General features: G+C 40.6%; 1 protein-coding gene and 1 pseudogene across 1 annotated transcript; both read left to right on the top strand.

Annotated features, from left to right (window-relative positions):
* The first annotated feature begins 5,110 nt into the window (after positions 1–5,110).
* On the top strand, positions 5,111–38,287 carry BTLA (B and T lymphocyte associated). Its single transcript, XM_036352330.1, has 6 exons — positions 5,111–5,335; positions 24,019–24,342; positions 29,473–29,508; positions 30,616–30,756; positions 32,247–32,293; positions 35,917–38,287. The coding sequence occupies exons 1-6, from the start codon at positions 5,260–5,262 to the stop codon at positions 36,190–36,192; spliced, it is 900 nt and encodes a 299-aa protein (XP_036208223.1). The 5' UTR covers positions 5,111–5,259; the 3' UTR covers positions 36,193–38,287.
* Positions 38,288–46,225: 7,938 nt separating this feature from the next.
* Positions 46,226–47,425, top strand: LOC118675102 (annotated as a pseudogene).
* The last annotated feature ends 18,250 nt before the right edge of the window (positions 47,426–65,675 follow it).

Here is a 65,675-nt window from a genome sequence, read left to right as displayed (position 1 = left end):
TGACTAATTTAACCCTGCTCTTTCTACCAACTAGCTTTCATGCCTTCCTACCTTCTAAAAATAGATTCCTCCATGAGACAACATTGCCCATTGAACAAGGATAAAGGAAAAACAATATAAAAATTTTGTATATTCAATTTGTCATAACTATGCAAAATTAATGTGTTAGATTGGGCTTTCCCAAAAGCAGACTCCAAAACAGAATAAAATGTGCAAGGAAATGCCTGTGGGAAAAAAGGGCATATTTCATGTATGTTAACTTAAAATATATAGGAGAGCTGGGATGTATGCACAAAACAGCTTGGTGCTGAGTGACGAGAGCAGGAAGTAGGTTGGGTAGAAGCACCCTAGATTGCTGTTGTACTCCAAGAAAGGCTTCACAAGGCTGGGGGGGGGGGGGGGCGGGGAGTCTTGAAGCCAAAGTGGGTCAGTGGAGGAGTCCATGTCTCCCAGAAGTTGACCTGCCTGATGTTTCTGTTGTGCTCAGTCACTGACTAGGAAGCAAGGCCTCATGGCCCAATGGGATGATGAAGTTCAGAAGCAGGGCTTGGGGATCTTGGTCAATGACACCCCTTGTAGTAGGAAATCTACAAGGAATGCCACCCCCTCCCTTTTTTCATGTAACCCCTGTAGTTCTTCCTGGAAGAACAAGTTGATGCTTTCAGACTCTAACATTTTGCTGAGTTGTGAAGCTGCAAGCACTTCAAAGCACGTATGCACCCTCAAAAGTGAAAGATAAAACAATTTGCAAAACAATCATGCACCCATAAGTTGGTTTCATGAGAAAAGCATTGAGATAAACATATACAACAGCACAAGTAAACACAGGTGCATGGGATATATGAGAAGCCAACTCTCCTTCTGCCCATCCTTCAAATATACAAAAACATGACCTAGGAAGCCTATACTTTTCTGACTGGGAAGAAAGAAAGGAAAATGCATTTATTAGGATTCTAGTTTTGTGCCAGGCACTGCGGCAGGTGGTTTCACGTATGTTAACTTAAAATATAGAGTACTTGAATACTCATAACAACCTTCCAGTAGGTGCTATTATTTCTGCTACAGATGAAGTAATGGGATTCAAAGAGGTCATAAATTAAAAGTTATGAATAGGTAAATAAAATATTTGGAACTTGAGTGTATTCACAGTGGTCTCTGGTGGGCTTCCACAGCTATTAGATAGTCTTTTTTTCATTCTTTTGGATTTTTAAAAAACGCTGATAAATTAATGTTTAATTTTTTTCTGTGATCTATAAGTAAAAATAAACCTGCTTTATCACTTGGGGGAAAGTTAAGGAACTTGTCTAAGTTCTCACATCTACTAAATGATAGAACTACAGCTCTTCAAGTTTCCCTATAGGTAAGTAAGAGAAGGGTGTTCTTGGGTGTTCTCTGATATACATTTTTTATTGCAAGAGAGTTTTTCCCCCAAAGCATCTTCAATCTCCTAACTTTTGCAACTGAGGGTATTTTATACCATCTTTTTGGATCAGCCCTATCCAGTTTACAGTATGGTATCAATCCTCTCACCAAAAGGATATCTTAGGAGTCAAGGGGAGGATCTTAATATCAAATCAGCATCCTTACCCAACTCAGGTGTGGTGCCAATGACTATGATCCTTTTCTGTATTCCAGATTCAGTAAGTGGTCCCCGCCTTGATTACCTGTTCATTCCTCCAGTCTTGCTGTGACTGCACAACTGTTTGAACTCCTTCTCATCTTTCGGAGAGTTAGAGCTCTTTGCCTGAGGGACAGTTGCAATGGCTGGGCCCTTTTTTAGACTTCTTGTCTTCAGGCCTCTTATCATTTATACCCTATAGTTCTGAGGCTTTCCTGATGGCAGATTCATCCTTGTGAATCTTTGGAATTTAGATACTGCATAGTCTGCTACATTTCTCTACTAATCAAAGCTTTGTTATGCCACTTACTTCAGAGTCTATCTCTAAGCAAGAATGACTCCCACTAGCAAGTAAACATTTTAACTTGTTCTCCCATCATTATTTTTGGCTTATTAATACAGGGCGTCCTAGTATCCATCTTGTCCAAATGAAAACCCAGGAATAATTATAGATACAATTTACTAAGCACTTTTCATACATTACCAGTTAACCAACATAGATATTATCACCATCTGTGTTGAGGAAAATTGAGATGTGGAGAATAGAACATTGAGATGTGGAGCACATTTGGTGCCCTAAAAGCAGACATTGAAATAGATTAGGGATCAATACCTCTGAAAGGAAGGGGGAAGAAGCAAGATTGGGAAGAGGAAGAAATAAAACTGTAATATAGGCCTAATGTAACCTTGGCTGACTCAACCAGGAGCTCTGGGTCAAGTATTACCCACCCACATCCCATCTGAGGCTGAGATGGTCAGCCCTTTATACACTTTCTTAGCTCCATTGCTGGATGAAGGCTGTCATGGGAAAGCATGACCTTGGGCAAGGTGAGTTAATTGAGTACACCCTGAAGAAGTTTACACCTGGAAGCTGTCTGCTGACTCCATTCTCCAAAGCTAAGAGCAAATCTGTCCTTGAAGGGGGATCTGAGTGATACATTTCTGTGTCTACTGAGATTCTAAGAATCTGGGAAATCTATGAAACATTCTAGAGCTAGTAAGTGACAAAGATTTGATATCAAGTCTTTTGTGACTCAAAAGTCTATGCACCTCACCAGTTCATAATTGGTTTCCAAATGTCTACTGAAACCAACTGAATCAGAATCATCTTAGGAGATTTCTTTAAAATAGGAATATTGGCCTCAATCCTGTGAGATTTACATTCAATGGATGTGGATAGATCCTGGAACCGCATCCAGTTTATAAAAGTGTCCAGGCTCATTCTAAAGTACAGTTATATACAGAAACCACTAACACCAAAGAATGGGAAACATTTTAAATACTGGACTACATTTATGGTAAAAGCTATACAATGTTTTGAGGGTGTTAAAAATTCAGATCCAGGATTCATCCCTATGGGCTGATGTCTAATGTCAGCGGCGAAATTTTAAAGATTGGCTTAAAATCTTTAAACCAAAGATGGGCTTTCATTTGGACACGATGGATACCAAGAACCCCTGTGTTAATAAGCCAGGACTCTGCACCTCACTTTGTGATTGCTGGTCTCTGATCACCCTGGGGTAAAAGTACTGGAGGAGGTACAGCTGTTTCAGAATTCATGAAAGCAAGTGAGTCTGCAAGTGAACTAAAAAATTTGCCTTCTAAGCGGCGCCTACAATGTCTGCAAAATGAATTTGAAGATGCCGAATTCTATCTTGCCTTTTGTCTTTCACCATAAAATTGGAGATAGTTTTAAACTGTTTTTTAAATACAATGCAATGACTTTTAAGATTGTAGTAAATTCTTTAAATTTGCACATTTAAATAAATGTATAATTTTCTGATCAAACAATACATGAGTATATAAGATAAGGGTCAAGACTGAAGTTTGATTACTTGAGGTGATATAAATGTAAAGCAAAATTGGCTTGTTGCTGAGCTAACAAATTTCTGAGACAGGCTTCTTTGAACTCTTCTTTACTAAAATGAAACAAGAAATCTGATTCTGAGGGAGGGCTCTGCCTCCAGTGGGGCTCTTGGGACTCCAGCTATGGAAGCATAAAGGACCAATCATACTGATAAAAGTAACAAAAGAGATATATGTTAAAAATACATATTGCAAAAGGTATTTTTTACAAATTCTACCTAATTAACATAGGCTTTTTTTATATGAAGAAAAACTTTAAATAGTGAATGATAAAGGTTTTGTTCTGAGATAAACAAAGTTTATATAACTTCTCTCCAGTTTGTCACAATATCCTGAGATCCGTGGTTTATGGTTCATGGCTTTTGACTCCTGTGGCCATTTTAAAGGGACAGTGAGCCTTGCCTCAGCTCCCATAGGCAGTTTGCACTCCACCTTGAGTATGGAGAGCTGTGTAAATGCTGCATGAATATTTCACAGGGTGTTTACTGGATAAGGAATGGAAGCTCTAAGAAGTTATATATAATTGCTGTGGGTTACACTGTGGTGGTTGAAATGCATGAATGCCTAAGTTTCAACACTAGAGGTTCATATGAGAAAATTATAGCATTGGTTACTGGGATCTTTAAAATCAGGAACTGTGACTAACTCATCTGTGTGCCTCCAACCTGTGCACAATTGTTTATTTGGGTCAGTAAGTACATGAAAACTGTTTTTTAACCTCATGCACTTAAAACCATTGACATTTGGCCTTGGAAGAAAATCGCCAGCCTCTGAGAGAAAGACTCAGAAAACCAACTTCTGTCAATGACCAGAGATGTCACAAATCTAGATTTCTCATTTGGAATCTCAAGTGGGTGGATTTAATTAACTGCTATAATTAGAAGCTAATTATTAGAAGTGGCCTTGGAGCAAACAGTCCCACATCGACCCTGAGCTATCTGATCTCGAACTTTTCCATTTATTCCCTTATTGTTTCAATTCTATTTAATCCAGACAAAAACCACATGAAGAATGCTGAAAATGAAAGTTTCCTTTAATTGGTATTCAAGATGTCATTTAGTTCAAAACTTTATTATTTGGAGAGAACATGCAGCTAATGCTAACGATGATCTTGTTCCATTGATATTTATCTACAGATTAAAGGCAGTTGCCCTTCCCTCACCTCTTGAGGAAGTGCTTCCTGCCACTCATTTTCTCCATAACCTCAAGTAAACCTCCATTGGTTTAATGACAATAAGCATTCTTATTGTACCATGATATGATGTTTGGGAAGAAAAATCTAAAATCTTTTACATTAAAGAAGTTTCATAATCACGTGCTATGAAAAGGGGGAAAACATATACTTACCATAGGCAGTTTTTACCATAAATTTCTTGACCTTGGTTTCATTAAAGTCTCAACCTAAACATTGCAACCATATAGATTTCTTTAGAGTTTGTTCATGTCGTTGAAATTTGATTGAGAAAAACTTTAATGTGGGACACAAAGGGTGATAAATGGAAGGAGAAGTTAAGGACTGAGCTGCTTTGCAGATCAGAGCATTTGAAAGTGAACGCCCAATGTGACAAGAAGCAAAAACCACAGGATACCATGTACGTTTTCTGTTCATTTTGCTTCTCAAGCTACTCACGCTCTTCCTAGTGTCTGTACCTACATCCTCTCTCTTTATTTCACAGATGTCGCTGGGGTAGTGAACCCGATCCAACCCTGAAGAGCTCAGGGGAGGAAGGGAAGCCTTCTACTTGAGAAGATTTTGCTCCCAATGGGCACAGGAAATGAAGACATTGCCTACCATGCTTGGAATTTGGATCCTCTTCTTAATCGAACCTCTGGGCATCTGGAGTATCGAAGGTGAAACACCTACTTAGATTACTTTTTATTTTATTTTATTTTCCTTAGGGGCATGTTGGAGGTAATGTTTTTCCTTGCTGATCTTACTGGGATGTGGTGTTTATGTGGAAGACAATGGTAGATAAAACGAAGTAGTTAGATTTGCTCACTAAAGACCTTCTAGGACATTAACCATATCAGAACATGGTATTGTACTCAAGTCGTTTTGGCTGATTTTCTTAAAAACATGTTCTATTAGTAAGAAAAAATAATTGGGTAGATGTTATAAGTAGTTAGGGACAAATTTAGCACTACTACTAGCAAAACGGCTCTGAATGTCATACTGATGGTGAATGGCTTGTTCTTTCCAAACCGAAGCTTGGCAGAGTGAGTGTTGTATTACTCGGTTCGGTAGGAAAGGTATCAGATACCTCACTCCATGGCTACTCTGGAATAATGTTGCTAAATAAAATCACACTACTTGCCTCCGTGGAGTGTGTGCCTGGAGAATACTGATTGAGAAAATGCTGAGAAAGATAGAATTGGAGCATTCTGTCATTGCGTAAAAGAGAATGGTTCTGATTCGGGTGTCATTTGACATAGAAAACAGCTTGGCTTCTGCATAGATGTTGTTCGGCCACTTTTGCAAAGATTTTATGAGTTCATTAGCTCCCTAACTTTGACACATTGTAAAGGGCTATAAATAGCTACCAGTGGTTTTAGATTTTTCTCAGGTCTGGTTTCAGATATCCTACTTTATAATAACCACAAGCACACATACTCTTTCCAGTTTTAAATCCAAAAATATGGCCCCTGAAAACCTATAAAATGGTATCTACAACTCTGGAACAGGGTGATTTGGAATTTGTCTCCATGATGCCAGGATGGCACATAACCAGGAGCAAAATAAAACTTCCCTTTAGTCATCTAAGTATTTTCATGATTGTATATTTTTATGTGTGTATATTTGGTATTATGTTGACAAGGGGTTTAGATGGATGACTGGATTTTTCACTTTCCATAAGTTGCCTTCAATCACATAGCTACAACTGGAGTCAAATATTATAAATTATTAAAAATCATTTATACCAATTTGAAGAATATATAAACAATTCCATGTAAAATGAAATAAAATAATTTTTAGTGTTGTATCAGACTGGGATTCGGGTACAACTTCTATTCCCCCTCCCAACATGCTTACAAAAAAGAACTTGAGTGTTAGAATGGGGTTAGTTTACTGGCTTTGCCACTTACTATGTGCCTTTGGTTAAGTTTCTTATCTTCTCTTATCCTTAGTTTCCTCCTTTGTAAAATAGAGATAATAATTGTACCTAAATTATGGGCCTATTGTGGACACTGCATATGCAGTAATATGGATAAAATAACTGGCACAACAAGTGCACACAATAAAAGCTTGCTAAATGTTAATGGCATTTTTGCTAATATTATTTTCACAGGCAACCCCCACAAAATTCAATTAAATGGGCAGCAAGGTTTAACATTATTATTTAAAATAGTTGAGTTTTTAAAGCTAAAATTAAATGAATATATTTGGCCCAAAACATAGGGAACCAAATTCTTTGGAAAATGAAAGGGAAAGCCTTGGATAAAGTCCTGGCCAGGTATCTTACATAGCAGTTGATGGATTATGGCATTTCTTTCATTAAATTAGGACATAGGTTGAGATAAGGGAATATTTGGTGAGATTTGTTCTCCCAGACAGAGCTAATGACTATTTCTTAAAAATCACACAACCTTTATATCTTGGAGAATTCCTGTGATTTAGTTAATCACTGAATTCTTTACACTGGCACAGTTTCAAAGTGTTTAAAAATAACTTAAAAAGATATTTTTCATCCTCCACTTCAATTCAATGTGAGATGGGTGTGCCTCTTCCCAGAAATCAGGCTGCACTGAGAATAAGGTTGTGAAAAATGTAACATTCACTAGAAACTTACTTCTCTATAATGAAATCATGCTTGCTTAAGTGTTTCTCAAAAGTACTTAATGGGGGCACTCTGCCCCTCGATATCTGACGTAGAATTTCTATTCCGATGAAAAGTATATGTGCAGAACATGCTGGCAGGGACTAGGCTGCAGTGCAGAAGCCCCTGTCAGTCACCTGCCTCACTGCAGGTGAGCAGCTCCAGCTGTGAGGCCCTGGGCCACTTGATCAGTTGAGGGTCAACCTAGGGTTCTACCTTTAAGCAGGCAGAAGCACTGCAGCTAATGTCTGACTACACACCTGGCACTATATATGATCCCGAATGAAGACTGTAGGAAATCTTTGATTGATCATGGCTTATTGTGAGAAAAAAAAAAATCCTAATATGATCTGGTAGCAGAGGACACTCATAGTTTGGCTCTTTTGAGAACACAGTGGTTATGGCCAAGTCTCCTTTGGGTCTTGCCTGTGTCCTCTTTAGCCTGTGTTGTGATACTTCGGTATGAACCATGGATCCATACTCCACATCCCACCCACAAAGATTGTGTTGCTTCACGGTGAACTGGCCATATTGTTAGGTCAGAGCAGAAACATTAGGACAGAAAGTGCTCTGCATGTGTCTCTCATTCCTTGAAGTTTCAGGGTCTTTATCAGGCTTATTTCTAAGACTGTATCTATTTGTTCCTGTTAAAATGGGCACAGGAAGTAGAGCGCTGCCTTCTGCCAAATGCCTGTGTATTGTTATTATATGAATGCCTGCCACTAAATATGACTACCTTTGACATAAATGTCTAGGAATACTTTCTGCAGTGGCGGGATTTCCTGAATTAAGGTTTGAATAGGTTAACCCCTACGCTGATTACAGCCTTGAAAAGACTTCCCAAACACTGAAAAGCTCTTTAATTAAGTGTTGCTTCCTCTCTCCCACTATCAAAATTTCCTCTATTGTAATGTTGAAGTCAAGTGCAGTTTATCTTGCTTCACTGGGACTCTCCTACTTAATTTCTATTATTTGTGAATTTCACCTTTACTGAGGGTTCAGAGTTGTTGAAAGAAAATGTTCAGTGTCTGTAATCAGGTCTAAAAATGAAATCAACGTTTTGCTTTGTTCTTTGGAGAGGCAGTGGTGGGACTCTAGAGCTAGGACTGGATTACTATTCCATCTCTGCCATTCACTGGTTCTGTGACTATAATTTCTCTGATTCTCTTCCCTCGTCTAAACAATGGGGACAATAATGACATTAATCTATATGGGTTGACAAAGTCATCTGTCAGTAACTGTTGATATCATTACCTGCTATCATCCCCAGTCACCAAGAAATGATAATAGAATTTGGGAGTCACGAGATTTGAGCTATATTCTGTCATCACATTCTATCATAAGCAATTTGTTTCACTTTTCTAATATTCCCCATTCTCTTACCTTAAAATAAGCTCAGTATTATCCACCTTTATGGTATCCTCTCATGGATTCTTACTTCTGTGTTTATCCCATAGAAGAAATTACTTACATGCATGTTTCTGTGTGTACACAAGCAGGGGTATCACTGTAGTTTTCTCAGAATGTAAATATGTACATTTTGAGGTTCACTTTGAACACAGGCCAAGGCAGTGTTAGAGGCCAGTAGTAGGGAAACACCAGGTTTAGCAGGTAGAGCTCTGTACCTCCTCTCCTCCTTCCTAATAGCCACATTTATTTTATGAGTACAACCTGGAATTTGAATATATCACAAACAATCCATTGTCCAGAAGTGGCTATAAGGAAGGTTGGGGCATTTAGGTTCTAGCTAGATGGTCATGGCTCCATTTCACTTCTCTGATATTAGAAGAGGGGAATTAATATGGGGGAGGGGGGGCAAGGGGGGCAATTGGCAGTTTCTGCCTGCATAGATATTGTTAAGTATCTTCTAGGGCTTTGAAAATGCCAGTGAATCTCAGTGTAGCAGAATGTATTAGGATGCCCAGGAAGTATCTGGGAAAGAAGTGAAAATGAACTTTCCCTGTGTCTTTCCAATAACACATAAACCTAAACTTACTCTGAGCACCACGCCTAACCATTCTATTACTGTAGGCAATATTTAGAAATACTCATGTTGGTTTATTTTTTAATACATTTTTTTGGGTGATATTGATAGTAAGATCATATAGGTTTCATGTGTACATCTCTATAATTCATGACCTATATATTGCATTGTGTGCCCACCACCCAAAGTCAAATCACCTTCTGTGACCATATATTTGGCCCCCTTTACCTTTTACTAGCCTCAACCCCCTTCCCTCTGGTAACCACCATACTGTTGCCTGTGTCAAATAGTTTCAGTTTTATATCCCACATATGAGTGAAATCATATGGTTCTTAGATTTTTCTGACTGACTTATTTTGATTAGTATAATATTCTCAAGGTCCGGCTTTTTAAAGTCTGAGTAATATTCCATACTACTTTATCCAGTCCTCTATTGAAACACATCTTGGTTGTCTCCATATCTTTGCCACTGTGAATAATGCTGGAATGAACATAGGGGTGCATATATCTTTGCAAATGTTTTAAAGTTTTTTGGGTAGAGACATAGGAGAGGGATTGCTGGGTCATATGGTTACTCTATTCTTAATTTTTTGAAGAACTGCTATACTGTTTTCCATAGTGGCTATACCAATCTACATTCCCACCACCAGTAAATGAGGTTTCCTTTTACTCCAAAACCTCTCCAACACTCGTTATTACCTGCCTTGTTGATTATAGCCATTCTAACAGGTGTGAGGTGGTATCTCATTGTAGTTTTGATTTGCATTTCCCTAATCACTAGTGAGGTTGAACATCTTTCCATTTATCTGTTGGTCATTTGTATGTCTTCTTTGGGGAGGTGTCTGTTCAGATCCTTTACCCATTTTTAAATTGCATTGTTTGTTTGTTTGATGCTGAGTTGCTTGTGTTTTTTATATATTTTGGATATTAACCCTATGTCGGAAATGTCATTTGTAAATATTATCTCCCATTTGGTTGGATGCCTTTTTGTTTTGATTTTGTTTTTTGTTGTGCAGAAGCCTTTTAGTTTGATATAGTCCCATCCATTTGTTTTTGTCTTTACGTCCCTTGCTTTTGGGGTCAAATTCATAAAACAGTCTCTATGGCCAAGGTCCATAAGTTTAGTACCTAATGTTATCTTTTATATAAGTTATTATTTACGATAAAATGCTGAAGGCTTTCTTTGATGCTGCTGTCTCCAGCTTCTAAGATATTCTCTTAGATTTTTTCTGTCCTACTTTTTTTCCTGAAGTCACTGTGACCAAGGTGAAGAGCCTATCACCTTTGAAAGACAGGCCCACCTGTGTCAGGTAATTAGTGTCTTCCCGGGCTAGAGCTAGTCTCTAAATTGACAACAAAAAACATTGTTTGTTAGGTCTCATTGTATTGAAAGATAATTACACATTGGCCAACAAACTTTCCACCAGACACTCATTATTGCCACATAGGGTGGGCATGACTCTGAATCCTCTGTCATGGGGAGGCAAACATGGTGCCAATAGGGTAGAATCACAAGGGGACATTTGTTACTTGGTAGGGAGGTACTTGGAAAAGTACCGAAAGACAAATATTTTTTTTACTTGACCAACGCTGGCCTTGCTGGTTAATGTACTAGTATTGCTGTAGGATTTCATCTCTCAGATAAAAGAACATTTTTCTCTGGGATATACTGCTTTTTCTATATTATATTTGTTTGCCTGATGAGTATACCCATTTTTATACATCACTGCTGATTCCTATGAAAGCAGTTGGAAACAACTATTCAGAGTGAAGGCACTTGAAGCAGATCTTCTGGGTTTCCGTCTTGTCTCTCCTACCTACATGCTTTGTGGCCTTGAACAATAACTCAACCTATCCACATTAATTTTATTCCAAATATATAATACCTGAAATTTATTGTTTATTATAGAGTCCTACGGACCCTTCCTATATGTTCTCATTGGCTTTCACAACTATCCCCCTGCAAGAGAAGAGCTTTTACTTTTGAGTTAGCCGGGCTCGGGTTCAAGTCCTGGTCCTGGTTCTGCCTCCTACCAAGTAGTTCTCTTGACCTGTTAGTTTCTCTAACACTTGGTTTTCAAAACTTAAAATAAAGACAAAAATAGTAACTATCTTATAAAATTGTTGTGAGGATCAAATGAAACAACACACACACACACATACACACACACATGCACACACATATATATAGTACCTAAAAGTGCATAGGACATAAGAAGAACTCAAAAAATATTAGTCATATCCCTGTTTCTCCTGTTTGGAGGATCTAGGATGGCTCTACAGCACTCAGACAATGTGAGATGCAATGTGCTTGTGGGCCAGTGGCAATGAATGTAGAATGCAAAGAGGTGATTCTGGAGGTGAGCTCCCAAAGTGACAAACCACCCATGACCTATCTGACCTAATGATCACTAAAGCTCTCTGCTTGTCCTATTCTTTAATATCTCAAAAGAGACATGGCACAGGTACTTTGTTACTTTGCTAACTTTTTTTAAATTGATTTCAGAGATAGATAGAAACATCAATGATAAGAGTGAATCATTAATAGAAAGGGAGAGGGAGAGATAGAAACATCAATGATAAGAGAGAATCATTAATAGAAAGGGAGAGGGAGAGATAGAAACATCAATGATAAAAGAGAATCATTGATTGGCTGCCTCCTGCACACCCCAGATTGGGGATTGAGCTCACAACCCAAGCATGAGCCCTTGACTGGAATCAAACCCAGGACCCTTCAGTCTGTAGGCCAAAGCTCTATCCACTGAGCCAAACCAGCTATGGCGCTTTGCTAACTTTTAGGCAAAGCTATACTAGAATGACTGTTTCAAAACAAAACAACTTCAGAATAACCCCAAACTAGATAAAGCCAAGAGATACATGGCTTGGTCTTAAATTGCTCAATACAACTACATTGAAAAGATAGTCTTCAAATTTCCCTCAAATAGATATATCACAAGATGAGAAATTCTAGCACTAGAAGAATTTGCTTCAAAATATGCTAAATTATAAAGCAAACCTAAAGGAAGGTTTAAAGAGGAAATAATAATAAAAGACGACTATAACAGTTCTCTTAATTTTTCTTGTTTCATAGTCTTTTAAGTAAAGAGAATAAATATGGAATTACACCATGTGTGTTCTTGGTGTGAAGTTAATTATTCCCAGTTCCATTTTAGCCAAAAAAACCCCTTCATATTATGTAAGTCTCTCTCTCTCTCAATCTCTCTCTCTCTCTCTCTCTCTCTCTCTCTCTCTCTCTCTCTCTCTCTCTCTCTCTCTTTCTCCCTCTGTGTGTGTGTTTAGACTTGGAAGAGACACCTACTTCTCTCAAAAGACCAGTATCAGACAATATGCACAGAAAAGAAAAACTTAAACTATTATTGCATACTAGTTCTATGTCTTTTATTTATATTACATTATATGTTTCTCAGGTAGATGTGGGTGAATAGGGGCTGAGACTCAGTCAGTTTTTATTCTATCCCTTAAGATTAATTTATAGGATTTTCTTAAACTAACAATGATCACTCTTTACAATAAAAACCCTGATTTTAACATATGTATGTGTACATCTTTCTTATTCATATTTCCCCAAGTATTTCCAGTATTTCTTGGAATATCTGATTTATGGAGTGGGTTGTTTTTTGTTTGTTTGTTTTTTAACACAGAGTTAAAGTAGTGAGTTTAATCAACATTATATAATACAATGTAATATTAGTGGTTCTGTATGAGGTGGAACTCCCCACCCTCATCTCATGTCACCACATTTCTGATTTTGTGAGTCAATGGCAACTAGCTTACAAGGGAAAGAATGCTCAGTGGGCTTTCTGATGCTGTGCATGTAATTCCCTGAGAGTGTCCAGGTGGATGCTCTCCCAGGATCTTTGATGGGTGATTACATGGCTGCTATTGCTGTACCTGGATCGGATCGGCCTTGGCTATGCTCAAGTCACTGCCTCAAGGGATCACTAAATCCACACCAATCTATAAGGGAAGAGGCACTGGTTTCTCTTCCCTGGTGGTCATCATAGCTCCTCTCCTATCCTCCACTCAAATCCTCTAGAGAGCAGATCAGACCACCTGCATCCTCTGAAGACCTATTTTCCTCCTGAGACTGAAGAATTATCTCTTTCCATAACCCTCCTACCATGTGTCTGAAATTGGTTGGTTGGTGATGTATCATAGTATCTTCTGAAAGAAGCTAAAATCCTAGATTATGTCATAGAAAATTATTAGCATATTATACCCTTTATAGTCATTTCAGTTTCTCAAAAATTATTTGTTTACATTTTTTTATGTTCAACCCTAATGTTGTCTTAGCACCAGTCAGACATTTTGCATTTATTACAGGTGCTCATTTCGTTCAGTGAATATAATCATTTTGAAATTTCCATAATATGTAAGAATTTTTCAATGGAAAGATTTTTATCCAATGGAAAGCTTGGTTGGGATTTTCCTCACAATAATAATCAAGACATATGGTCTTTAAAAAATAAGAAAAAATTGTATTTCATATAAGATTTGAATTACAAACTTTTTTTTAAAAGAGCTAATAAGTTTCACAAATTATGTATCTTTTTTGGCTCCCGATGACACTTGTACCTGCAGCTACACTTACTCCTCTGGGAGGTACTGGGCCAGGCAGTTGTTTGGGGCTGGCATGCCTTCCTGATTGGTGGATGTGGGTATCTGGATGACCACAGCGTGTCAATTATTAAATACTTTTAATATAAACCTGAGTTGACATAAATCAGGCCTTTCCACTCTGCATACTCATGAGGTCTAGTTTCTCTTTAGTGGTTAAAGCTTAACCACTGCAGGGCATGTTGAGGTGCATACATCCTCCACCTCAATGCCTTTGACTGGCCTCTCTAAGGGAGTTCAGCTGTGTCTGCTCTGTGTCCTTAGTACACAGAGAACATTAGTCAGAGTTGTGGACAGATTTTTCTCTCTATGAAGCTGTCTCTGTTAAGTCTCAGGGTACATCATGCCATCTTACTTTTGAACCTTTTCTAAGGCTATCTCCTCAATAGAGGCAGGTACCATCCCACCAAAAAGGTTTAGAGCAGATAGGAAGACAGATGCATAAACACATATCCTATATAATAAAGAGCTAATATGCTAATTAGACCAGATGGCAGAACAACCTTCCAGAATGACCAGTGGGCAGGGGTATGGCTGCAAGGCATCAGGGGCTGCTGTGAGGGTTGAGCCTCTTGCACAAATTTCATGCATTGAGCCTCTAGTTTAATTATAATAGAACTAGGGGCCCGGTGCACAAAATTCGTGCACTTGGGGGGTTTCCCTCAGACCAGCCTGCCCCCTCACACATTCTGGAAGCCCTCAGGGGATGTCCTACTGACAGCTTAGGCCCACTCCCTGCTCCCCTTGGGGGGCGGGCCTAAGCTGCAGTCTGGCCCCCCTTTGTGGGAGGTGACTGGGCTGATCAGGGGAAGGCACCAGCCCCATCACCCCACTGCTGCAGCCACTGCCAGTCACCGCAGCCACCAAGGTGTTTTCATCAACACGGACTCCAGTCCCTTCACCATGAAAAAATGACAACTTTCTTTAGGCGTTTTTAAGATGGGGCTTTCATAGGATATGACATTTCTTTCTTTCTTTCTTTCTTCCTTTCTTTCTTTCTTTCTTTCTTTCTTTCTTTCTTTCTTTCTTTCTTTCTTTCTTTCTTTCTTTCTTTCTTCCTTCCTTCTTTCCTTCCTTTCTTTCTTTCTTTCTTTCTTTCTTTCTTTCTTTCTTTCTTTCTTTCTTTCTTTCTTTCTTTCTTCTTTCTTTTTATCCTCACCTGAGGATATGTTTCTATTGATTTTTAGAGAATGTGGAAGAGAAAGACAGAGAGAAACATCAAAGTTAGAGGAACACTTTGATTGGTTGCCTCCTGCATGAGCCCTGACCTGGGCCCCAGCCATGGAGAAGCCTGCAACCTAGGTACATGCCCTTGGTCAGAATTGAACCCAGACCCTGTGGTCAGCAGGCCGAGGCATTATCCACTGAGCCAAACCGGCTAGGGAAGGATATGACATTTCTTAGCCCTCCAGCAGCAGACCTTCATTTTTTTTTCTCCAGGAGTGTGGTGGAAAAACCCTAGATAACCTTTATGGATTCTTATTACCCAAGTTACTAAGAATATTACCAGTGGCATACAGGGAGCTTAGCCAATGAGCGGTCAGAAAAGGTGTTTCCTCTATAGTTCACTCTGATCACTGGCTCCGCCCCTGCCCAGACCCCTCCGATGAGGCTGCAGGCCTGGGCAGGGGAACCCCAGACCCCTGATTTGCTGGCTACACCCCTGCACAGGCCTGAGGCCTCTGGCCTGGGCAGGGAAACCCCAGCCCCTTTCGATTGCCAGCTCTACCCCTGCCCCCTCAGATCGCCTGCTCCGCCCCTCGGCCCCCCCCGCCTCCCCACCACCTTCCTGGCCAAAAGGCCTGGACACTTCAGTGGCGGGGCTGAGGGGACTGGGCGCGGCCATCTTTGTGACAGAGTGACGGAGTGATCACTAATTTGCATATTACTCTTTTATTAGATAGGATGCTGTATATCACACAAAATAACATGGGACACTTGCCAGGGAGAATATCAAGTGTACTTGGGTTGCTGGAATATAGGGGTGGGTTGAGTTTGCATAAGGAGGCAGGGGGTAAATTTTATTTGTTGACATCTGAACATGTCCCTGTAAGCATTAAAGAGTCTCTGGAGGGTTTTAGGCAAAAAGTCCTGTGATTGGATTTTCATTTTAAGAATACAAACTGACAGTAATGTGGAGAATGGATTGAAGTAGGGGGAGGGGAGCAAGTTCAAGTTTGGAATATAGATTAGTTGGTAAGCTGTGACAATAACCCACATGGAGCAGAATGAGACACAAATTAAAGCAGTGGCATGAAAACAAAATTTTGCATGCTGAATCAAGTTACTTGGGGACTGATGAAATGGGGCAGTAAAGGGGAAAGATATCAAGATGACTCCCATGCTGCTAGGTAGGTGATGGTATTATACTATGATAATGGGAAGAAGACCAGATTTGCCCCAGGATGGAGTATGGGGCAGGAGGGAGTTCAATCTCCTCCTTGAAGCCTTTCTTGATTGATCCAGCCACATGGGCTCTCTTCCTCTTTGAGATCTGAGGGCTCTGAGAGACTGTATAATCAAGATAATCAAAGAAAAATCTAAGGGGAAAATTAAGGAGCAATGTCAGCCTCTTTCTGCATCCCCTTTGCACTAGAAACAGTCACATTACTAAATAAACTGTCACATAAACAATGAGGTAGTCACACCCCTGGTGTGGGCAGTATGGGGTACATTGTCTGTACAGAATTTAAAAACAAATAAAAGTTGGTCTATTTTTAATTATCACCATGTGCCAGCAATTCTCAATAATATCAGTGGTAGAATATTCTTCCCCTTAAAAATAATTTTGGTTTAAAGTTCTAAATAATTACTATGGTTACTGCTGAGTTTTAATAATATGTATGAAAGCTTCAAATTAACATATTTTTAGTACTTCCTCTTTGATAACCATTACATTCTATGCAGACAATAATGTGGTGAAAGCCTGAGGAACTAGGTGGAGGGGGTTAGTGGGGGAAAAATGGGGACATCTGTAATACTCTCAATAATAAAGATTTTTTTTTAATTAAAAAAGGAAAATTAACTCAGAGAACTTCCCAGTTATAAAGTTAGCCCTGGACATACACAAATTCAGCTACATTTCAAGAGTGATTCATAATGCTCAGAATCACTCAAGCTTGCTCCAGGCACAGTGTGTATCTCCAGCCCCTGTGGTTCTCCACATTCCTGCATTTAAACAATAGATTTAAAAAACATAATAATACCACAGTGATTATAGAGACAAATAAACAGAATGTGAGAGGTTTTATTTCTTTCATTCTATGCAACCATTTTAAATATTTATTTGTTTAAAATTTGAAACAGTAAAACTGTACAGACTGTGAAGTACAATTTCATGAATGAACTAAAGTGCATTCATACATGAAATGTTTGGTTGATTAGTATCTTTACAATTGAAATGTATTCTTCTCTTTAAAGTGTTAATTATTTTTAAATTAAAAAATGAATGAAGAAAAAAACTTTATATTTAGTAATTACCTACATTTTATCTTTTTTAGCATTTCAGTTTTTAATATAACTCACTTATTAGTTACTAGAAAATTATTTATATAAACTAACATATCAGGCTATAACTAAAGAATTAAAGTTCACACCAGGTAGATATAAAAATTATTAAGTAAATATTACATTTTTACTTTCTTGAATTCTAACATTATTTTTCAAATATCTCCTAACTCGCATGGTTATATGTACAAGTTCAGTAAAAATTAATCACTGGCTATGTGTCTTTTCATTTAATTTTATTATTTGTTTCATTTCACAGTTATTTCTGAGAATATGTTCCCATATAGAAGAGGGGAATGTTAAAAATGTTCTCTGAGCATCAAATATGCCAGGTACAGCCTAGTCATAGGCTGTACACATTGTGATAATACAACAGTGGTTTCCATGAGAATTCTTAAAAATTAAATCTTTATTTTTGAAAGTATTACATATGCCCCCCTTTTCCCCTATTAACCCCTTCCTGACTCCATAAGAAGTTTTAAAATGAGAAGCTTCCCAAACCTGTAAAGACTTGGAAAAGGATACTGTATCATTTGATAATTTGGGGATGGTTGAGATTTCATCCTTTTACTGCATGTATTTAGATTTTTTTAGCATTGAGAATTTCCTACCATTAAATGTGAATGTTTGAGAAAAGCAACAGGAACAAAAATAGCAGGTACAACCATAACTAACATTGGCCTATAAACCCCAGCCACAAGCAAATGTGATCTTCATCTCTCTTCAGAAGATGTTTTGTTTTGACAAGACAAACACATTGGGGACAGGTTTGGATGTCCTAAGTGTAATGAGAGGGATATGCACAATTCAGGACAAGCAGCAAAGAAAAGTCAACATGCTTGTCAGGTGGAAAATTAAAATGGTGCCATTGAGCTCAGCGCATCATTCCTGCCCTACAAGCATTAGTTTTTGTTTTGGAGACATGGGGAATATAATACCTTCTTTGTACAAAGAGAGATTATTCTTGATGATTTTGAGAGCATATGGAAAGCCTGCATTTATCTATCCATGCCTCCATTCAAGAAAAATTCCCATGCTAGACAATGTGGCCATTGATGATCCCCATCCTGCTGATATGAGTATGCAGGAACTGCAGGAGTGTTCCCATAATCCCATTGCAAGTCAGTGATGTGGTCAGCTCGCTCTCTTCTCCATTCTGTACACTCCTCCCAAACGTATAGTCAAAGAATGCTGGAACTACAAGGGATGATCAACTGTACTACTAGCACTGGGTGACAGCTCGATGGCTAAATGTAATATAACAGAAAGCGAGACTTACAAGTAACTTTATAGTGTTAGTCACACACTGAGGGAGGTGAAGTTGTGTATGTATTTTTGTGTGGGAGAGGGTGGTAAGTGATCATTTTCTTCTTTTTGTCATCCAAACCTTTTATTTTTATTTTAAAGAAATGGAATGCCAGGGAGACTGGGTACCTCTCTCAATATCACACAATGTTTTAGCATTTGAACAACCATGTTCAAATGAATATTCTAATTTTTAGCTATCTCCATCACCTTTATAAATATCTCAAAAGCATCAAGCTCTGTATTTTCTCATGGTTGATAAGCAAAATGTAAACTTCTCCCACCTAATGCTATTCCATTTATTCTGAAGCAGCTAAAGGTCTCCATGTCACTGTTTCAGAAAACCATGACCCAAGTGCATATCAGTTCATGAATCTGCCATGAGATCCTGCCCTCTCTGCCTTTGCCCTTCCATGACCTCCCATGCCCACTCACTGCTCTAATATCAAAGAGCTCCTGGTTCACCTCATAAGGTTCAGCTCAAACACAACCTTTCCATAAGCCTTGTTCCAATAGCCCCAGTAGAAGTGAATCTTCTGCACACCCACACAAAGTTTGCAACTCTTTACCAGTGTTATTTTGTTCCATTGGTCAAGTGTTTTTATTTTCCACTGGAAGGCAAGCCCCATGCTGACAGATACCATGTCTTATTTATTTATAAGAGATCCCTCTGAGCCTTCCTTTCTGCTCAGGTGAGCTCGAAGAAAAAAAGAGTGGTAGATAGTAAACTTATTTCAGAGAAGATACCCTGTTGTTAATCTTGTCTCACAAATGGAATGGTAAGTTCCTTGAGGGAAGAAAGTCTTTGTCACTCTGGCTGGGTGGCTCAGTTGGTTGGGGTGTCATCCCCTACACCAATAGCTTTTGGTTTCTATTCCTGGTCAGGGTACATACCTAGGTTTCAGGTTGAATCCCCAGTTCTGGCACATACGGGAAGCAACCAATGGACGTTTATCTCTCTCTCTCTCTCTCTCCCTTTTCCCCTTTCTCTAAAATCATTAATCCTATCTAATAAAAGAGAAACATGGTAATTAGCGTACGACCGCTACCCGTCCCATTGGCTAATGAGGGCGATATGCAAATTAACTGCCAGCCAAGATGGCTGCCAGCAGCCAGGAAGCTTGAAACTAACATGAGGCTTGCTTGCTTCAGTGAGGGAGGACTCCAACGTTCCCCACCTGCCACTGAAGGCCTTTGAGCTGCAACTCTAAGCAACTATGTTACAAATATAGAAGCTAAACAAAACCCCAGAAACCTGCTTTAGTCCGCCGGGCTTCAGCCAGCAGGATCGCAACATTTTTTCAAATACAGAAGGTAAACAAAGGCCAGAAACCTGCTTTCAGCAGCGGAGGCCTAAGAGCTGGAGCCAAGCCTCAAAGCTAAAGCTAACCCAGAATAAAAAAAAGAAAAAAAGGAGCGGTTGGGAGCTTCAGTCACCTGCCAGCCTGAAAACAGCCCTCAGCCCCTCACCCAGGCTGGCCAGGCACCCCAGTGGGGACCCCCACCCTGAAGGGTGTGTGACCAGCTGCAAACAGCCATCATCCCCTCACCAGGCTGGCCAGGCACCCCAGTGGGGACCCCTACCCTGAACCAGGACACCCTTCAGGGCAAACCAGCCGGCACCCACCCGTGCACCAGGCCTCTATCCTATATAGTAAAAGGGTAATATGCCTCTTGGCACCAGGATCAGCGGAGCCGTGAGGCCTCCTGGCACCGGGATCAGCATGACAGGGGGCAGTGCCCAAACCCCCTGATTGCCCTGAGGCTCTATGTGTGACAGGGGGCGGGGCCACAACCTCCCTATCTGCCCTGCTCTGTTCATGACAGGGGAAGGCACCCCAACCCCCTGATTGGCCCTGCTCTGTGTGTGACAGGGTGCAGCGCCCCAAACCCTTGATTGGCCCTACTCTGTGTGTGATGGGGTAGAGCCATAACCTCCCCATTGGCCCTGCCCTGAGTGTGACAGTGGTAGTGCCCCAACCCCATGATCCGCCCTGCTCTGTGTGTGACAGGGGGCAGTGCCCCAACTCCCCTATCGGCCCTGCTCTGTGCGTGACAGGGGGATCTCCCCAAACCCCTGATGGGCCCTGCTGTGTGTGTGACAGGGGGTGGCACCGCAACCTCCCCATCGACCCTGCCTTGAGTGTGACAGGGTGTGGTGCGCCAACCACCCAATGGGCCCTACCCTGAGCGTGACTGAGGGTGGCATCGCAACCTCCAGATCCGCCCTGCTCTGTGCATGACAGGGGATGGTGCCCCAACTCCCCAATCAGCCCTGCTCTGAGCCCGACCAGGGGCTGCACCTAGGGATTGGGCCTGCCCTCTGCCACCCGGGAGCAGGCCTAAGCCAGTGGGTCGTTATCTCCTGAGGGGTCCCAGACTTCGAGAGGGCACAGGCCAGGCTGAGGGATCCCCCTCCCCCCCGAGTGCACAAATTTTTGTGCACCGGGCCTCTAGTAATCATCATCATCATCATCATCATCATCATCATCATCATCCTATCTAATAAAAGAGAAAGATGGTAATTGGCGTATGACCGCTACCCTTCCCATTGGCTAATCAGGGAGATATGCAAATTAACTCCCAGCCAAGATGGCGGCCGGCAGCCAGGCAGCTGATGCAAACAGGGAGGCTTGCTTGCTTCAGTGATGGAGAACTCCAACGTTCCCCGCCTGACTTGCCAGCCTCTCAGCTGCAACTCTAAGCAACTATGTTGCAAATATAGAAGCTAAAAAAACCCCAGAAACCTGCTTTACTCAGCTGGGCTTCAGCCAGCCGGACCGCAACATTGTATCAAATACAGACGGTAAACAAAGGCCAGAAACCTGTTTTCAGCAGCCGAGGCCTCAGAGCTAAAGCTGGCCCAGAATTAAAAAAAAGAAAAAGAAAAAAAGGAGCGGTTGGGAGCTTCAGTCCCAGCCTTAAAACAGCAATCAGCCCCTCAGCCAGACTGGCCAGGCACCCCAGTGGGGACTCCCACCCTGATCCAGGACACCCTTCAGGGCAAACCAGCCAGCCCCACCCATGCACCAGGCCTCTATTCTATATAGTAAAAGGGTAATATGCTCCCGGCACCGGGATCAGCGTGACAGGGGGCAGCGCCCAAACCCCCTGATCGCCCTGCGGCTCTGTGTGTGACAGGGTGCAGCGCCCTAACCCCCTGATTGGCCCTGCTCTGTGTGTGACAGGGTGCAGCGCCCTAACCCCCTGATTGGCCCTGCTCTGTGTGTGATGGGGTAGAACCATAACCTCCCCATCGGCCCTGCCCTGAGTGTGACAGTGGCAGCGCCCCAACCCCCTGATCGGCCCTGCTCTGTGGGTGATAGAGGGTGGCGCCCCAACCCCCTGATCCACCCTGCTCTGTGAGTGACAGTGGGGAGCTCCTCCACCCCCTGATCCGCCCTGCTCTGTGAGTGACAGGGGGTGGCGCCGCAACTTCCCTATCGACCCTGCCTTGAGTGTGACAGGGGGTGGTGCCCCAACCCCCCAATTGGCCCTACTCTGAGCGTGACTAGGGGTGGCATCGCAACCTCCATATCCGCCCTGCTCCGAGCATGACAGGGGACGGCGCCCTAACTCCCCAATCGGCCCTGCTCTGAGACCGACCAGGGGCTGCACCTAGGGATTGGGCCTGCCCTCTGCCACCCGGGAGCAGGCCTAAGCCAGCGGGTTGTTATCTCCCGAGGGGTCCCAGACTGCGAGCGGGCACAGACCGGGCTGAGGGACCCCCTCTCCCCACCGAGTGCACACATTTTTGTGCACCGGGCCTCTAGTAATAATAATAAATATCCTCCCATGAGGATTAAAAAAAGAAATTTTTGGAAAAAGAAGGCCTTTGTCTATAACTATTGTGCCTTTTTTCACGATGCTGGCACAGTTATGAACTCCATAAACTATGATTGACTTATCCCAGTAAATGAAAAGGGAACTTAGGAGGCTGAGAGAGCCTATTAACTTAGGGAGAGCATCGGACTTCTGGAAACAAAGGTTTCACTTGGTCTTTCCACCCCTGCCTCCTTGCTTTTTTGTCATAAGTCTAACCACATCTTAGGTCGGTACTTCCTTTTGCTAAATTATCTTACCCTTTCTCTTCAACTTTTTGAAAACCTCATTCTCATAACTTCACTTTTAGTTTGCTTTCATTTTTATTCTGAATTTTTGGAAGCGACTGAATTGGGAAGCCTTATTGTGCATATATTTGAGATCTCAGAGCAGTTATAAATACAGGGTGTACCCCCAAAATGTATACACACTTTGAATGATTATAAAGTCAGTGTTTATTAACATACAGTTCATTTTCAAAATTAAGTGAGTTATCAGCTGTTAAAGTGTGTATACATATTTTTGGGACACCCTAATCATAAATATTCAGAGCTTCCAAAAGTTCTTTACAGGTTTCTTGTCTCAATCTGATTCCAGAAAACTCAATCAGGTAATACTTATTCTGAGCAAGGATTGATGATATGTGAGCAGAAATTATGGTGACAGGTTTATCAGATGTTAGGAAATAGCTAAAAACGAGCATATTTTTATACCATGCTGCCAAGGGTATAGAAAAAAAGTGAAAAATTACGCTAAGTAGAGCAGTATAGGGAATGTGGGGCCATAATAACATACATCAGTGATTTTCAACCTTTTTCATCTCATGGTACACATAAACTACTAAAAATTCTGTGGCACATCTAAAATACATTTTGATTCATTCACACCAGATTGCTATTGTTGTGTTGGCTGTCATTATTTTTTTTGGACAACCTAAGGGAAAAGAGGTCAATGCTTCCTACTAAATAGTCAGGTATTGCATGTTTTAAAAATTCTTGTGGCACACCAGTGTACCTACCGCGGCATACCAATTGAAAATTGCTGATGTGTATTGTTTTTGTTGTAAGAAGTAAATGCGTTAAAATACTCATGCATTTTAAACAGCCCCTGGAATATAATAAGTAATTGACTAAAAAATCCTGTTATTATTTGCTTCCTATTAAAGAAGGTATACAATAATAAAAATAAGTAACAATAAAAAAAATATACTTTTATAATAAAAATATTTTGGAAATTTAGGAAATTATTGAATAATTGAGGAAATTATTTACTTTTTTTTCAGCAAATATTTATTATGTGCTACCACGTGCCAGACACTCTGCTAGTGAGGGTCACTTACTGAAAATGTTATCTCAAAAAATTATAGCATGGTGCTTAAGAAATCTTTGGCGGAAACTGTTGAAGTGGCAAAGGTCTGGTCCTTCCAGGACAGATTTGATTTTAATTTTGTTTTCATCTTTCAGGAAAAAAACCGTGTGAAACACAACTTCGTGTTAAGAGAGACTCAGTGCAGAACGTCTATGCAGGGGATCCATTTCAACTGGAATGCCCTGTGGTATACTGCGCTGCCAGACCTAATGTGACCTGGTGCAAGTTCAAAGAAAACGAGTGTTTGCCTCTGGGGGCTAGCCATCAGGAACACATGGAATGGGAAGACAGACAGAATATTGTCATTTTTATTCTACATTTTGATCGAGCATCGGCTAGTGACAATGGATCATACCGCTGTTCTTTGAATGATTCATCTGTACTCATTGAAAGTCACTCAATAGCTATTAATGTGATAGGTGAGTTCTAGACAATGAGACTACCTAATATTTTTCTCATCATGTTTCAAGGTAAAGGAAAACCCAGATTCTTAAGTAATTGTGTTAGACACTGAACTTATATACAACATTAAAATGGTGCTACACCTCATAGACTATAACATGTATGCACATGTGTGTGTGTAGGTATATATGTGTTTTGGGGTGAGTGAATTAGAGAAGAGTAGAAAAATATAATACAACTTGTTGTTTTGCCTTAAGGAAGAATAAAATTTATTTGGTAAGTCCAAAAGTAGATCTCTAAAATGTGGGGAAAATTACAAAGTGAATACCAATAGTAGTAGACAGTTTTCTATTTTCTGTCCTTGTTTACTTTTTCTTTTATTTTTTCTTCCATATTTCTGTCCTTGACTTTTACTGATAATAACTCCTTGAAGTTATCTTTGTAGTGGTCAGAAAATTATACATTTATTAATAAATACTTGAAATTATGTTAATAGTTCATGTTTGCACAGAGGCCAAACAGCACACAAATAACCTGACTTCCTGATAAGTTTTAAGAATAGTTATAGATTTAGCTGTCTCCAGAGTCTCTCCAGAGGATCTCAATAGGCTCAAACTACAGAGAAAAGACAGGTTGACATTAAATTGGGCAAAATTAAACTGAATGAAACATGGAAAATAAAAAAGAGGATTGGGGGACAGTAAAAAAAAATATTTGGTTTATAAGACTCTCACAACTAATATCATATTTATTGGTGAAAGATAAAGCTTTTCCCCTAAGAAGAAGAACAAGACAAGGATGTATGCTTCTATTCAACATTGAACTGGAATTTCTAGCCATAGCAACTAGGCAAGAAAAAAAAAAAACACTATCCAAATTGCAAAGGAAGAAGTAAAAATATATTTTCACAGATGATATGATATTATAGAGAAAATTCTTTAAAATCATCAAAAACTACTAGAGCTAATAGGTGAATTCAATGAAGTTTTATTCACAACAGAGAAATAGTAGTATTTCTATTCTCTAGCAATCAGCTAGCAATCTGAAAAATAAATTAAGAAAAAATTCCCCTTAGAATAGTATAAGAAAGAATAAAATATGTAGGAATAAATTTAACCTAGAAAGTGCAATATTTTGGTGCTAGCTGCAACCCTGAGACTCTGCTTTTGAAAATTTGGGGTCAAACTGAATGCTAATTGCCTGTGACCATCCGTGCACTGGTTTACAAACCTCTTTAGAACGGAGGCTGTGTCTCAAACATCTTTGCTTCTCTACAAATAGATGGCATAGTGTCTGGCACATAGTGGATGGTTCAATAAAGATTACTTTGTAAATGAATTAAAAAACAATCTATAGTAAGTGAAAAAAAAATGCCTTTAATAACCTGGAGAAGACTATATTGAGGATGTATGGAATTAATGCTTTCCAGAGAGAATTGTACTATTAATTCACATAATAAGATATAATTCTAACATTTTAAAGAAGTAATGTATATATATTTTTTAACTGGCAAAATAAATGCTAAAAATAAGCAAAACTTTCCCTAGCAAGTTTGGCTCAGTGAATAGATCGTTGGCCCTCGGACTGAAGGGTCCTGGGTTTGATTCTGGTCAAGGGCATGTACCTTAGTTGCAGCCTTGATCCCAGCTCCAGTCAGGGCGTGTGCAGGAGGCAACCACTTGATGTGTTTCTCTCACATTGATGTTTCTCTCTCTGTCTCTTCCCTTCCCTTTTACTCTCTTTCTCTCTCTAAAAAAAAAGCAAAACTTGCCCTAGCCAGTGTATCTCAGAGAGCATCAGCCCAGAGTCACAGGTTCAATTCTGGTCAAGGGCACATACCTGGGTTGCAGCCAGCCAATTGATCTCTCTCTCTCTCTCTCTCTCTCTCTCTCTCTCTCTCTCTCTTTCTTTCTCTCTCTCCTTCCCCTTCCACTCTCTTTAAAATGTCAATGGGAAAAAACAGCCTTGGGTGAGGATTGACAACAACAAAAAGAAAAACTTACAAAAATGTTACTTCCTGGATGATATTAATTATACTGTTAAATGTAAAATAAGCACTACTAGATAATTTATATAATGTATATTAATGTAATATATAACAAAATTAAATATAGTGACATTAAGTCCACCTCCCTTGGAAGAGAGCCTTCTTGTGCGATTTAGTCTTTCCTTGAGAGACCGATCCACTTCTGTATAAGAGAGAGGACTTTAGGCAAATGTCTCTCCCATATTTGGGTCTTTCCTTGACCACTTCAGATGGTTATGCAGTTGATAAAGTGCCTGTTCTAGGGAATCAAGTCAAGGCTAAAATTAGGATTAATAATCTGTTTCTATAATAATCTGTCTCTCCTGTGAAGGAGGGAGCTTAACTTCAGAGAAAAAGGGAGGCAGCAGCCCCTCTTATACCCTGTGCCCTGAGGAGATATGCTTTTTATTAGGATCCGATTGGGACAAAGAATATGAAGGATGCAGTGGCCTAAGAGCTAAGTAAGAGACATTTAAGGCCCTTTAAATTTCTCTTTGAAGACTTCTACTCTCCTAATTTTCTTTTCTCCTTCCTTTCTTTTCATTTATTTTTTTAAAAATATGTTTTTATTGATTTTTAGAGCGATAAGAAGGGAGAGGGATAGAGAGATGGAAGCACTGATGAGAGAGAAACATCATCAATTGGCTGCTTCCTGTACACCCTGTACTGGGGATGGAGTCCACAACCCGGGCATGTACCCTGACCCAAATCAAACCAGTGACCTCTTGGTTCCTGGGTCGATGCTAAACCACTGGGCCAGTCTCACTTCTTTTATTATCACTCTGTTAATTAATACTCCTGAATTCCCCAGGACTTTTCTTTGGCCTTCTATTTTTGTCTGTCAACAACCTTCCACTCTCCCATGTGTTGCCTCCTACAGCTTCTATGATCATCTCAGATTTTTATTATCTTCCTCCTAAATGATTTCAATTTATTGTATGACCTCCTCTTCCTTAGTGTTTTCCAATTTTTGTTCATTTCAGCCTAAAATCTTCCTGATACACTTAATTTTTCTAATAAACTTTGCTCATAATCCCAATCATTTATTGTGTCCCCTGCAGAGCATCCCAGCACTTATAACATTGGGCTCAAGGTTGTTACCCAGCACTCAAAGCCTTCCACAGTGCATCCCCACCTATCTTTCTGGGTTGTTTCTGGATTCCATAAAGAAACACTCAACTCCAGCCTGACAGCCCTACTTGCCATTGCCATATTTTCACCACAGTCCTTCCAATGCTGCTGTCACCACTCCTGTGACCCCCATGCATCTGCCTCCATCTATCAAATTCTATCTCTTCTGTCAAGACCAGCTTATTTCCCAAGTTCTTAATGAAAACTTTCATGTCCACCCTTGAGGAAGTGGTCTCTCTCTCTCTCTTTCTCTCTCTCTCTCTCTCTCTTTTTAAAATATATTTTATTGATTTTTTACAGAGAGGAAGGGAGAGGGATAGAGAGTTAGAAACATCGATCAGCTGCCTCCTGCACACCCCACACTGGAGATGTGCCTGCAACCAAGGTACATGCCCTTGACCGGAATCGAACCTGGGACCCTTCAGTCCGCAGGCTGACAGTCTGAGCTAAACCGGTCAGGGTGGAAGTGGTTTCTCTTTTCTAGCTGCTTTTATGCTATTGAAGGTCTGTGCCTCTCACTTATCACACATCCCCTGGTACTAAAATAATGTATGGATATGTCTTTTATTCCATCAAGGATTATACTTTTCTGGGAAGCAGGAACTGTGTCATAATTCTTTGGGTCATCTCTGCTACCTCAAAAAGTCAAAAAATTATTTAATAACTGGCTTTTAACTGAGTGGAATTTTCCTTTCATGAAGTTATAAAAGCAAACAACAGGAAAGGGTCAAGGAAAAATTCCTTTTTTTTCTATAACTGGAAGTATTCAGTGAACTAAGTACAAGATAAGGAGAAAACTATACTTTGAAATTATATTTAAGAATCATGCTTTTTGTAAATATATTTGGATGTATTATGAAAAAAAATATTTCCTTTTCTTCCTTTGAAATATCTTTCTTAGGAGATATTGGAAAATTTTCTATTTTTGTATCTGATTCCGTTTGCTTTTTAAAATTTTTTTGAATTTATCAAGATGATATTGGTTAATAAAATTATGTAGGTAAATAACACTGAAATAAACATAAGGATGCATATATCCTTTTGAATTAATGTTTTAGGTTTCTTTGGATATATTCCCAGAAGTGGAATCGCTGGGTGGCAGTTACATTTTTAATTTTTTGAGGTAACTCCATACTGCTTTCCACAGTGGCTGCACCAGTTTGCATTCCCACCAACAGTGCTCAAGGGTTCCCTTTTTTCCACATTCTCGCCAACATTATTGTTTGTCGATTTATTGATTCTCACTTGCTTTTTATGTTCAAGTTAAGAATTGGTCTATGTAATAACAGGGATGAAGAAAAGCAGGGGCTTGGACACTGTTGGGAACTATTCTTCCAGAATGAACCAATGCACATTGCAGAGCAAAGTCCCAGAGGAAAAGTTGACAGAGCTGGGGAACAGTCACTGGAACATACAATGGCCTGCAACTCCATCCTTCCCAATCTGCCCTTGCTCAGTTCCTGATTAGGAAGTTTGCAAAGACAAGTGATCATTGTCTGAGGAAAGTGCGGGTGGTATGAGTAGGCAGGAAGTGAGAGGGACTATCTTTGTTTGAGAATGAGTGCTCAACATGTCATCAAAAGCATTCTTTCCTTGTGGCCTTCCACGCTCACTTGGAACACCTGCTGAGTGTGTGTACAGTGGCGCAGTGTTGTTATTCTCGGTACCAGAAGATGTCATACAGGTTGTATTGTGTGTCCTTATCCTTAAGGAATGAGGCAGGGGAATCAGAGCAGACAGATGAAGGTTGTGACATATTTACTCAGTCTTTCTTTGAGCCTCAAAATCAACCCAGTAATTTCCTTTGTATCTATGATCTCAGAGTTACTCACAATTACACAAACTGCCTTTTACTGGATTATTGGGCTCTCTGTTACTATGCTAATGCAGGAGTCATCTCAGATGCTAGCTCTGACTTTAGACATACCTGATATACACCCGCATTCTTTTCACAACCAAATTCAAAACTTACCTTGTTTTTCTATTTCAGAATCGACTCGAAATAACTCAGAACATCCTCTAATAAGTAAGTATCAATCTGGTTAAGTAAAATTAAGGGAACTAGATTGTTTGATGGCTGTAGAAATAATGAAAGTTGGATCTTCTTAATTGAATGGATTTGTTTGTATTAGGTTATCTGTTGTGTGAACCTTCGTTCTTATTCCTATCCACACCCCTCTCCCAGACAGCTGTGTCTGCAGCTGCAGCATGAATAATGCAACATTTGTTACCACTCTGAATTTTCAAACCACATTATACCCAGTTCCAGTAGCTCCCTTACCCCCCCCCCCAAGCAAGCATATGGGGAAACTAAAATGTAACTATATTAATACATTTAGAAATAAAGCTTTTCTGCATAAAAAATTAAGGCAAGTATGAAATTAAAGATGTATAATGCATTCTGATATTTTTATTCTGTAATATTTAATTTTTAAATTTTATTTGTGATCAATTAAATTATTTCATGAGCCAAAAATAAGTTGCACCCTATCATGGACAAACATGGCCTTAATGCATGTTAACATTGACCAAAAGTAATGAGCACCAGCTATATGTCCAGCAAACGATATCTGAAGATGTCAAAAATATCTAGAGATACCAAAAGTATTTGGTATTTGGAGATAATAAAGAGTTATGAGACAATTAAAAGGCATTGTGTTAAAGGAACTTGAATCAAGTATCAGAAAGATGTTGACTTGAGTCCCAAGTGCGCTCAGTATCTGTCTGACCTGGGGCAAGTCTTGGAACAATAAAACTCTTCTCAAGGCATGGGCTAGATAAAAATAATTACTTTATTACTTTTCTTAAGTTATAAGTATGAGCTAAATAAGATAATGTAAAGGAAAGGGCTTGGTGAAGCGTTTTTTGAGAGCTTTATGGATGTTGTTTTACAGGAGATTAACCTGAGCAGAATGAAGGATAATTGTTGCAAAAAATAAATAAGTTGTAACCTAGAACCACCAACATATGCTCAGCAATAAAGCAAGAAGTGAGAGAGGACTAATGCTTGGGATTCTTGGGGAAGGGAAATGGAGGCCTCTTCTTTCTTCAAGTTCTAACAATGCAGAGGGTGTTGCCGATCCTAATATGTTTCAGATTTCCTAACCGTCTTTAGCATTGACTGACATTTCAGATACAACCAGTGCTGCAGGACCACCCTTCAAGAAGGAGGTGGAGGACACACCATTGGTCCTTTATTGTTTGCTTCCTTTGGGAGGATTGCTTCTACTCATTACCTGTTTCTACCTATTCTGCTGCCTGAAAAGGCACCAAGGTGGGTTCCATCTTCCCTCTACTGCTCTGGCCACACATTTAGGGTTCAACTACTAGAACTGATATACTTGTAGTTGGTTTCTGTTGTTTTCTTTGCCAACATTTTGCAACAAACCGTGGGTAATGCTTTCTTGGAGAACAACTCATCCTCCCACCAAAAAGCCTCATGGATTAATTTAGGTTCCTTCTAGTCATGGTGAGACATGCTCACCACAGCACAGCCAACCATTGTGGTAAGGAGGGAACATTGCTGAAATTTACTCATTCTACTTGAGTCAATCTTTGGTCTGTGCGGGAAGCTTTTTTAAATGTTCAGTGTGTTGAAAGGGAGGTTGAAATAATCTCTCGGCATGTCTGATTTGAGTTAGTCTGTCTCATTCTCTTTTTCACACCATATCACACTCTGCCAGTCACACATGCCCTTGTCTATTTGAAGGCCTACTGTCCTCAGAGAAAATTCATCTGCTTGCACTTTCTGTTGCCATTACAAATACATGCTTGAACTGAGCCCGCACTCAACAATAGTAATAAAAATATGGGGTTCGCATGATGGAGGAAGTGTGATATATTTTGAACGATGCCTTTCTGCTTTTGTAAGAATTCCCTCAATGTCACGAGGGAACACTTAAACACATAAGAGACAGATGTATGGAGAATTCTGATCTAGCTCCGGTCTGAATAACTCTATTCTTTCTCCTTTGTTCCTCTCTGCCATCTACTCCCATCCCTTTTCCCACAATAGCAGCCACAGTGTAGCTATAGAAACTAAGTCATACAAAGAAACCCTTATTTCTGCCATAAGAGAAATCTTTGTCTGGGCAGAAATGTTTCTGGTATTTTCCGGTGAGGACTTCTGGAGCCCAGAACCTCCTCAGAATCCTGAGAGAATCTTCTGTAACCCCAATTCCACATCCACAACTCCCAGGATCTTTCCATTGTCCCTCTCCAAGCTTCACTATGTTTTCTGAAGCTGTTGGGACCTCTCTCAGATCTCAGGAAGAGTCAGGGGTAAATCCTTTGACTTCCCACATCCAAAGTGAACTTGGAAGTAGAAAATTCTAGCTATGCAGGTGACCCAGACAGCCGTGTGTCTGGCACTGAGTATAGATTGTCCGCAAACTAGGATTTCCAGCCTTTCAAAAGTGATGTACTAGATGCTATCTCTGCCTCTGAATAATTATGTCGGAGGGCTCTCTGGAGTGAGAAGTGAAGAAAATGGGGCAGCATGAATTCACAAAAAATGAGTTTGTGCGCCGTGCTAGACACAGCAAATACACAAGCCAAACTAACAATACTGCTCTCACTGGTATGCAAGTGGGTGGGAATGGGTAGAGGGGCATTCCACCTCTGCTCTAGGGGCTGAATTTCAAGTTGGCGGTCGGATTCCAGAACCCACATTCTTACCACAGCCCTAACTTACAGGGATTTGGGGAAGAATTTTGTGTTGTTCTTTACTCCTTTTAGTTTCTTATTTTTCTTTTTGAATTCCAGGGGAACAAAAGGAGCCTTCTAATACACCAGAAAGGGGAAATAACCTGGTATGTTCACCGTATCTGTTAAAACAAATGCAATCTATGTTATTTTATGTTAATATTTATATTTTTTATTTGAGTCTCTATAACACTACCATGTGCCAGACATGTCCCAAGTGCTGTATATATTGATTTACTTAAAAAATTTGATTATTTTAAATCCACCTCCATTTGCAGCAGAGATTCCTCAGGATTAACAAGTCTCAGACTAAGTCATGGTTTTTTATTGTTTTGGTTTTTTTTGAAGAACCTGGGTGGCAGTACAGGCTCAAAACAGAAAAGTCAGAGACTGAACCATAGATCGCGGCTCTGCTCTTGGCCAGTTATGTGACTTCAGGCTATTCATTTATTCTCACAAATACCTTAAAGTCCTTCTGGAAGAGAGTTGAGACTTAATAAAGGAACAAACCATAAATAACCTCATAAAATAAAATATGATTGCTTCGTAAATCACACCAGCAGATAAAGAAGCTTGGCGGAAGTTGGAGCTACTATGCAAAAGCCTTTCATATGTGTGTGGGCTCATCAAGGAGGAGACCTCCCAGACAAAGCAAAGATGTTTTGGTGGCAATGCCAAGTTTTCCGACAAGTTCTTGAAATATAAACTTGAGCCTTCCTTTTTGGGTTCAATATTGTATAAATATTGGAACTCGAAAAAGAATGTAAGATGAGGTGATATATTTCTGAAAAATTTTTTTTATGAAACTCTTTGTTAAAAAGAAATACTGCCCTGGCTGGGTGGTTTGGTTGGTTGCAGCGTTGTCCTGGACACCAAAAGGTTACAGGATGGATTCCCAGCCGGTGCGATACTAATCGATATTTCTCACATCGATCTCTCTCTCTCTCTCCCCCTCCCCCTTCCTCTCACTCTAAAATTAATAAACATATCCTTGTGTGAGGGTTTTTTATAGTAACTATAAAAAAATACTTTAGTCATGATGAAGTACTGCAAAGGAACTTGGTGTGTGTGTCTGTATGTGTGTGTGTGTGTGTTAGTAAAACAAAGTAGAGATAAAGATGTAGTAACCTGGAAAGTTCCAGAAATGTGAGCAGCAGATATAGCCAATAATTCTACATATAATATTAAAGGGCAATCAGCATTCACTACCAGCTGCCTAATTTTAAATCAATTCAAATACATTCAACTTTAAAAACTTGTATTGTTTCTAGTAAGTATCAGTAGATACATCACAATGATGGGTGCTAAGATTTTGCTTCCTTGAGTAAGAAACTTTCATTAAATATTATTTCCTTTTGTTCTATAGTGAACAACAACAAACTGCATTTTGTTATAATCAGGCCTGAGAACTATGAAACCATTTAAAATAATAATTTAAATAATTTATCGTACAAGTAAAGGCCAAGTTGGTCAAAATGTAGTTACATATATTTTTTCAATCCTCACCCCAAAACATGCTTTTTCATTGATTTTTTTAGAAGGAGAGAGGGAGGGAGAAACATCAATATGAGAGTGAAACATTGATCAGTTGCCTCCCTCATGTGCTCCAACTAGGGATCAAACCTGCAAACTGGAAATTGAACCTGCCCGCTTTTGGTGTGTGGGACAACACTCCAACCAAATGAGCCACACCAGCCAGGGCTAGCCATATTGCTTCCTGTGTAAGCTGGACAAATTGTTTATGATTTGAACTGGGATTCAAGAGGGGTTTTTCTATGTGTGCAATTATTTGGGATTTTATAAAATTGAATTTATTGGGATGACATTGGTTAATAAAGTTATATAGGCTTTAGGGATACCTTTCTATAATACATCATCTGTATATTGTATTGTCTATTCAGTACCAAAAGTCAAGATTCCCTCTATGGGAATTTTGTTTTAAGGTGTTCATATATTTCACAGGAATTCTGTTTTTCCCCCTTTTATTTGTCAAATATTTCAAAAAATAATAGAAAGGGTGCCATATTAGATCTCTGAGACTGACTACAAATTTCTTGAAAAGGAACCTGTATGGGAACCATGGAATAGAAATCCAAAGTAGAGAAAGGAACTGGTAAACACTAGGCAGACACATATAAAAGCCAGAGTTCTCATCTTATTCCAGAATGGTCCTTTAAGGGTATAAAAGTGCTGGTATACTAAAAACCACTAACCTGTACACTTAAAAAAGTGAATTTTAAGGTATACAAATGATGTCTTAACACGTTTTTAAAAGTGTGTTGTAAACTGGACAGTGCCATACAAATACAGAGTAGGAAAGCTGCTTCAACATTTGCCATCTCTGCCCACCACAGCAGGGCCCACCCACCTTGTGCATCCACCCTTTGATGAGGTGCCCACAGGATAAGTTCAGCTACAGAGCACCACGTTTTCTTTACCCCACTCATTCTAACAGTTTTCCGTGGAAATGAGACATCTTTTGGGAAGAAGCCAAGGTAACAGTCGACAGACACAGATTGAAAAATTCAACAGAGAACTTGATATATTGAATATTTATGTCTATTAGGTCACATGGCAGTCTTCTTCTTCACCGCTCCTCCGTAGACTTTAACCAGGCTCCTTTGCGTGAAGGTTGGAGAACTTTTCATCTGAGCTAAGAGACAGGGACACAGGGACATTGAAAATAATCTCTAATGCTCTCCGTCATCCAGCCTTAGTGTTATTTCCTGGGCAGACACCTCATCCTAGGGAGGCAGTGTACTCAGCAGTTACCACCTAGTTTTTCAGGCCCACACACGCCTGTGTGGTAGAACTCTGCTGAGGAGAAGTGGATGGACCACTGCACACATAGCAGTGAAAACAACATAGGGCCATATGAGGCATGTAGACTGTCAAAAACTGTGGACCTGATACCTTAAAGCAGCTAGGCCAAAGTTCAAGAACATGAATGACAAATTTGGGATTTAAAAAATTGAAATAAGACAACGTCTTCATTTTTACCAGTTGAGTCCCCCTGTATAACTAGGAATTGCAAACAAATAATTGAAAAGAGTGAAAAACATCGGGATCCATTTACTCTCTGTTTCCATAAGTTCACCTTTTTTACAGAAGCTTTCTGTAAGATATTTTACTCTATTTGAAAGCTTAAGAATTTTTTTGTGATATAAATAACAATTGAAATATTTTAAACTTTTCCTAAGCTTTGCTCCCCCCCCCCCCAAAATAAAACTCCAGCAAGGTTTCAATTCCAGGTATTAAATTATAATACTATATCTTAGATAAATCATAATATTTATTTTTTTCTGCACCTTAGAGGGTATCTGTTCTGCTTTATCTTTAATAATTTTATTCCAAACCATATAAATACTATCCATTATGTTGTAGGTTGCCTGAAGTCCCTGAGAAATATTTGGTGCTTTTTTTCATAAATTTGGGCTCCGCTTTTCATCTTGAAGAAGGATTTAAAAGTGTTCTGTGGTCTCAAAAGTGACCAATAATATAGCACAAAGTAACTATTTGGGAAGAACATAGTGGTCCTTAAGCTTTTATCCTTTAATAAGGAAGAATCTGTTTAAAAAAATAAATGTCAACAGCATATGTGAGGAAAAGTTCATTATTTCTCCCCATGTACCGTATAAGGACTCAATTTAGCCTGCACTTATAGTTTGCTAATAAATATGTACCATCACATCTTAAAATTATAATTAAAGCAATTTTTTTTCTCTTGTAGGTTGATGTTCCTTGGCCCTTTAGAAGTGAGCAAATTGAAGTGGGCACCAGACAAAATCCCCAGACACTGCCATCAGAAACTGATGTTTATGATAATGACCCCTGGGTCAGTGTCCAGGAAGAGTCTGGGGTTTATTCTAACCCACATCTGGAGGAAAACAAACAGGGCATTGTTTATGCTTCGCTGAACCACTCTGTCATTGAAATGAACTCAAGGCAGGCAAGAAATGTGAAAGAAGCACCTACAGAATATGCAGCCATATGTGTGAGGAGTTAATTCTCGTCCCGCTCTCCCACCAGTGGTCACTGGATGATCAGCATGTCCATACCATTACTTGAGACCTACAGAATGTCAAATGATATTCCTTGACCTGAGAAGATTCACTTTCAGGGGGGTCATGTTGGAGCTTGGATCTTAAAGGTCAGTGGGACAAATGACTAAGTTCTGCCACAAAGTTTTTTTGGAGCATTTTATATTATTGCCATGAACAACATCTCCTCTCAAAAACTGAGTGATATCATGAATAGCAGTGTAGTAGAACATTTAAACTTAGCTACATTTTACCCAATATATAAAATCAATATTTTCTTTGGAGCTATCAGAAACGCATGTAGGGAAGAGAGATATGTGTTATCTGCATCAGTTCACTACACACTCTTGAAAAAGAATGTCCAATTTAACTAACCATAAATATGAAAATGATAGTATGTTTATTTCCAGTCAATCTTTGATAATAAGAAATTTTCCTCTGTCAAACTAATATTGAGGTTTCTTATATGTAAAAGAGAAATCATTTTAGACTTGATGATATAAGAAAGTAATGAAAAGAATAAATTGTGCAATAAAGATGTGGAATATGCCAACTAGTTGTGGGTAGATGTTCCCAACACCGGAGAAACAAATGCTTCTATCCACCCTGTAAGATTGCAAAGCAAATATCTGTGGTGATGGAGCATTTAATGTATGGTGCATTTATAAACAATGTGGTGACTCACTGTTTGGGTTACAAAGTCTAGTATATATGAATTGACATTATGCTGCTGCTGAATTAATATACTTGCAGGTGTCTGAATAAACATAACAATCAGTGAGAATAGTTTTCATCAGGCAGGTGAATACTGATGGCTTAAACTGCTTTATGGTTGACCTGATGTCAAACTTAAAGCACAATTAGTTGAATGGAGAAAAGTCCAGAATATTTAGTTGGCCAGTATGGGTTAAGATATTTTCAGTCACCACATCTGTATCTTGCTGTTCTTCTTAGTAAGGAATCAGGGCAGATCATACATAGTATGAGCTTGATAATAGTAGAGCTTGATAACCATTTGTTTTAAATATTGGGGTTGCAGCCACTTAAAAGAATAGCAAGCATTTATGATTTCAGTTTTCTGAATTTCCAGAATACTTGAGTCAAATTATTTCAAAAAATAGCCTGCAACTTCATTCAACAGTTTCAGGCTATCGGAGTTCTCAGGTGCTGCTACTAAATAATGCAACAGACCTCATACAGCGCTGACAACAGAGGTTAGAATCCATTTGAACAAAAACACGAGCTGCTGCACAAATGAATGTGAAGGGGTGTGTGTGTGTGTGTGTGTGTGTGTGTGTGTGTGTGTGTGTGTGTATTAGTGTCTAGAAAGAAAGGTGGGTGACTTAGAGAAATGGTAAAAGAGAAGCTGACAAAAGTGACATGCCATTTCAGTTTGCTAAAGAAACTCAGAAAACTAGAGCAAATGAGTTATTAAAGAAAATGTATGAAAATAATGTATGAAATTATGGGGATATGCATATGACATCCCATAAAAGTTTTTGTCCTAAAAAGACTAAAAAGATTTTGTAGTGGAGCATTTCTTATGTAACACTGGTGTTAAAATTTTAACCCTTAGATTGGGGTGGTGAGTATTGTTTTAGACTCATTGTTACCCACCCAGTATAATATCATTGCTCCTAGAAATTTGAGCAACCAATTTTGTGTAGTTTTCTTTTCAGCCAAGCTGCATTTACAGGAAACTTATGTACAGAAGATAAATTAGAATAGCTTGCGGTATTTTTAAAAATAGAAACAGGAAGAACAGGGAGGATACACGTAGCTGTCCTTATCAGATAAACACACAAAGCTGAACAGTTCCTTCATAATGAGTTTAAATATATATATATATATGTATGTATATATATATATATACATATATATGTATGTATATACATATATATGTATATATATACATATATATGTTTCTGAATATTGTTAACAATATTCTTAACATGTCTTGCAGTAATGTTGATAATGATTTCACCTCTGTTAATGATTTATACTTATATTTGTATGATGCTGCCAAAATCACAAATCATTTATGTTTTTATTCCTTCTTAATAAAAGGTGTCAGAGTTATATATGTATTTTGTAAATAAATCTATTTCAGTATTACTTACATGGCTTATTTCATTAATGAAATATGAGAAAAAGAATAGATAATTTAATGATTTTCCATGATTTTAAGATTGTTGACTATTCCCAATAAGAAGGTCAGGTTATTAAAACTTATTTGGAATAAATATAATGTTGACTTTTGTACCAAAAAGTGCATGGACATGAACTTTGAGTGATTCTCAAATCTTACGGCACATAAAAATAACTTGAAGAATTTGCTAAATTGCAAATGACCAACTCACAGCACTAAGAAATTCTGCTTCAGGAGATTCAGCATATGGCTCTAGAATCCTCACATTAAAAATCACCCTAGATAAATTAATTTTTTAATCCTCACCTTAGGATATGTTTTTATTGATTTTTTAAAAATATATTTTATTGATTTTTTACAGAGAGGAAGGGAGAGGGATAGAGAGCTAGAAACATCGATGAGAGTGAAACATCGATCAGCTGCCTCCTGCACATCTCCCACTGGGGATGTGGCCGCAACCCAGGTACATGCTCTTGACTGGAATCGAACTTGGGACCCTTGAGTCTGCAGGCTGACGCTCTATCCACTGAGCCAAACCGGTTAGGGCTTTATTGATTTTTTTAATCCTCACCTGTGGAGTGAGGATGTTTTTTCCATTGATTTTTAGGGAGAGTAGAAGGGAGAGGGGATGGGGGGGAGGGAGAGAGAGGCAATGCGAGAGGAGAGAGAAAGAGAGAGAGAGAGAGAGAGAGAGAGAAACATCTATCACTTGCCTCCCCCTCACCTGCCCCCCAGAACCAGGGATCAAACTAGCAACCCAGGTATGTGTCCTGAATAGAACCCATAACCCTTTGTTATATGAGGCAATGCTTCAACCAACTGAGCCACCCACCAGCGCACCCCAGATGACTTTGACATGGGTTTCTCAGTGCAGAGGCTAGTCTGACGGGGACATGGGACAAGGGCAAGGTGCTGGGGATGCAGGACCCTATCTACAGTAAAGATCCCAATAAAAGACTTTGAAGGAAGAGCAAGAAGCATCTCAGAAAGGGACACCTATTGCTCACTGTTGCTCATTGTCTCCCATTAGCACATAATTAATTAATTGTGGAGATGGTCCTACTTGCTAGATGAGGGGGGTACTTGCTGGTGCATTTTCTTCAAGAGTTGGATTGTCTGTCCAGACAACTGCCTGTGCTTACACTCAAACACTGTTTTTAAAAAAGTATATATATATAATTTGTTTTGCCCATCAGTGAAGCCTTTCAAGGTCCCAGAATTGATTCTCTAGCTTGATCATATCTATCAATCTATAAAAGCACACACACATTTTTTAAAAGAGCCACTTTAGGTTCAGCAAAGCTGAAGAAAAAGTACATAGAATTTCCATATGCTCCCTGCCCCCACACAGGCACAGCTTCCCCTGTCATCAACATCCTGTGCCAGAGTGGTGCATTTGTTACAATCAGTGAGTCCATAGTTTATGCTGAGATGTACTCTTGCTGTATTCTTTTATTTTTTTCTTTATTGTTGAAAGTATTACATAGGTGCTCCTTTCCCCCCCATTAACCTCTTCCAGCCTGCTAGGTTTTGACAAATGTATGGCGACATGTATCCTTTATTATAAAAATGTACAGAAAATTTCACTTCCCTAAAAATCTTGTGTTCCATCTATTATTCATCCTTCCCTCATCTCAAACACCTGGCAGATAAGGATCCCTTTCCTGTCTCCATGGAAACAACCAAGGAAATGAAAACTGTGGCATATCCAGACAATGGAATACTATTCCGTGCTAAAAAGAATTTTAAAGGACTACATACAGTATGATTTTCCAACTATATGACATTCTGGAAAAGGCAAAACCATGGAGACAGGCCCCACAGTAGTTAATTGTGGTCGAAGCTAGCCACTCGTTTGGAAAGTTCTATTTTACGCAGCAACAGGGAGGGTTTCACCACCCAACCCAGAGAGTAAAAATGGTAAGTGAGAAAGAAAACATTACTAGTTTACAGAAAGTTTGTGCTAAAATTGAGATAATAGGAACTGAAAATTCTGTGCTAGAAATCAAGGTGCAGGTTCAAAAAGCAAGTTCTAGGCTAGGGGATTTATCTTTAAATCGGGCCTACGCTGAAGTTAGTCAGGGTAAACCTTCCATGGGGATCACCATCTGCAAGCAATCTAAGACCACATACTAGGTACCTAACACGGCTAAATTCTTCGGTGACAGGGTTGAGTAAGATTCCACTCCTGCCTATCATTGCTTACAGTATAGGTGAAGAGGTAGAAACTAAACAAAAATTACAATCTGATAGTTAAATTTTATCATGAAGGTGGGTACAGAGTGCTATGGAAACACCAAAACTATATTTTGCTTTGCCTGTAAGGACCATGTTATATTCACTGTATTAGAATTTGTGGTCCTGGAACACCTTTAAAATTATATTACTAGAAGATATATTTGCACGCGTATATACACACAGACATGTAAATATAAATTTATATATATCCTCTTAATTAAAAATAAAAGCTAAAATTAATTTATTTAATGTTATTATTCATTGACTTAAACCAAATGGCTACCTTTTGGTGAGAGGAAAGACAGTGTGGAAAACTCAGGATGGAGCTGAAACCGGTTTGGCTCAGTGGAGAGAGCGTTGGCCTGCGGACTGAAGGGTTCCAGGTTCGATTCCGGTCAAGGGCATGTACCTTGGTTGCGGGCACATCCCCAGTAGGAGATGTGCAGGAGGCAGCTGATCGATGTTTCTCTCTCATCGATGTTTCTAGCTCTCTATCTCTCTCCCTTCCTCTCTGTAAAAAATCAATAAAACATATATATATATATATATATATATATATATATAGAAAACTCAGGATGGAAATGAGATTTTAATGAATGTATCTTGGTATAGTTTTAATTGGACCTATAAAAATTATTTTCATAATTCAATAGTAATAATTTATAAAAAAAGTAATCCCCCCCTTACTGTCTATCAGGTTAATAAACATATATATATAATAATTGCATTAAGTAACTTCAATCTGTGTTTTAACTATATATCCATGTAGAAATAAAAAGAACCATAATGATATTTCAATCTCAACTTGGTATTTTTCAGTTATATTGGTATTGTTTATTTAAAAATAATATATGAGTTTAATAAAGGATAAATAAAATATATAACTATTAATATATTTAGAAATAAAACTTTCTTACATAAAAAAATTTAACTCAAGTATAAAATTAAAAATGTTAAGATCCTGCAATCCAAGTTTCGAATTAGAACTATAAACATAAACTCATGATTTTCCCTATTAAAAACCATTTTAATGCTATTAAATCTAAACAAATTAAAATAAGCAAAATAATAAATATTCATAGATTATATAATTTTTAAAATATATTTTTATTAATTTCAGAGAGGAAGGGAGAGGGAGAGAGATATAGAAACATCAATAATGAGAGAGAATCATTAAGCAGCTGCCTCCTGCACAGCCCCTGCTGAGGATGGAGCCACAACCCCAGGCCACAAGCCCTTGACAGGAATCAAACCTAGGACCCTTCAGACCACAGGCTGATGCTTTATCCACTGAGAAAAACTGGCTAGGGCCAGATTATATAATTGTTAGCCTGATAAACTCCAGGAATTAACTGGACATTTATTTTTTAAAATTAAGGTGAAATGTTATAAAATATACAAAAATAACTTCATTTATACATTACAGAATCATAAATATTAAATGGTAGCTTCTCAAATACTAAGGGATCAAATTGATTACACTAGTAGAGAAGACCAGATAGACAACTGCAGCAAGCTAATTAACACCTGTTTTGTCTAAATCAGATACCTGATAGCTCTATCGTCGCCATATAATAGTTGTCTATTTTCCAAAGTTTTCAAGAGAAGAAATAAGCCCAGTTTCTATGTGGAAACATCTAATTTTTAAATCCTTAAAGCAAAATTTTTTTTAATTGTGAAAACCGACTAGAGCATAACAACAGACTAGATTTGTGCTATGTGGTTCACCAATTTCTATCTGTTATAAACAAATAAAAATGTTAGAAAATAAAAAAATTAATATATTTTTATTGATTTCAGAGACAAAGGAAGGGGGAGAGATAAAAATATCAATGATGAGAGAGAGTCTTTGACCAGCTGCCTCCTGTATGCCTCACACTGGGGACAGAGCCGGAAAATGGGAACATATACCCCACACAGGAATCAAACTATGATGTCCTGGTTCCTATGTCGACACTCAACCACTGAGCCATGGTGGCCGAGCTCTAGGAAATAAAATTTAAGGCAGGCCCACTTTTTAGTAATAAATATATAACAATATATAACTATATATAACTAAATATATCCAGGTGCATACTATATTGAATATTCTTAAATATATAGAAAAAAACTTAAAAACATTGCTAACGAACTCCTGCCTCAAGTCATGTTGAAAAACATTGTACCAGACTAGCCCTTAAATATTAAAAAATTATAACTGGACAAAATACGTGAAGCAACTCTTGGATCTCTCTTCCATTTCCCTTATCTTTTGGCTAATAATGTTCAATTATTTTTTCTTTTTATCTGAGTTATGAATAACTAGTTCCAAATGTATTTTATTGATTTGGAAATCTGAAGTATTCTAATCACTACCTCTGACCTCTGCTGGTTTTTAAATTTTTAAGTAGAAATTTTGTAGAAGTAAAACAGTTATAGAGGAAGAACAGACAAATAAGTGCAAAAATTGTTGAAACTGAATCGAATACCTTATGTAATCAGCACGCTTTCAGACCAAGAGACAAACATGACCACCACACCAGGAGCTTCCCTAATTTAATGTCAAGAACTGTAAGCAAATTTAGTTCAATGTTGAGAACTGTAAAAGTCTGATATTATACCTTACTTGCAAGCTGAAAAGTTAGCTGCCATAGATGCTGGGAGAAGACATGATATTCCTGGATCAGAGACAAAGGATTTTATTTATGTACTAGAGGCCTGGTGCACGAAATTTGTGCACAGGGGCGGGGGTTCTTGAGCCTGGCCTGGAACCGCTGGCTCCTAACCACTCACCTGCCTGCCTACCTGATCACCCCTAACTGCCCCCCACACCTGTGGGCCTGATTGCCCCTAACTGCCCTCCCCTGCTGGCCTGATCGCCACTAACCACCTCTGCTTTGGCCACTGCCACCAATGGCTTTATCCAGAATGGACGTCCAGAAGATGTCCGGTCTAATTAGCATATTACCCTTTTATTAGTATAGATGGTAAAGCAAACAGCATGAGCATGGTCATGTGTGTGTTACTTTCCCCTGCCCTTCAAGTGGCACTAGAGTGATGAGGATGAGCCCAGATGGATGCCTGCCCAAATGATAACTTACATTATAGGAGAGAAATTCCAAAATTAGGCAAATTGATCTTTTTTACTGTGTAGTAAACAGAACTGCCCTTTGCTCTGAGGCAGCTATTACCTCTATTTTCAAGGCTTTTTTTGCAAAGTTTCTGGGAAAGATAGTATGGAATACAAGACCTTGAAAAGTATTAGAAAGATCCACATTTTTTTTTTTTAATTAAAACTGAGCTCCCATGAGAGAAAAGGTTCTAGAGAGGTGTGTTGTTACTTGTGTGTGTGTGTGTGTGTGTTTTGTTTTTGTTTTTGTTTTTTTGGCAGCTCTATTGACTGAGAAAAATCTCAATGGGCCAAGAAAAGAAGATGGTCACAATAAACATAACTGACTGAAGTACAGTTTAAATTCCAGCTTTTCTGTAGTGGCTTTTTTGGCTCTGCTCTTTCCCACCAGCCCTGACCACAGGCCCTAGAGAATCAGAGGGTCCCCTGGATCTTTGGGTCTCAAAGGAATAGGAGGATTAAGCTGTGAGGTCTCAGGGATCCAGAGTCACAGCAGGTCTCATTCAGCTTTCAAAGCAGCCAAAACCTCAGCATCCAAAATCACAGCAGGAAATTTGCCTGTGTTATCTGTCTTTCAGAGTAAATGTGATTTATCTCTTTTGAGTTTAACTGCATTTACTTAATTGATTCTACAGTTGCTCTTAATGAACTTTGATAGAATTATATTTCCTAAAGTAGTGTTTTTGAATATAGATGATCCTATCCTATATAATAAAAGGGTAATAAGCAAATTGACCCTAACAGCAGAACGACTGAGAATGACTGGTCACTATGACACACACTGACCACCAGGGGGCAGATGCTCAATGCAGAAGATGACCCCTGGTGGTCAGTGTACTCCCACAGGGGGAGCTCTGCTCAGACACAAACCAGGCTGCCAGCTGCCAGCACAGCAGTGGTGGTGGGAGCCTCTCCCACCTCCTCAGCAGCACTAAGGATGTCTGACTGCAGCTTAGGCCTGCTCCCTGCTGGCAAGTGGACATCCCCCAAGGGCTCCCTGGCTGCCAGAGGGATGTCTGATGGCTGGCTTAGGCCCGATCCCCCAGGGAGAAGGCCTAAGCCATCAGGTGGACATCCCCCGAGGGGTCCCAGACTGGAAGAGGGCACAGGCCGGGCTGAGGGACCCCCCCAAGTGCACAAATTTTTGTGCACCAGACCTCTAGTATAATAAAAGGGTAATAGGCAAATTGACCCTAATTGTGGAATGACCGGTCACTGACACACAAAAACCACCAGGGGTCAAACACTCAATGCAGGAGCTGCCCCCTGGTGGTCAGTGCTCTCCCACAGGGCAAGCTCTGCTCAGCCACAAGTCGGGCTGACAGGCTGTGAGCACAGTGGTGGGGGCGGGAGCCTCTCCCACCTCCTTGGCAGCACTAAGGATGTCCGACTGCGTCTTAAGCCCACTCCCCTAATACATTAGTCAGACATTCCAGAGGCTGGATGAAAGCAGGGATCTGCATTTGTTCTATAATTGAAACAATGTTGCGGTCCTGCTGGCTGAAGCCTGGCTGGCTGAAAGCAGGTTTCTGGGGTTTTGTTTAGCTTCTATATTTGTAACAATGTTTCAAACTGCAAGCTCGGAGGCCGGCAGCGGCAGGCGGGGAAAGTTGGCTACCTCCATCACTGAAGCAAGCAAGCCTCATGTTCGCTTCAAGCTACCTGGCTGCCGGCCGCCATCTTGGCTGGCAGTTAATTTGCATATCACCCTGATTAGCCAATGGGAAGGGTAGTGGAGTGACCCAATTTGCATGTTTCTCTTTATTTAGTGTAGATTTGATCTTTGCATTTTTGTTTCTGACATTCTTTGTTGTTTTAAGATTTCTAAATTCTATGTAGTTAGAGTAAAATTTTCTTTAAAAATACTACATATTATATAAACCTTTCATTGTACACATCATATACCTTTATAAAGTCCTCATCATTTTGCATATTATTTCTAATGCAGCTCTTTAGTAACCAAGCATCACAAAACCAGCAACCCATTCACATAAGACCCCATTCTCCCAATTTATAACAAAAAGTGGAATCTGTTTTTTTCCTCTGGGACTTCACATTTACAATTTCCCCTTTTTTTTTTCTCTTGACTATGACATAACTATGGACTAATGACAATTGGTGAAGGATAACACAACTGTAGTGGCTTTCATTTGGTATGGAGAGAAAAACCCAGAGAGAAGGGGGAGGAACCCTGGAGAGGCCCCCCAGTGGGAGGCTGCAGGCGGTGGGTGGCCATCGTGGGGCGGGAAGGGGCTGCTTTCCCCACATTTCCCACCCCTTCAGCGATTCCTGGGCCTGTGGGCGAGTATAGCTGGGGGTTTCTTGGAGGCCCTGCACCCAGGTTGTCCGCTGGGCTTGAGCAGAGCATGGACTGGCTGGGGGGGCTCCAGGGCTCCTGCAGCGGTTGTGTGTGTGTTTGGGGGGAAGACGGGGGAGGTATAAGGGGAGGGGAGAGAGGAAAAGGAAGGGGGAAGAGTGGCAGCAGGGATGGAGATCCGTTACCATGGACGACCGGGTGTTTACCAGGGAGCTGACCAGTTGGTTGAGCAATGAACGAGTGTACAGCTGAAGGAGAATCAAGTGCGGACGCTGTGCGAAGAGGCTGAGGAAATATTAACAAAAGATTCAAACGTGCAGGAGGTTCTTTGTCCTGTTACCACCTGTGGAGATGTGCCTGGTCGATTCCATGATCTTATGGGACTCTTTAGAATTGGAGGGAAATCACCAGACTATGCTCATGAGCCACTATGTAGACGGAGGTTATTATTCAGTGGAGACTTGACTCTTGTAGCAATTTAAGGTGCCTTATCCAGAGTGCATTACAATACTGAGAGGGAACCACGAAAGCCGGCAAATTACCCAGGCATATGGCTTTTAAGATGAATGCCTACGAATGTATGGAAATGCCAATGTTTGGAAATATTTTACAGATCTATTTGATTATCTCCCGCTTACAGCTTTAGTAGACGGACAGATATTCTGCTCCACGGTGGCCTCTCTCCACCCATAGATACACTGGATCATGTCAGAGGCTGGATCCTTTACAAGAAGTTCCACATGAGACCTAACCGGTTTTGCTCAGTGGATAGAGCATCAGCCTGCAGACTCAAGGGCCCCAGGTTTGATTCCGGTCAAGGGCATGTACCTCGGTCAAGGGCATGTACCTCGGTTGCGGGCACATCCCCAGTAGGGGGTGTGCAAGAGGCAGCTGATCATTCTCTCTCATTGATGTTTCTATCTCTCTATCCCTCTCCCTTCCTCTCTGTAAAAAATCAATAAAATATATTTGGGGAAAAAAAAAGAAGTTCCACACAAGGGCCCAAGGTGTGATGTGTTATGGTCAGATCCGGATGATGGAGTGGATGGGGTATTTCACCATGTGGTGCTGGCTACACATCTGACAAGACATTTCTGAAACATTTAATCATGCCAATGGTCTCACACTGGTTTCTCGCACTCACCAACTTGTAATGGAGGGATACAACTGTGGTCATGATGGGGATGTGGTTTCCATTTTCAGTGCACCCAATTACTATTATCTTGTGGTTACCAGGCGGCTATTATGGAATTAGATGACACTAAAGTATTACTTCCTTCAGTCTGACTCAGCACTTCCTCCTGGGGAGCCTCTTGCTACCTGGCACACCCCAGACGGCTTCCTATAAATTTCTCCTGGGAAAACCTGCCTTTGTATGTGGATGTATACTGCCTTTTTAAATATATATATATCTATATATTTAGAAAGAAAACAAGCAATAGTAATCTATGTGTATCTGTAAAAAATTGGGATCTGTCTTAGCATTAAACTATATCATGGAACAAAATGTGCCATGCTAATGAGCATTTACCTGGCAGCACAATGACAACGCTGAGACTGAAATTTAGTACAGTTATAGATCAGTCTTAACTGTCTGCCTGCTGTATTTGTAAGAGACCATTTTCATCTGCACTGTTCAAGCAAAAAATGTAACTAACTCCTTGATCTCCTTTTGCACTTATTTAACAATTATAGTGTTTAACTGGCATGGATTAATAGAGTTGGAGTTTTATTTTTAAGAAAAGTTCACACAGTAACCTCCATTTAATCTGTTACCCTTTATTTTATTGAAACGTACAATTAACTAAAGAAAAGATTCTTCTTGGGAGTAGGTTGTCATAACATTTAAAGAAATTTCCCTTCATTTAAACTAAATTACAGTTTTACGTTGACCTGTATATTTCTGTATATTTGTCATAACAGTGCTTGCATCCTATCTGGTATACTGAAGAAAATAAACTTTTCATCTTAAACAAACAACAACAAATAAATAAATAAATAAAGTAGTGTGGGCAATCTCAGCCATGGCTGTCCAAGATCTTATCACAGTTAAAGATTTATAGCTAGACTTTAATTAAACATATTAATTAAACATGTTTTACCAGCGATATTTACTGTAAGATGTTACTTAATTAATGCTTAATGGACACAAGAATTTTATATATGTTTCATCTAATGATACACATACACATACCACTTTTCATGTGCATATATAATACACATACATACATAAACACACATGTCATAATTTTGGATATAAGAGTTTGCTGAATGTTAAGACTACACACACATGTAACACACATATATGCTCAACTACACATGTAATACACACATACACTCATAAATATATACATCCACATATAATAAGAAATAAGTATAAAATTATAAATTGAAATATTAGAATATTTTAAATATAAATTAATATTTAAAATTTATTTACCTTTATCTGGATATTTTTGATCCTGTCAATATAGATAGCATTCACATCTATCTATCTATCTATCTATCTATCTATATATATATATATATATATAAAAGCGAAGTGACTGGAACAACTGGTCGCTATGATGCATACTGTGGCCAGCCAACCAGTCTGATTGGGGGCGGGGCCAGCCGGCCAACCGCCTGCATCCCCTCCCCCTAGCCGGCCTGGCCCCAATCTGCCCCCATCAGGGCAGACTGGCAGGACCCCACCTGTGCACGAATTTGTGCACCTGGCCTCTAGTTAAAAATAAAAGGCATAATAAAACGTATTTTCCTGACACTCTAATATTAAAATGTATATCCCAAATATGACAACTGTTTGGTAGAAATTAATAATCTTAGGGAGTTATATACATATTTAATATAATATTTCTCTATGGCAAATACTCAAATTTCATCATTAATTTTTTTTTTTCTAATTTAACTAGAGGCCTTGTGCACGAAATTCATGAACGGTGCAGTCCCTAGGTCTAGCCAATGATCAAAGTGCAAGCATCTGTTGTGAAAGTGCAGGTCCCAGCTGACCTCTGGGCTCTGGGTAGCGCCTGGGCCCCTGGTTCCCCATGCGCTCCCCACCTGCCTGAGTCACTGGGCCCCTGCCTGGTTCCCTCAGTGCCTGGGAGTCTGATGGTGGCCCCGCCCCCCATCACCACCAGTCGCTATCTGCAGGGTGATAGCACCCACCTTCACCTGGTACCACCCACTTACCTGCTCCACCATCCAGCCGTGGTCCCACTCTTGTCAGGGCCCATTGGGGCCGGCAGCTCCTCCATTGCCACCTGCTGCCAGCACTGTGCTGCCAACTCCTGCCATGTTCCGTGTTGCCCTCTGGTGGTCAACACATGTCATAGCAAGCAGTCAAACTCCCGGTCGAACTCACAGTAGAGGAGAAAATTTGCATATTAGGCTTTTATTATATAGGACTAGGGGCCCGGTGCATGAATTTTGTGCACTGAGGTGGTGTCCCTCAGCCCAGCCTACCCCCTCTCACATACTGGGAGCCCTTAGGGGATGTCCTACTGACGGCTTAGGCATGCTCCCTGCTCCCCTTGGGGAGCAGGCCTAAGCCGCAGTCTGGCCTCCCTTTGTGGGAGGTGACCAGGCTGATCAGGGGAAGGCACCAGCCCCATCACTCTCCTGCTGCAGCCACTGCCAGTCACCGCAGCCAGCAAGGTTTTTTCATCAACACGAACTCCAGTCCCTTCACCATGAAAAAATGACAACTTTCTTTAGGCATTTTCAAGATGTGTCTTTCATATAATAATAATTTCTTTATTATTTTTTTTTATCCTCACCTGAGGATATGTTTCCATTGAATTTAGAGAATGTGAAAGAGAAAGGGAAAGACAAAGAGAAACATCAAAGTGAGAGAAACACTTTGATTGGTTGCCTCCTGCATGAGCCCTGACCTGAGCCCCAGCCAGGGAGGAGCCTGCAACCTAGGTACATGCCCTTGGTCAGAATTGAACTCAGACCCTGCCATTGGCAGTCCAAGGCATTATCCACTGAGCCAAACCGGCTAGGGCAGAATATGACATTTCTTAGCCCTCCAGCAGTGGACCTTCGTTTTTTTTCACCAGGAGTGTGGTGAAAAACCCTAGATCACCTTTTTGGATTCTTATTACCCAAGTTACTAAGAATATTACCAGTGGCATACAGGGAGCTTAGCCAATGAGTGGTCAGAAAAGGTGTTTCCTCTGTAGTTCACACCAATTGCTGGCCAGAGGCATCGACCGCCATCACCCTTCGATCACTGGATAGGCCCCTCGCCAGGCCTGATGCCTCGGCCAGAGGCATCAGACTTGGGCAGGGACCCCCAGACCCCGACGATTGCCAGCTTTTCCCAAGGCTTCAGGCCTGGGCAGGAAACCCCCATCTCCCCTCCGATTGCCGGTTCCATCCCCTGCCCAGGCCTGACGTCTCGGCCAGAGGCGTCGACCTCCATCACCTCCAATAGCAGGATCGGCTCCTTGCCCAGGCCTGACGCCTCTGCCAGAGGTGTCAGGTCTGGGCAGGGTACCCCCATCTCGCCTGATCACCAGCTTCTGGGTGGCTTCTGGGGCAGGCCTGCAGCCGGGGATCATATCTGATCACTGGTGGCAGGCAGGCGTCTTCTGGGGTCGCACACAGGGGCCTGGATGTCAGCTCTCATGCTGGCAGCAGCACTGTCCTGCCCTCCCTGCAGTATGCAAATTAGCCGCCATCTTTGTTGGCGGTTAATTTGCACATCGCGCTGTTTAGCCAATGGGAGGCATAGCGAAGGTACAGTCAGTTACCATGTTTGTCTATTATTAGATAGGATAGGTTGTATTTTTACTCCCAAACACTTTTAAATGTATATAGCCTAAATGTAATTTTCCGTCATTATTGCCATACCATTTAAAGTCTTCATAAAAGGGATTTTTTCCATAATTTAAAATAAATGAGTTAATATAGCTTAATCTGAAGCTAGGTGCTGAAAATGCTATTTTATACCTATGAATATAGAAGCCTGGTCTTGACTCTTTTATTAATAATGATATGACTTTGGAGTGTCCATCATCTTTACTAGTAAAAATACCTTTGGATTTACAGAAGACCAATGGAGCTGACCCAAGGCCCTCTTTGAAGTGGTTCATTACACCTGCCTCAACCATATCCCCAGAGTATTCCAGTGATGCAAATTAGAAAGTAAATGAAATTTGACCAACTTTTACCAAATTTTGGGCAAGCTATGATAAATTTTTATTAATGGATCATATCCACTAATACTAAGAATATCAATCACTATGCTTACAATATATGGATAATGAAGATATTAATTATTGTCATTGCTTTCATAGAAGTTTGTATAATATTGCTACCAATTTATAAATACTCAAAGCACCATACCACAGTTTCCAATCATATGTATGGCTTAACATTTTTTGAGAGATAGGGTTTTGTGGTTTACATACAACAGGAACAGCATTTTTAACATATCCTTAAATAATTACAGATAAGTAAATTATACTTAAAATCATACAAAAAATTTTATGTATATATGAATCGTATGTATATCCTATTTTATATACCCCATTTGAATTGGAAGCTGCCATTTAATATTGACATTCTGTGAATTTCATATGCATCCATCTATTGTTGAGGTTATATGCTCTTTTTTTCCCAAATTTGTAAGACTTTATTAAACAATTATAGTATTTTCTTACCATTCACATCTCCACTGCATCTATACTTAAGTTCCCTTTTTATCCTAATACTAGTGGCTCGGTGCACAAAATTCATGCACTGGGTGGGGATGTCCCTCAGCCTGGTCTGCACCCTCTCCAATCTGGGACATCCCTCTCACAATCCGGGAATGCTGGCTTCTAACTTCTCATCTGCCTGCCTGCCTGATTGCCCCTAACCACTCTGCCTGCCAGCCTGCTCACCCCCAACTGACCCTCCCACAAGCTTGATCACCCACAACACCACCCACCAGCCTGCTCACCCCCAACTACCCCCCCTCCTGGCCTGCTCGCCCTCACCTGCCCTCTCCACTGGCCTGATCTCCCCCACCTGACCACTCCACCAGCCTGATCGCCCCCACCTGACCCCCACTGACAGCCTGATCATCCCCAACTGGCCTCCTTGCTGGTCTGATCACCCACAACTGCCCTCCCCTCTTAGCCCCTAACCAACTCTACCTTGGCCCTGCCACCATGGCTTTGTCCAGAAGAACATCCAGAAAGTCTCCTGGAAGGTCTCCCAGTCTAATTAGCATATTACCCTTTTATTAGTATAGAGGTCTGGTGCATGGGTGGGTACCAGCTGGTTTGCCCTGAAAGGTGTCCCGAATCAAGGTGGGGGTTCCCTTGGGGGGCAGAGTGGCCTGGGCAAGGGGCCTGTGGTGGTTTTCAAGCCAGCCATGCCCCCATTGGGGTAGGGGTCCCCACTGGGAATGGTGCTGGCCTGGGCGAGGGGCAGTTTGCAGGCCAGCCATGCCTCCATGAGATGAGAGTCCCCTCTGGGGAGGGCGTGGCCAGCCTGGGTGAGGGGCTGAGGGCTGTTTGTAGGTCCCTCCCTTGGCGGCTGGCAGGGGAGACCCAAGCCTCCCACGCTCAGGCCAGCTCTGTGGTTGCTGCCCACATGCCCCTTTTTCAGCGCCAGCCCAGGAGGGCAGGAAGCTTGGCTTCCTCCATTGCCGGGGTGACCCAAGCCTCCCACCCACTCTGGCTGGCTCCATGGCTGCCATCTTTGTCCCGTTAATTTGCATACTCACTCCTGATTGGCTGGTGGGTGTCACAAAGTTACAGTCAATTTACATATTTCTCTTTTATTAGTGTATGTAGATGTCTATGTGTATCTTCCTTCTTTTTTCTTTTTTTAAATTTATTTTTCTTCTTGAGAGTATTACAGATGTCTCCCATTTTCCGTACTTTGCCCCTCTCTATTTGGCTCTCACCACCCCAGGCCTTCACTGCACTATTGTCTATGTTCATTTAGTTTAGTAGAGCTATGATACTGTCATGGTTAATTTTATGTGTCAGTTTGCCTGGGCCACAGGGTGTCTAAACATTTGGCTAAACATTAGTCTGGGTGTTTATATGAGGATGTTTTGAATGAGATTAACATTTAAATTGGTAAACATTTAACTGAGTAAAGCAGACTGACCGCCTGAATGCACTGTGCCTCATCTAATCAGTTGAAGGCTGCATAAAACTAAAAAGCTGATCCTCCATTGAGTAAAAGGGACTTCTTCCTGGTGACCTTCAAACCAGGACAGTGGCTTGTTCCTGACTTTCAGACTCAAACTAAAATATTGGTTCTTCTTGAGTCTCAAGCCTGCCAGTAGTTGATACTAGATATGATAGATTAACCTTTTATCCTAAAAATTTACACCCAACCCTCAGGGATCCAACCAAGGCTATTCTGCCCCAGGGGTCACATCCTGTTTACTTACTTCCCTCTTCTGCTTCACACACTCTCTAGAGATTCATCTGAACAGCATTCCCGCAATAAATTGTGTGCATACGAGAATCCCTTTCTCAGGCTCCATTCCTAGGCAATGTACCAAGTAACTGAACCCAGTTAATCTCATAACTGAAGGTTATGTGTTTGTTTGTCTTATAGACAGAAGCAGGCTGAGGGCAAGGAGTAGCTGGTGATTGTTTGCTGCTTGGGAAAAAAATAATCAGTGAACCTACAATCCATAATCTCCATTTACTAGTGATTCCCCAACTAAGAAAGAAGGCAGGCAGGACAAATCCCCAGATAAACATGGGAGACAGAGAAAGTGCACTAAAAGGCCTGAGGATAGAACTTGGAGGACCTGAAGATGCCATAGATGGAGAGAACCAAGGCAGGGGGAAGTTGCACGTTGAAAAGTGTGACTGGAGAGATTATTTGATATTTGTCGTCTTAACCTGAGTCTATAGCTAGGATGATATTATATATGATTGAGTCATAGTGCCCTCATTCTTTGCCCAATTTTAATTTGCCATGCCTCATGGGAAACCTTTGGAATTATCTTAGCCCTTCTTAAACATTAAGCAACCCAGAATTCCAGGAAGCATCGAGGTAACTGCTCTAATGAAGCAAATAATTGAAGTAGAAGTGTTGATTCTTACTAGCTTCCTTAACAGTCTTGTCTGGCTCCAGCCCATAAGGCAGATGGTTTCTGGAGGTTAATAGTAATCTGTGGAGGATTTAAAAAACTGGTTTCTCTGATAGCTTCAGTAATATTTGATACAGTAAAAACTATGCAGAGAGGCCAAAGGAGATTGGTATGCCATTTTAGATTTTATTAATGATTTCTTTTCAATCTCAATTTTCAAGTTCAGAGCATAGTGACATTCATGGAATGACACTGGTATGTTTTGGCACAGAAATAATTGAATTTGCTGACATATTGTCATAATTTAATGAGATTAGGTTTGACTTTATAACCATTAAGAGCAAATCAGAGCACTACATTCTTGACTTCATGAGAACTGCTCCCTGGAGGATGCTCATAAGGCCCTCTGAGCCTTGATCAGCATTATAATAAGTAAATAGTAACTGCAGCTGAAATTTGACCCACTTCTAAATTGGGAACTATGTGGGCAGAAGCAACTAGCAATATTCCTCAGACTATGAGAAGCAAAGTATCTTTCAGACATGTTGCCAATAAACAAGAATATCAGAGGCAAGCATGGTTGGGCAAAAATCATATTGCTCATCTAGAAATCTTGTTGGATGTAATTCACAAATCACCAAAAGAAATTGGCATTTTAATGAGTTTCTGAGCAGAAACAAGTGTTGAAAATTTTACAAAGAGCAGTGGCACAGGTAGTTTTATTCTGTTCTTATGAACCAACCGCTCAGATGATATCAGAAGTATCTACAAGCACCATATATGCATGCTGCAACTTTTGACAAAATCAAATACATTACTCAATGATACCCCTCAAGTTTTAAACTCAAAAACTGCTCATTTGAAAAACAATTGCTAGCTTGTTGCTTGGCCTTGGCCAGATACTGCCCTCACCATAGAAAGACATCATCTAATTTAAAATATATATATATTTATTTGTATTGACTTCAGAGAGAAAGGGAGAGGGAGAGAGAGATAGAAACATCACTGATGAAGAAGAATCACTAATTGGCTGCCTCCTGCACACCCCAACTGGGGAGTGAAGCTCAGGTATGTGCCCTGATCCGAATCTAACTGGAATCTAACTGTGACCTTCTGGTTCATAGGTGGATGCTCAACCACTGAGCCACACAGCCCAGGCAAGGCATCATCTAATTTGAGGCTGGTAATACAGATCAAGCTTTGGGTGATGCCAAGGAGACTGCATCAGTAGAGAAGAACTAGCTCAGCAGACTTTTACATAACGTGGATGTGGTATACTCAAGAGCATGCCAAAGGGAGATGTCTGGGGGTATCCAGCACATAAAGGAGCAAGTTGATTTACTGCCTGTAGGGTCAATGATAGAGGCCTCTGCGGATCTTCCGGGCTCCATCACTGAACCTTGTGATTTTCTCCCAGCTGAGGCAAGGCCTGGTTCACCGGCTTTGCTTACTGATTAGAGTTCCTGAATTGGAAGCCATGTTGCTATATGGAAATCAACAGCACCCTGAAGAGGAAAAGCCTTAAAGGAATAAGTCAACAAAAATCTGTACAATGGGGCAGAGCTGGGGATTACCTATTTAACATAGGACTTATTGCTTCTTGGCCTTTTGGCTAAGATCATGTGTATTTAACATAGGACTTGATATAAATCTCTTACCTACAGGCAGTTATGTGGATACTTACAAACTCCATGGCTGCAGCCAGTGGCCTTGCCATATATAGTCAGGCAAATAATACCTAGGTGACTGAGTAGAAAGAATATTCATGTATAAGGAGCTCAATTTTATAATTCCCTGTAGAAATTCAGAGGGAAAATTAAAGTGAGTCATGTCTATTAAAAATCCTTAGCTGCTGGCTCAGAGTGGGGATTAGAAGGCTGAAGCAGTTGTCTTAGTCATAGCCCAAGCCAGAAGCTATCTTGGTTCCTGAAACCAATAAGCATGAAGAAACTTAAGTCATGCACTAATGGGCTTACAGATGACACATTACCGTTGTATCTACTAATTCATGTGAACAGAAACTACATCTTTGTCTAAAACAAGAGCGGGAAACCTTTTTTTTTTTTTTTTTTTTTTTTTTGCTTTTCTCTTGCAGCTTTAATATTCTTTGTCATTTGACAGTCTGACTATGATGTGTCTAGATGTGAATCTCCTTTTTTTTTTTGCAATTATTATTTTTTTAATTAAATCTTTATTGTTCAGATTATTACATTTGTTCCTCTTTTTTTTTCCCCCCCATAACTCCCCTCCTCCCAGTTCCCGCCCCACCCTCCGCCCTCACTCCCCACCCACTGTCCTCATCCATAGGTGCACGATTTTTGTCCAGTCTCTTCCCGCATCTCCCACACCCCTTTCCCCCCCAGGAATAGTCAGTCCATTCCCTTTCTATGTCCCTGATTCTATTATAATCAACAGTTCATTCTGTTCATCAGATTATTTATTCACTTGATTCTTAGATTCACTTGTTGATAGATGCATATTTGTTGTTCATAATTTGTATCTTTACCTTTTTCTTCCTCTTCCTCTTCTTAAAGGATACCTTTCAGCATTTCATATAATCCTGGTTTGGTGGTGATGAACTCCTTTAGCTTTTCCTTATCTGTGAAGCTCTTTATCTGACCTTCAATTCTGAATGATAGCTTTGCTGGATAAAGTAATCTTGGTTGTAGGTTCTTGGTATTCATCACTTTGAATATTTCTTGCCACTCCCTTCTGGCCTGCAAAGTTTCTGTTGAGAAATCAGCTGACAGTCGTATGGGTATTCCCTTGTAGGTAACTGAGTTTCTTTCTCTTGCTGTTTTTAAGATTCTCTCTTTGTCTTTTGCTCTTGGCATTTTAATTATGATGTGTCTTGGTGTGGTCCTCTTTGGATTCCTTTTGTTTGGGGTTCTCCGCGCTTCTTGGACCTGTAAGTCCATTTCTTTCACCAGGTGGGGGAAGTTTTCTGTCATTATTTCTTCAAATAGGTTTTCAATATCTTGCTCTCTCTCATCTTCTGGCACCCCTATAATTCTGATGTTGGTACGCTTGAAGCTGTCCCAGAGGTTCCTTACACTATCCTCGCATTTTTGGATTCTTTTTTCATTTTGCTTTTCCGGTTGGGTGTTTTTTGCTTCCTCGCATTTCAAATCATTGACTTGATTCTTGCGCTCCTCTGGTCTGCTGTCGGGAGTCTGTATAATATTCGTTATTTCAGTCCGTGTATGCTTAATTTCTAGTTGGTTCCCCAATATAAGATCGAGGGTCTTATTAGTTTTCTTGTAGATCTCATTAAGTTTATCGGCGGCTTCTAAACAGTTCTTGAGAGACCTTAAAAGTGTGGTTCTGAACTCTATATCTTCCATTGACAATTTTGTCCTGTTTCTTTGTCTCCGCATTTTGTTATGCTTCCTTGGTGCACCCCCTAGTGGTCTTTGTTCGCAGTCTTATAGTTAAATCTTGATTGTTGTAGCTAATTCCAGGGAGGGTTTGACCTCCAGGCCAAGTGGCTATGAGAATCAGCTGTGTCAGCAGTGAGAGAACTTCTGTCCTCTAGGGAGGTGCTAATCTGGCCTTTGCCTGAGGCTATCCGGCAAATGCCTGTGTGCAGGGCTTGGGCGGGGCGGGTCGCACAGGATCAACAGGGTGGGCCGGAGAGAGCAGTTATGGCGGCTCTCAGTCCTGTCCCCAGGGGCTCTGCCTCTCTGAGTCCCAGCACCCGCTGCAAAGCTCAGAGAGAAAGCTGCACTCGCTCTGACCGAAGCCAGACAGTCCCGCTTCTCCCGTTTGAGTCTGGGTCCCTAAAGACTTGTCTGTATCTGGAGCTCAGAGTCTGCGACTCCCTCCCTATTGAAAACGCCAACCGCGCCCTCCGCCGCCAGCCCGCTCTGCGCACTCCGCACCTCAGAATTTGACTTCAGCACTGCGCCTCCTCTGAGTGTCCGTATGCGTTTCTCTTTCCTCCTAGTTGTAGGACTTCCACTCAGCCAGCGTTCCTGTGGTTCTGGGTGATGTCCCTTCCGTTTTTTGGTTTCACTTTTGAAGTAGTTGTTCAAAGCAGCAAACTCCGGCGTTAACCTATGCCGCCATCTTGGTTCTCCGAGATCGGGGAACCTTTTTTAATGCCAAGGGCCATTTGGGTATTTATAACATTATTCGCGGGACATACAAAATTAGCAACTTAAAAATTAGGCTGCTATATTTGATTGAACATTTAATTAACTCTCCTAATGCTTTGGCAGGGCCAGACCAAATGATTTTGTGGGCCTTGTACTATCTGCAAGCTGGGCATTCCCTACCCCTGGTCTAAAAGAAAGAAAAGCCTTGAATAAGTTTGATTGAGGGCAAGGCCCTGTGCATAGCTGGCAAGTGGACTGATTCTCCCATTACTGGCAGTCCCAGGAGGCTACAAGTGGGTTTCAACTGGGGTTAAAACTACTCTATAATGGGTTTGTTCATCCTGTAACAGAAGCAACATTGGAGAATACAACTAAAGATCTGGAAGAGCAAATTATCCATCAGTTTGGCTCAGTTGGGTATGTTTCTTCTGAATAAGATAGGTTTTCCTTCTACCAATATACAGAAATGAACAAAGAAAAATAAATAATGTTGCATGACTATTCCACATTCCTTTTCACTCTCACAGCAGTGGTTTCATTGAAAAATTGGAATGGTATTTGAAACCCTTGTTTTTCAGAAGATGTTGAAAGAAAACATAAATGTTGAATTTAGTTATTCAAAAGATTGGCTATGAAGGGAAGTAAAGCTAGGACCACACTGAAACTATTTCTAAAATCTGGAGCTAGGAATCATGAATGGCGAGAATGTACTTATAGTCCTTTATAAATTTCCCATCAGAAAGGGACGAGGCTAAAGCACAACTTTTTCTATATTGCTGATCTGTTGATACCAGGCTTGGGTTTAAAATTGCTTTAGAAAGGTAATATAATATTCATGTTGTTAATTTTGACAATTTATATTCCCAAAGGTACTTTTGGATAAGTCATAACTTCATCCTATGCAACCAAATTTGGGTTAACTGTAAATATGGTTGGACATCTTGTAATACTTTCAACAATAAAGATTATATAAAGATTTCATTTCTAAGCAGCAGGGGATAGTCTTATGTTCCTTTACTTTTCAAATACTATGACATTTGGAACAGACACTGAGAAGTTGGTAACAGTTTATTCCAGAATTCAGTGTCTCTCACAAGAAGATAAGCTAGCACCTCTGCATAGATCAGCCACCACTGAGAAAATCCCAGAATACTGGGGATGAGGCTAAACCACAACCCCGGACCACAGAGACCCAGGAGCACTCCATAAAAAGGTAAGAGGAGCCACTATACTCTGGCCACACCTCCCCTCCCATCCCCCGGAAATGAGAGGGTCCCCTGGGCTACAGTTTCTCCAGTGGGAAAAAGAGCATACAAGGTGGATGCACACCTAGCTCCCGCAGTGTTGCGGGACACTTCCCAGAAGGCCCACTCAGGTCTTTCTTCACAGCGATCACTGGAGAAGTCTTCAGGACTTGATCACTGGGGATCAAATAGAGACAGAAAAGGACTGAGGCTTATAGCAACCAGATCTTGAGGGACCATTTTCTTCTTTGCAACAGTGCCAGAGAAGAGCCTGGGGGCCTCATCTGTCCTGGTGAAGCATAGCAATTTCTCCTTTAGAAAACTGCTGTTTGAACTGCTCTGTTATTCTTAGACAGTCTCTTATTCTGTAGGTCAACTCTGTTATTTTTAGATAGTCCCTTATTCTGGAAAATAACTGTTTTAGTTTGAAAAATAGAAAATGATAAAAATTTAGCTGTCTGGTCGAAACCGGTTTGGCTCAGTGGATAGAGTGTCGGCCTGCGGACTGAGAGGTCCCAGGTTCGATTCCGGTCAAGGACATGTATATGGGTTGCGGGCATATCCCCAGTAGGAGATGTGCAGGAGGCAGCTGATCGATGATTCTCTCTCATCGATGTTTCTAACTCTCTATCTCTCTCCCTTCCTCTCTGTAAAAAATCAATAAAATATATTTTTAAAAAAAAATTAGCTGTCTGACCTTGCAAGCTAGCCATCTGACGTAACAGGCTAATACTGATACTGATAATAATTCCCATATTCTTATACCAAGTATTGATTACAAACTGTCTGTAACAATAACCTACACAGAGCTCTTTGTAAAATCTGCAGACAAAGGGCTCAAAAAGGTATAAATAGAGATAACTTCCTCAACATGTTTGCTCGGAGATTTGGGAAACACCTCCCTCTGGGCCCATGCAAATAAAGACTCCTAATTAATTGGTTCATTAAGGCGCCTCGCTAATTTATGATACAACACTGGGAGCTTGGTGGGAAGTTCTGTCTCATTCAGGCCCCTAGCTAACAAGTCATACAAGCAAGGGGCCCCATTCTATGGTTCCACTCAGTCAGGGAAGCAAATCCCCACTCCTGCCCAACTGATGAGTATAGCCTATAGCCCCAACGACCAAGAAGCTTGACCAGAGAATCTATAGCTGTGCTTGGTTAGTGAGCCAGGGCAGGGGTACTGCCCAACTGTTAGTATAGACTCTGGCCCTGCATAACCAGGAACCCTGAACACTGGGATGGGGCAGGAACTGGTGGAGGGGAGTGATGGCATAAAAAATGGAGGACATCTGTAATACTTTCAACAATAAAGATTATATAAAGAAGACATACAAATGGTCAACCAAGACACACAAAGATGTTCAACATTGATTTGCATTTCCTTGATACTAATCAAAGCCTTAGTGAGATATCACCTCACATCTGTCAGAATGACAAGTACCAAAAAGATCAGAGAGAGTAAGTGCTGGGGAGGATGTGGAGAAAAGGGAATCTGTGTGCACTGTTGATGAGAATATAAATTGGTACATCAATCATGAAAAACAGTACGGCAGTGTTTTAAAAAATTAAAAATAAAATTACCATATGATCCAGCAAATTACTCTCTTGAAAAATGTTAATTGCAGGATTATTTATAATAGCCAAGATATGGAAACAACCTAAGTGTTCACCAATGGCTGAATGGATAAGGAAGATGTGGTAAATATATGCAATGGAATATTATTCATTCATGAAAAGATTCATGCCATTTGTGACAATATGCATGAATACTAAGTTAAATGAATCACACAAAGGAAAACATATACTGTATGACCTCACTTACATGTGGAATCTTAATAAAAAACAAACTCAGAAAGAGAGAGTAGGTTGATGATTGCCATGGGTGACCTCGGAGGGGCTGGTGGTGTTGGGGAAATGGGTGAAGGTAGTCAAAGGATACAAACTTCCAGTTGTAAGATGAATAAGTTCTGGGATGAAATGTACAGCATGGTGACTATAGTTAACAATACTGTATTGTATATCTAAAAGTTGCTAAGAGATCTTAAAAGTTCTCACTCTCCTCCAAAAAAAAAAAAATTGTAATTATATGAGGGGATTGATGTATTAACTAACCTCTTTGTGGTAATCATTTTGCAATGAATACATATATCAAATCATCACATTGCACATCTTAAACTTACACAATGTTATATGTCAATTATATCTCAATAAAGTTGGAGAAAATGTTTTAAAAATAAAATACTCTGACTTCTTCCTGGAGGTGGGGCCATGAGCACCCACGAGCATAAATGCTGTTCTTAAAGGCTATGTGGGTAAAGGCACATCTGCCGAGCCAGAAAAGTCAACCATGGAGAGAAGTGTGGTGTCAAAATCAGTAAGAGATCATAGGAGAAGGAAAAGGTACTTACAAAGGGATCACAATACCACGCTATTTCCATTAGGACATTCCAGAACAAGAGAATAGTACTCATAACTATCTCAGAGCTAGTGCTGGCTGGTGTGGGAGGATTTAACTCATAGATCCCTTTTATTAAAAAGTAAAACTTTCCTAGAAGCTACTCAACAAAATTTCTTATGACTATTACTAGGTGCAAGGGAGCTGAGGGAACTTAACTGTCTTGTTAGTTGGGAGTGTTAAGAATAAAGGGAATTGAGATGGCTGTGGGTTTACCTCATTAATGGTATCTTCCACTGTGGGTGAGGAGAGGTGGTGATCAGATTTATATTTTTGAAAGGTTATTGTATCTGTAGAGTAAAAAAATGGAGAAGAAAAGGCAAATTCTGGAGCTAATAAAATCAGTTAGCCGGCAGTTGTGAGAGGAGAGGGAATGCGGGTGAAACTAAACCTGTGGTGGTAGGCATTGAGGAGGGGGTAATGTATGAGTGATAAAGTAGAGGTATATACTTGTCAGAACTTGTCAGATTAGGTTCTGATCAGGGTGAATATTGATGCTAATGAAAGAGAAGAAAGTAGAAGATGAAGATGATTCATTTGTCGTTTTGTACCTATCTAATTCCACTTATTTTCCACCCTCTACTTTTTAATGCCTTTTTTATTTTTGGACTACATTATCCTAAACTAAAGTAAAATGGGTCTGAAATGTTATTGCAAATGTGACATTTTTAAAAATATATATATTTATTGATTTCAGAGAGGAAGGGAGAGGGAGATAGAAACATCAACAATGAGAGAGAATCATTGATCGGCTGCCTCTTGCACGCCCCCATCCGGGGATCAAGCCCACAACCCAGGCATGTGCCCTTGACTGGAATCGAACCCGGGACCTTTCAGTCCACAGGCTGATGCTCTATCCACTGAGCCAAACCAGCCAGGGCTTGACATTTACTTTAATCTCAAACCTTGTAACACTAGTGTCATGGGAATCTATATATAGATCTTAGTGTTACAAGGCTTATAGTTACTTATAGAATTCCTGTTTTAAGCCTCCAACTTGCTACATCCCCGAAGAACCTTATTTGGGCCTAAGGAAATAATTATGAGAAAATTCTTTGTAAACTGCAAAATATCATACACATGCACACTATTATAAGAAATCATTTTGGATAGATTGATAACTAATGGGGAGAAATACAACCTCTGATCCTTATATTTGTGAAAATGAAAATAAATTTTTCCTCCATTAAACAGGGGACATTATGTACAAAACACTTCTAATTCTCAACCCCTTCCTCACACTTTCCTATGAAAAGAGGAATGGTGAATTGGTGAGACAAAACTGAACTTCTGGGTTTGCTCTCACTTTAGATCAGCCTGGCTTCAGACAGGCTCATCCTAGTCTTCTCTCCTGCTCCTGGTAGTGGTAGAGCAGGCCTGGCCTCTGTGGGGGAGGGTCAGTTTACATCGACAGTGAAGTATTGATCAACTCATCGCAGTTGCATAATTAATCTACATGCTCCAATCCAGCTTTTGGCTTGAGTATATTGATATTTTGATCTTCATCAGCCTAGCTATCAGTCTAATTAACTGCCTATATCCAAAGGGAGAGGAAAAGAATTATGTAGATCCCAACACTGTCCATTAAAATCACCTCCAGTGAAGATTTTCAAAACTTTACCCAATAACTTGCCTCAAATACAAGTATGTTTCTTCTTTCTAATGTTTTCCTCTTTTCTGGGAGTTTCTAATAAGAGTCTGCATTCAATACTAAATATAGAGAATACTGTTGTCATTGATGGGATTGAAAAATGGCTGAGGAAATAGTTCACATTCCAATCATATCTGATGGGGAGAGATTAAACACACAGGAGGAATGCCACTTTTGGGTATTGTTAGATTCAAGATATCAGGGATGTCTTTATAGGGTCTTATTGTGGTAGGCAGTTAGACAGGAGCAGAGCGAATGGGCCGAGGAGAAAGCCCTGCGTGCCAAGCAAAGGACAATTGTAAGGTGGAACCTCGCCCCCGGCATGACCTTTCCTCCCCAAGCATCTCGCTGGTCATGTGATTTGAACCCCCTGACCTTTCCTCCCTAGAGATAACTTTAGGCCTCAGTTGTATTTCAGCTTCAAGCAGAAAAGCAGCAAAACCAGATAAGCAAAGCCATGGCTGACCTCAGGACCAGCTACATTGAATACTGATCCCCTGCTCTGGCGCTGACCAATCAATCAGTGGAGACCTAGACCCTGAAAGGGCACACTTGAAAAACTGCTAAATACTTTATTAAAATCTTCCCCTAGGACCTCCCTTAAAAACTATTAGCCTTAAAACCCTAGGACCAAGGACCCAGTGAGCTCTCCCTCCCAGGAGCATGCCTACGCCATTCCCCTGGGGGTGTCACCTGTACCTTCCTCACTCCCAAGTTCCAAGAGCCCTTCCTTTGCCTCTATACCATGTTTCCTAAGCCCATTTCTTCTACAAATTACTTCTTCCACTTCTGTAATTTTATAAATAAATGTTCTCTTACAGTTTGGGTCATGGCTCTAACTCTTTCCTAGGCAGAACCCAAGTACTGAGGTTGCTGAACCCAGGTCCTGTCTAACCAAATGGGTTTAACACTTGGTGCCATTCCTGCCCCCCATAAACCCCCCCCTCAACATTAGTAATGATATTACATGCATACCTAAGCTCCAAGATACGTGAATTTTATATTAATACTAGTGACCTGGTGCACGGATTTGGCACATTGAAAAATTAATTAGAAGGTGGCCGGCAGGGTGGGACTGGGTGAGATGGGCCAGACACACCCTGGAGCCAACCTTCCACAGTCTCTCCCAGGCTGGCTGTACCTGAGGTGGCGCCATGGCTCAGTGGGCGTCTTCAGGGTGAGCGGGTCCCTCTGGCAGGTGGGGTCCCTCAGTTTGGCCTGCGGGGATAGGGGTTAAAACCTGCTCTCCAACATCCCCTGAGGGGTCCCAGAGTGCAAGAGGGCACTCTACAAAGTTGCTGTCGTGCAGGGTGTGGAACACAAACTCAAGTGTGCAGTAAACCAGATTCAGGGCTGACAGTGCATGGCTGAAGTTGGAATTGCATGGTACTGCAAAGAATCGGGCTCCTTCCTCTCTGGTTTCAGGGTGCATCACCTGAGAACCATCGCTGCCAAGTCACTGAAGCTCAGCAGCTCCTGCATTGAGCATTTGCCCCTTGGTGGTCAGTGGGCATCATAGCTACCAGTCAGACGGACACTTAGCATATTAGTCTTTCATATATATATACTATAGGACCCGTCACAAAAATTTGTGCACTCAGGGGGGTCCCTCAGCCCAGTCTGTGCCCTCTCGCAGTCTGGGACCCCTTGGGGGATGACCACCTGCTGGTTTGGGCCCGCTTCCCAGGGGATTGGGCCTAAGCTGGCAGTCAGACATCCCTCTGGCAGCCCGGGAGCCCTTGGGGGATGTCCACTTGCCAGCGGGGAACAGGCCTAAGCTGCAGTCAGACATCCTTAGCGCTGCTGAGGAGGCAGGAGAGGCTCCCACCAGCACCGCTGTACTGGAAGCCTTCAGCCTGGCTTGTGGCTGAGCAGGGCTCCCCCTGTGGGAGCACACCAACCACCAGAGGGCAGCTCCTGCATTGAGTGTCTGCCCCCTGGTGGTCAGTGTGTGTCATAGTGACCAGTCATTCCCAGTCGCTCTGCTATTATGGTCAGTTTGCATATTACCCTTTTATTATATAGGATAGAGGCCTGGTGCATGGGTGGGGGCTGGCTGGTTTGCCCTGAAGGGTGTCCCGGATCAGGGTGGGGGTCCCCTCTGGGGTGCCTGGCCAGCCTGGGTGA

Source organism: Myotis myotis, unplaced genomic scaffold, assembly GCF_014108235.1.
Source record: "Myotis myotis isolate mMyoMyo1 unplaced genomic scaffold, mMyoMyo1.p scaffold_m19_p_2, whole genome shotgun sequence".
In the NCBI taxonomy this organism is placed as follows: domain Eukaryota; kingdom Metazoa; phylum Chordata; class Mammalia; order Chiroptera; family Vespertilionidae; genus Myotis; species Myotis myotis.
The sequence above is the reverse complement of the archived record's forward strand: the minus strand, read 5'-3'. Positions and strand labels throughout refer to the sequence as shown.

Coding starts and splice junctions, on each gene's coding strand:
- BTLA (XM_036352330.1), top strand. CDS start 5,260: ATGAAGACATTGCCTACCATGCTTGGAATTTGGATCCTCTTCTTAATC. Junction 5,336..24,018: donor GGGCATCTGGAGTATCGAAG/GTGAAACACCTA, acceptor TTCATCTTTCAG/GAAAAAAACCGTGTGAAACA. Junction 30,757..32,246: donor CTGCCTGAAAAGGCACCAAG/GTGGGTTCCATC, acceptor TTTGAATTCCAG/GGGAACAAAAGGAGCCTTCT.